The sequence below is a fragment of the Strongylocentrotus purpuratus genome, unplaced genomic scaffold (assembly GCF_000002235.5).
Source record: "Strongylocentrotus purpuratus isolate Spur 01 unplaced genomic scaffold, Spur_5.0 spur5_scaffold_17, whole genome shotgun sequence".
Classification (NCBI taxonomy): Eukaryota; Metazoa; Echinodermata; class Echinoidea; order Camarodonta; family Strongylocentrotidae; genus Strongylocentrotus; species Strongylocentrotus purpuratus.
Window position 1 is genome coordinate 6,738,908 of NW_022145602.1, and position 72,089 is coordinate 6,810,996.

Sequence of the window (72,089 nt, forward strand, 5' to 3'; positions counted from 1 at the left end):
ATTTGCTCTCTCGTTTTCTGTTAATGTATGTGTCTTTTTGTGATGTTCGTGACTTTATATTTACACCAGTGGAAGAAGTTTATACCGGGAACCTATTGGGAATTTTCTGTTTTGTTATATGCATCAATTGTGAAGTTGTTAATGAGAATTATTTTTGTTTGTTTAATATGTAATTGTTTATCATTTTATTTTGTTTGTTATAGCGCTTAAAAGACTTCGATGGTATGCTTTATAAGCACTGTTTTTATTATTATATTATTTATTTTATTATACAACCACCTTTGTAATTATAGTGATAATACACCTTCACCCTTGGTAAAAACGGTTACGATTATTGGTGACCTTAAGTACTGTAGAATAACTCATGTAACTGAAATTATAAAGAAGAGTAATAGAAAATTATTCATGCTATACGTAGATTAAAAACTTACAACCTACCTGTTTGTGATCTGTTAATGGTGTATATTGGATATGTAAGATTTTGGAGTACTGTGTACCTCTTTTTTTATGCAAGTTTGACTATCAGACAGATTAATGATATAGAAAGTATAGAGTAATTCTTGGATGAAACTACAATTTGACAATGTAAAAGCAAGACTAGAAATGCCATTTCTTTTGACTCGTAGAGCAAACTGACGAAACATTTTGCCGTTTCATTTGAAAAAAGTATGTTGTGTGAATCGTGGTTACCTCTAAAGAAAACTAACAAATTCAATTTACGAAATGTCAAAAAATAGCAAGAATTTACTTGCACTGAGATCTAAGAGATTCCCAAATGGTGCCCTTCCTATTGAAGACCGTCAATACTACTGGACCAGAAGGGATTAGACCACACAGCGAGGTCACTGACATCATTTGTTGTGATACTCTGACATGTTTTGACTTGTGATCTGACTTTTATTACCTACACTTTTATCAATAAAAGTATTTTATGTCATTTGGTATTTAATTCAATATGTTATATTCACAATTGCATTTGTTATTCATAAAGTATTTTCATCTTTGCAAAAACATGTAATTCATTCTTTATGCTGCGAAACATGTTCGAATAAACCTTTATTGAATTGACTTGAAAGCTATCCAGACTTATGAGCATTCCTTAAAGGGGGTGTAGCAAGAAAATACACGAGAGAAAAGTATGCAATATTATCTGTTAAATTCTAACTGCGATTGTTCTCTGTGTGGTTGGTACATGCATGTATCAGACAAAAATGTGTTCTGTTCCTCAAATATTTATCAATTTATGTATTAAATTATATTATTTAAAGAATATCTTCAAAAGTGGGATTTCAGTGTTTTGGAAGAATCGTAAGAATTATGAAATAATTGTGTGTGTATACGTGTGTGTGAGTGGGTGTGGGTGTGTGTGTGTGTGTGTATAAAATGAAGATGAGTTCCATATGCTTTAAATCCAAGTTTTTATAGAGTCACAAATGTTCGACGTACCTAACGTCTTTATATAAATTCTTTATAATACACAACCGGGAGGTCGTGGGTTCGAACCCCGGCTGCGTCATACCAAAAGACGTTAAAAGATGGGAGTTGTTGCTACCTTGTTTGGCGTTCAACAATAAGGGATAGAGCAACGTCGATCTGGCGCTGCTCAGTGGCTGCCTGGCTCACGATCAATTCCGTTTCGGTTTAATAAAATTTGGAGTGGACTATTAGGCTATTATTATTATTATTATTATTACACCCACCCACACGCACGCACACACGCGCGCACACACACACACACACACACGCAAAAAACACATATATGTATGTATACTATACATATTATGAAAGCTTACTGTCTTTTAGAGAAAATACAAATCAAAGTAAATTCAAATTTTAACTTTCTCCAAAGAAAATGTGTATCGTAACCTGTGCCCGTGATAACTGATATTGTACGATATTGATGAAAATCCTTATGAACAAACTAGATAAGAAATTTGAAAATAATATTTTGTTTATTAGCTGACACATAATAATACTAATACTACTACTACTACTACTACTACTAATAATAATAATAATAATAATAGTGAACATTTGTAACGCGCCATGTCTGTCCAAATCGACACTCCTGGCGCAGTAGTGAGAAAATTAAATAATTTTGAGCATACGTCTATCAAATAATTTAAGAAAGAAAGCAAAATAATTACACATTTTAACATATTTCAAGAAGTGGAATCGAAGAGCCAAGGTAACACTGCAAATCAAGCTCAATAGTCGTGATAAGACAAATGAATTCAAACTGTTCTTCGTGTTCGCATACGACAAAAGGGGATACATACAATACTAACTCATTAAAAGTAATCCAATGAGCTTTTGATTGTGTAAACTGTGTGGTTTGTTACAAGAAATGTCATTTGTAAAGGGTTTATAACTTTATGCTAAGAATTCATTTAGGTTGTGGATGCCTCAAAAGGAAAATGATAATTTTCGTTCATTTCGATTTGGCCTGAAAAGATATACGTTTGGTCTCAGAGGAAATAGACAATTAAATTGAATACTCCATCCCTCTATGCCAGAGGGTACAAATCAAAACTTTTCCATTTCCTCAGAGAATTGCAATAATAATGATAATAGTAATAATAGAAAATAAATGGAAACGAACAAACAACATCAACAACACTAGAATATTCCTTTTCTTTGATAATTACGACTGTGAGCGACAGGGTCTTGTGGCCAATATGGACTGAACAAAGGACGTAGTCGCAGAGATACTGTACACGACCTCTCATGCAACGTTACCTTGCGTAGTAACTTCATCACCAGACTGAATCGACAGTTATTCCTTTGCCAATGCCAAATATTGATGATAATAATAACCAACGTTTTTTAATATCGCATAACACGCAGGCATAATCGCATGTCTCTATGCGCTTCACATAACAGAATACAGAAGGAGTGCAACATGACGGTGAACTGGGTTCATAATTGTGATATTACAAAGTGCTAAATGAATATGTTTTCAAACTACTTCTGAACTTTCATATGTTTCTATACTTGTAAGATATTCCGGCAAGTTTTTCCATTAAAAAAATGGCTGCATATGAAAGATTTTGTCATAGTTTGTGGGTTATAATATATATACTTTTTACTGGGATGTTCTTTATGGTATATGCTGTACACAAAATATTGCAAACTATTGCAAACTATTGTTCAGCTTCACCAGAACTGAACCTTCTCTTTAAAAGGATTTTGATGAGAATAACATTAGCGATGAATATAATCTGAACGACACCAATGATGTTGAAAACCTTGGTATATGAATGGAGGGCATCAAACAGAGCTCCTGTGAATATAAAAAGAACAAAGAAATAAATACTTCATTAATTTTTTATCCACTTTCAACATGTTACATTTATATGTGATTTTTGTGTCCGGGGCTGTAAGATGATAACATGCATGGTTTCAACTGTACTGTAAAACTGCAATTACATAAAACGATGAAAAATTATACTTTTGAATAATGTGTAAAGTATCTGATCAATGGAGTGCTTGCTCAAAATAATTTAATATAGACATGTAATTGTGGTCATTGGACCTCTTTGGAACCAGGACGGCGTTTCACAAAACTTGTCATCAGTGACAATGACGGTTTTTGTTATAAGCTACTGAAATCCTTGCTTCTGATTTGTCACTGATTTTGGTCAATCGTCATTGAAAAATAAAGTTTTTTGAAACGGGTCCCAGATTCATTGATACACCGAGTTTGGCCTATACCCGGTTCTAATTAGGTACAAAAAGACGTATGTTGCTAATTTGTTGGGTGATCGAACAAAACAAAAAAAACAAGAAAACAGAACGAGCAAACGAACAAAATAATGATTTATCACACACCGTGTTGTGTTAAGCCACGCACAATTATAGCATAGTTTGAATAATGTGTGAACTTTCTGATCTATGAAGAGCTTTGTGAAATAATAAAAGTTTACATAAATATTGGTCATTGGAACGTGTTCCAACAAGATTCATTTATACCTAGTGCGCATAAAACAAGGAGATCGACAAAACAAACACACAAAATAATTTATCACACACCGTGTTGTGTCCAACTACGCATACCGTTACTCTAGGTCTCTGGTTCATCTGCAACAAAGGAGGCCAAACTAGTTCTGTGTTTATAGAGTACCGAAGTGCACACGTCATATATTCGCTCGTCGTCCATGTTACTGGTTCTAAACAGAAGAGCCTGCGCATGAGGTTCAACGCAAATTCATTCAAGAAAGTTCTGGAGCTGGGCAAATTCAGTTTTTGAGGCTGGTGGGATCAGTGGCGGATCCAGGGGAGGGGGGGGGGTCCTCCCCTGGGGAAAAAACGTGTAGAAACACATTAATTTAACCATTTCGGGGGAGATGGACCCTCCCCCCTGGCGCTCAAGGGGGGGGGGGAGGGGAGGTGCGATTTTTCAAATTTTCGAGGGCCCCCCCCCAAAAAAAAAAAAATGTGCTCACTAAACCCCCCCCCCCCCCCCCCCCCCCCCCGGTATTCGGGACTTTTAGATTTGCACGTCGACATATTGGACTGCTACGTGTGACGTCCTTTTAAGGCACTGGCAGCGCCTAGACAAGGACATCACAGTGCCTTAAAGACATCACACGTAGCAGTCCAATATCTCGATGTGCAAATCTAAAATTCCCTATTGTTTAGCACTGTCTGGAACCAGCAACCTTGACACTTGGCCACGCAGTATGACGTCGCACTTCGGTACTCGATCTATACAGGTGGACATAATGGAGACGCCCTTAACTTACCTGTTACAAACCCACTGGCGATGAGCCCGACAGCAAAGACTGCACAATTAATTCCGTAGGCCGTACTGAAGTTATCTTCCTTCATCACCGCGATTTTCAGAAACCCGAAGGCGGTGGTATCTAGAGTAAACAAGCAGAAACCTTGGACAAAGACCAGACAAGCGCGGGTGACGAAACCGTTACCGAAGCCATCTAGAAGAAACGTCACGCTGCAGATCGCACCGGTTATGATGTATACGGGAATCATGTCCGCCTGTTTGGCCAGTAAGACCACAGACATGGTTCGGCCAATGAGACCAGCGATGCCACCAATAGATGCTAGAAGGACAGCCCTTGATTGGATGATGCCAACTTGCTCGGCGTGCGGCACGAGAAAGAGAACCCATGCATTGATAATATAGGTGTGAAGAAGGACTACGGGGAGAGTGACTAAAAAGACGTGTTCTTGGAGTATAGGTTTGAAATATTGTTCCAGGATTGATCCGAATGAGCCGAAAATGCCCCGGATATCTCCATTTCTAATTGCATCTGAAGCAGCAGAAGGTTGAAGGATGTTACCAGTTTCGCCATTCTTGAAGATCAACGCTCTGCGTTCCTCTGCGTCACTACCTGTATCGCTCCCATTCTCTCCTCCAAGTTCAGTCGCATCAACTTTTTCAATACTCCCTGATTCCCAGACTGATCTAGATGACCAAAAAGTGCCACTGCGATCCTCAGAATCTGAAGCATCATAGGGTTTGTGGATGTCAATGCCATCATTCCCAAGGAACAACGTCTTGCGTTCTTCTGCGTTAATGCCGGAATCAGTCTCATTCTTTCCTACAAGTTCAATCGCATCTTTGTTAATGCAATCCGATTCTTTCAGGCTGGCATTATTGTTCTGAACATGGTTAGTCGGATGCCCCTCCTGACCACTCCACTCTGTCTTTTCCTTGAGGCTCCGTTCACGTATGTCGGTGTTTCCCTCTCGCGCTTTTACCTCGATAATCGCTAATGCTTCTACTCTTTGATCACCGTCACTGTCACTCATCCCTTCCTCTATGAGAGTCATGGAATCATTAGAACTGTCTTTCCGCTTCGTTATGACTATGTCTTTAGAGAATGGACGTCGAAGCGCCGCTGCGCATGCCACGACATGTAGCTTGATTGCTCCAAGAATGAGGAAAGTCCATGTATACCCGTAGGCTTCTAAAGATCTGTCTGTGATGATGGGAAGAACCATTATTCCGACCATGCTTCCATAATATGATAGTGAGTTCATTAGGACAAATTTCTCCGGGAAGTAGTCGTTTATTAACAGGGTGTTAGCGTGAAAAACGCAGGCCCGACCAATACCTGTGGTAAAGGTAGAGATAGACAATTATGAACTGTAATTAGCAACGTATTGAAATGAGACTTAATGAAATTCTTTAAAGCTGAACAGTGTTTCTCAATACCACTTAGGGAAATGGACGTTTTTAGAGGACAGTGGGAGTCCTCCGTTAACGAGGAATGTTCCACATCAGTGAACATGCCTGGTCTTTTGACCATTGTTCGCTCTGTCATAGAAACACTATTCAGTCAAAAGACACTTTTCTAATTCAATCAAATTTAATCCATATATCTAATTGTTTCATTTAGCTGTTATGAATAATTTTATTTCAATAGTCAGAATGTGAATTGCATACATTACGCGTTGTTAGGTAGTAAAAGCCATTATGAATGTTCTACCTAGCAACGATTAATTTTACAAAAGATTCGCATTCTGACAATTGAAATACAATTATTCGTAACGGGTGATTGAAATAATTTGTAATAAGGCACTTAACAAAGATTATTTCATTAAATTTGATTACATTACGAAAATAGCATATAGACAGATTTTCTTTATCAAAGAAAAATCTGTCCGTATGCTATAATACGTTTTTTCTTCAAAGGACTTAATAAGTCCTTTAAAGAAAAAAACGTATTATTAACTATTCAATCTGGGATGTCTTTATTAAATTATTTACTTTGCATAGTAATGTCATATATTCCTTTTACAATTTACCAGATCCGCGTTGAATAAAACTTACCATTAGTGGTAACTTCCATGGAAACCTTGTTTTGATTGCTTGTTGAGTGATTTTGCCATGGTAGTTAATAGTGATGGCAGAAGTTACCATCAATTGTAAGTTTTATGCAACCGGGGGCCAGGAATGCCAACGACTTTCCCTTTTCATCTATACGTACCCCATAATTTCGGAGATTTTTTTTTTTCAATGGACCTATGCGGTGGAATTCGATGCAAATTAAAACATCTCAAACCTAAAGTTCTTTTAAGTCAAAGTCAAAGAAATTGATCAGTATTCTTAACAATGGAATGATATTCCTATTTATATTTTATATTAATAAACCTCTTTATTTTGTAGTAAACCTAGTTTTGTAGTTTCAAATAGGTATAACTGTTTTGGATGCTACCCCCTCCAGCAGACATGCTTCGTTGTAGTACTTTATGTTATTTTCTTGTATATATCTTGTCATTTTAAAAATCTCCCGTTGTATGCTGCCTGTAAAATTATTGATTTTTCGCTCTCTTTTTATTTTTTTATTTTTTTAAACAGGGAGCCGCCCCTTCGATTCCCCTCCACTTCGCGAGTCCTCTTGTGTGATAACTTACCCGAAAACGCCAGACATAGACCAAACACTATGGTACTGGTTGCGAATGCGCATGCTCCTAGACCAACGGCGCATATTATTCCGCCGAACATGGCCACCACTCGATGATTATATCTCAGTAGGATGAAGGTGATAACAGGACCTGCAAAAAAGCAAAAAAATGACTATGTATAAAAGGGAAAGCCAACCATGATATTAAATGAATTTTAACAGTAGCGGAAAATGCAGAAGAAAAAAATAGGTCAGTGAAAGTTTGAGCAAAAATCGCTTTAACACAAGAAAGTTATGAATTGTTGAAGTTGCGATCAATCAAACAAAATTGAAACTCTGTGATTAATCTTGCGAGGATTCCTCCCATTTGCCCAGTACTGAAGTTTAAAATATATTTTCCCTTGAGAAACTTTTCAATCATACATTCACTCTAAACATAAACATATCAATAACTAAGAAAGTGAAAATTTATGAAGTTCTACGTACAGAGCATTTATGGAGAGGAGCAACTTCAAAAATTCCTAACTTCCTATGTCTAACAGGATATTGCTCAAACTTTCATTAATTCGTTTCTCTCATTTTTCTGTTTTTATTAAAACCGAGATAATCGTCAGGGTGGAATTCCCTTTGAATATTGTGTCCATAATAGCAAGGGCGTTAATAGCTTCTCAACAGGGACTTTTAGATTTACACGACGAGAGCGTGGACTGCTGTGTTTGACATTGTGTTAAGGCACTGGGCCGTACCCGGCAGCGCCTTAAAAGGACCTCACATTACCTTAAAAGGATGTCACACGTGGCAGTCTACGTTCTCGTCGTGTAAATCTAAAAGTCCCTAAGGATTGATGAACCCTTTAAAAACACCTTTTTCATAATATATATCGTAATATGTTGGGACGTGCAATTACTAGATCCTGTATGCGAGGAACGGCGAAAGCAAAGCGACGGTCACCGTGCTGTAGCAAACTTTCGCATTTGACACCCTAAAAATTTCATTTCTAATGCGATTTAATTATAATATTGGGGACGCATTGCATTTTATTACAATCATATTTCCCTCTCCTTTTCTTTGCCTTTTCTTTCTCTCATGTTCGGTTCCTGTGATTCTCACTTTTGTGTGTTTTGCACCCCTTCAGGTGGCGCCTGGGGCACGCCCCCCTGCCCCTCCCCCTCGAAGATACCTATACATCATACGCCACTGGGCCTTGTTAAACTTAATTCCCGTTCTTCCTAATATAACACCTCATTAATAGTTTTGCTCCTATTGTAAAAATGACCGACCAACAGGGCCCAGCGATTCACAAGATGTAGTAAAAAAAAATACGTGGGTATTAACAAGACAATTGTGCAATGAAGGGATCTATAGAAATTAGACCTTGTCAATCTTGTGGAGGGGAAGCGGCCTTTTCGAGGTCACATATTCCACCAAACACGTTCTATTGTGTTTTGCACAATTATACAATTCAACAATAACGTTTAACAAGGATCAAATCTGAGGTAGCACAGTATTCTGTTCCTTCCAATAACAAGCTTCATGCTTTTGATCCTGATATATAAAGGTGACCGGTCAAAGCGGCGTGGAGTTACAGGGGCTCACAAGATGTAGTAAAAAAAAAAAATTGAAGTGCATTAACAATACAACTGTGCACCGAAGGGATTCAGAAATTGACCGGTGCAGAGAAGCGACCTTTCTGATGTCACACTCCAATACGTCCTATTGTCCTTTTCAGGACTAACTGTATACGTTCTATTGTATTTTGCGCAATAATTATTATACAGTTCAACAATTGAGGTTTAAAAAGGAACGAATCTGAGGGTAGCACAGTAGCCTCTTATATTAATTCTCCCTAGCTAATTTTGTTATGAGTACATTGTATAGGTGAAAAATAAATTTCTGTTTATAATCTAATGCAAGCAAGTGCCGTATCATCTCTTCCTCTCGCATTTATTCTTAAGTCTATGGCAGATTTGTTTTGTAGGGCTATATACTCCTGACGAAGGATAGAAAACTTTATCCTCTCGAACCGGCGCTATAGGTCTCCTCAGACTACCAACAGTCTTTTTCAGGCCTACACACACACTCAAAAAGAAAGATTACACTACAGTCCTTTTCAGGACTCCCCAAATCCTCCCCACCCCTCTCCCTCTCTCTCTCTCTCTCGCTCTCTCTCTCTCTAACATGGTGCACCCGCAAGCCTACTGTATACAAAGTTTAACATTGTGATGGAAGACAATGGAACAACAGCTTCCGAAATTGAAAAAAAATGAAAGTCAAAGATACAAAAAAATGGTCGAAGAAGATATTTAAGAACAAAACATGATAAAGGTTAAAGACACATTAAACAAAATAGAACATAGGTTCCTGCTGTCCTGAAGGAACTAAAGGAGAGGACATATCAAATGCATTCACAGACAAACAAAAGCATTATAATTCTGCCATCCCATAGTAAAAATGTCTCGAACTTTGATTTAAGCGTATAGAACGACAGTAATTTATGTCGTTAAATGTCATTGGTCAATAGTTTAAAACACAAGTATTGTCAATAAATGAAGACGTTTAGGCACTATATATAATAATTATGAACTCACACGATCGGCTTGGATGTTCATTGAAACCTAAAACATGGGGTGTAGGTATAAAACACAATATTTAACAATTGACATACGTGACACAAGCAATCCCTTAATGTAAAACCAACAAACCCATATCAATCAACGCCAATCATGCCTGAGTTTTTAACATTTCGTACTCAGATCATTTTCACGGGCATTTACCATGTCTAAGATTTGCTATGCAAACGGCCTATACAAGGAGCGGCGGGGCGTATTTCAAAAGAAATGGAGCACCTATGAAGGGAAACCTCAAAGCGACAATAAATCATTTTTAGACATTGGTATAAACCCCTACATTGTGATTACATCATCAGGGCTGATTTCAATGTTTGATTCTCTCTTTACGTGGTCCAAGATACTGCTTAAGCTTAACACTTCGCAGTTTGGTGTGATGGTCTGAATATTTATTTCCGAGCGAGAGAAGCGAGCGAGCAACAAATTTAAGATATATGAGGCCGCAGTGCGAAAAATTACATCTTATAAAGAGGAAAAAACAATCCCGACGGGGTTTTAAGCACAATCTAATCATGAAAGACTGGAAAGATCTTTATCAAGAAACATAGTTATACCAACTTATTAAATGCGAGCGAGCGTATCGAGCGAGCTTTGGGTGAGATTTAAAAAACGTTGCTCTAAGCCGTTTTAAATTAGGGGCACATTTTATGGTGTAAGGAAAACGGGGCGCATGTCCAAAGGGAAAAGGATACTTATTAAAAAAAGAAATAGAACACAATTCAAAGTAAAAATGCGAATTACCAGAGGTGAAAATAGGGCATTTAACGCACTTAATAAGGGGCATTCATCAGAAAAGAACGAGGCACTTATGAGACCGGAAAAAGGGCAAATATCAGAAGAAAAATGGCACTAATTGGAAGGATAAGGGGTACGTGCAAAATAGAAGGGCCATTTATCAGAGATGAAAAAAGCATTTATTACAGAATTTAAAAAGGGCACCTCTCAAATTTGAATACGGACACTCATTGCGTATAATCGATATCATAAAAACCATGAAAATGATAATGATTATAAATAGCAGCAACGTTGGGCGTGGGGGGGGGCATAACTTGGCCTGCCCTTAATTACGCCACTGGTCATGCTAGTCCTCAAATCTCAATGAACGTATCTTCCACTTGCCTTTCAATCCAAGAGTTGAGATTTCGAATCCCATCTCGGCACTAAAGTTCTTATTTTGGCAAGATATTAACCGACATTTGCCACTCTCCACCCAATAATATAAAGGGGTGCCTGGCAATTGCTGTGGGAATTATTATTATAACATTTCGTTGAAAATAACTTACACGATAACATCATGATCGTACTAGGCAAGCTACAAACCAATCCGACACTGGCATAGCTGGCATCGAGACGGCCGACGATCTCGGAGATGAGCACGCCGAAAGACTTGGCGATGCCGGACTCGAAGAACATCATTATGGACTTGCAGAGGACAATGACATAGCCCCACTTCCAATTAGAAACATTTTTTCCTCTAGGAGACTCCATATCCCTGACACCAGTTATTGTTGAAGAAAGTGTAGTCAATTATTTCCGTTTCTGTTGAACATCGCTGAAATAGTGCCCTAATTAGTAGGCCTAGCTGCACTGGTCCAACCTTCCTTGAAAATGGTTTTGCGACACTGGCACCTAACACCATCACCACGTACTTGCAAGAGAGATCGGGAGAGATCACTGTACGCCAACCTCCAATTGGAAACTTCATTTACCCTGCCTTAATTATTCCATCTAACGTCAGCTGATAATGAATCTGTGATATTTTCTGTTGAAAAAGTGCATTTAATACAATACATTCATTGAGAATGATTTTGTGACACCGGCGCGCCAAACAACACTGCAAAAGTCTTTGATAGTATGGCAGCACGCGTAGCTGGACAATTTTGCACATTTTCAGACGATGGTTCGGTCAAATAGCCGTATCGCCTTTATATCGCCTGCATGACGGAGTATTGTAAAGTATCGTTCAAGCATGAATGAATAACACAAAGACCAAGAAATGTATCGTCGTACCGACACATAGCACTTTCCTCGTGTTTTGCCATGATACTAGAATGGATTGCCAAGAATAGACTCCAATAGTATGTAGTATACAAATATATACTCGCTCCCTTCATGACTGGCTTTCGTAGTAGACGTGGTGTCACGGATAACATTGTCCATTTGGAGAATGCTATCCAAAGAAGCATAAACGTTGGTGAATGTACATTAGCAATCTTTCTTGATGTTGAAAAGGCAGACAGACTTTGTATCAGAGGTCCAGCTAGTGTACAAACTATGGTATTACAGGTAATATGCTTGCATTTCTCTGTAACTATCTGAAAGAGCGGACTTTTCAGGTAAAAATTGGAAAAGAAAAGCAAAAATTACATGAAAACTCTAACAGCCTCACCCAAGGAAGTAATTCCAAAGGATGAATTAACCCGTTGACTCCTGAATTCTCTAATTCCCATAGACTTAACACATGGACCTCCAGGTTCCAGTAAGCAATGGGTTAAGCAATTATGCTGATGACGGGGTTATCTGGATGTCAGGTAATAACATAGAAGTTATTTCAAACAGAATACAGTGCTATCTGAATACACTGAGTGAATGGTTTACGAAATGGGGCTTTCGCCTTAGCCTTTCACAGAGTGAAGCCTTTCCAGTGTTTGTTACCTTAAAAAATAAAGCAAAATACCCAGAACTGAAATTTAACAATGACGCTCTTTTATTCATATCAAAAAAGCAATTCTTATTAGGACTTATGTTTGAAAAAAGACATGGAAGTCGCACATAGATGCCTTAAATAGTCCTTAGATTTTAAAAGAAACTTATCATTTTTAGGTGCCTTAATTACTGGGACTACATGGGGAAGCTCCTCGAAATCCCTACTATAATAAAGCACTGATTAGATCGTTATTAGATTTTGGTGTTAAAGTTTATGACAGTGCGGCTCCAAGTTTTTAAGAAATCACTTGACTCCTTTCAATATCAAGCATTGAGAATTTGTGCGGGAGCCCTTCCTCTTACATCCTTAGATACATTACAAGTAGAACTATATAGGTGAAAATGCCCTTAGACTAATAAGAAGACAGATGTTGGCAGACAGATTCAGGCAAAAGATTGTAATGCATCGAGATCACCCTGTTGTTAATCCAAGCTGGCAAATGGAAATTTTGAAACATCAAAATAATAACAAGCCATTTGGATGCAGAACAGAACTAATGAAAAATTGTACTATTGAACCCTACACTACACCTATCCCCCTGGATAATTAATACTTCAAACGTGTCGATAGAATTAAGCGAAATAGTGAACGAACATGAAAACCCTTCTTATTTACGTCAACGCAGCTTAGAATTATTGATCGGCACCAAAAGGTCAAGTCAACTGCACATCTAGATGCGTGAGATGGGTCAAATCTTGGAATAAGTTCTGCTTCTTTTTATGTACCACATGAGCCTTTTCCTTTAAACAAGCCAAATGACTGACGGATCATACATCATCTTTCAGAGCCAAGCTAGCTGCAATCGTCCTTCGCCCCGAACCGTGCCGAGGGGTGATAGCAGGATGTAACGTCCCCGAGAGCCTATACTATGCCTCGAATATTAAAGCAGTCGATATGTCTTTTATATACCGAATTGACACAAAAATCTACAAAGAATTCTTACTTTATCCTTTTCTCAAGTAAAGATTGGTTAAAACATCACAGAAAATCTGACACACTGTCTGTTAATCTTCGCTGGAAAAAATGATTGAACGTTACAATCATTTGGGAATCGCAGACAAAAAGCACTGTATGGTATATCCGCGTTCGCACAAAGTAGGTTTTAACATGTAAAGCAATGGGGATCTCATCAAAATGTTACTATTTTCCGGGTACCCGGAATCTTTCGGGGATCTCACTCATGAACTATTGATCCTTACTGACATTGTTCGTTTCTTTACGGGATTGGCTAAAATCACGACTCCAATTTCGACCAATAATAATAATAATACATATGATTTATAAGGCGCCAAATCCACTTGACAGTCAAAACAGAGGTATATAATGAATATGTATGTTGACATTGCTATTTTTGTGCTCGGTAAGCGCCCTGCTTGCAATAAAGGATGAAGAAGATACCACAATAAAATTTGTAACTGAAATTATTACTATAAGTATAAAAGTTAACTTATCAAGGAAAACACATATACTTAGAGTGGATTCCTAGCCATTGTGGTGTACACAGAAATGAAATGGCAGATTTTTATGCAAAATCCGCTTTACAAAATAACATTGAAATTTGTAATAAATTATCCTTTTCAGAAATAAAGATTATTATTACCAAAACGTATATAAAACTCTGACAAGACAGATGGAATATTTCTTATAGTTTTCTTATATAGATACTTATTAGGTACTGCCTGCAGTAAATCAATCATATTTATGTAATTTGAACAGATTTGAAGAAAGTATTCTCCATAGATTAAGACGAGGAGTGATAGGTTTGAACGTAGATCCCTTCATATTAAATATTCGCCCGACAGGACATTGCAATAACTGCATAGGACTTAATGAAACTGTAAACCACTTTCTCACCGAATGCCCGAAGTACATTACAGAAAGAGCTATGCTACTCGCAGAAACTAATTTATCACATCCACAGGATATCCTGACACTACTTAAAAGTTCAAACAATAGTTCGCTTCGTTTAAAGAACAGAGCGGCTGTATGAAAAATCTTAAATTCCATTACTTTTTGGATCATAGTTTATCTTTTCCCACCCGTGCAATTTGTTTTCCTGCACCAATAAAGCCCGCAATACTTGACCAATTAATTTTGATTAGAATTTCGATGTTCGCCCCCAACATCACATGCTAGCTTGCACCCCCTCATCTATGCCGGAGTAATGAACCTCAAAGACTGGTAAAGGACCGAGAGGAATTAAATGAAAGGCAAGACATTATTTATGATTTAATTACTCCGAATGCATTAAAATGCCAATGAATGATGATGCTTCAATATTCCGTTTTCTTTTTTTTTCCGGTAACGGTACGTATATAGCAGCTATTGTTCCACAGAGCTCAAAATAGTTTATAGAATCCAGGCAACGTCCCGCGAAACGTTTTTTTTTTTTCAAAGTGAGGGGGGGGGGGGAAGGGCTAAAGTATTTACGATCAGGTAGAGCGTATAGCGAGCCAAGCGTAAATTTACATGGGTTCCAGGGGGCGGAGCACTTTGAAGCTCACGGGTATTAGGCATTTATTTACGGTCAGATGAGCATATTTTGACACCCTATTGACACTGGCAGGTCATTATATTTTCGTTTATTGACGTAAATCATGGTCTGAAGCAATATTTCATTCAAATGAGACACTAGCCCAAGATTAGAAAATGTAACATTGACCCTTTGTTTTTATAAGTACATTTTATAGACTGATGCTAAATAAATTTCTGTGTTACATAATATTATACCAGCGAGTACCGTATTCTTTCCTCCTCTCATGTATTTCTAAAGTTTGTGGCAGATTTGTTTTGTAGAGCAATATATTTTTAAAAAATGATAATAGGCAAGGGTCGCGCTAAGTTGCCGTTTTTGCGTCCCGGACTTACCATAAACCTAATCTCACGCACAAATTTGGCAAAAGGACTGAGTAATCAGAATTGCGCAACAAAAACCCCAGGTTCGTTTCCGGAAGCTGAAGAAGAAACGATGTGCATGAGACTAATTTTGTTCGGTATAATTTGCATAATGCTATGCGCAGAAACAATTTTTTTGTTGTTGTTGTCAAGGCCTTGGTTGGGACCCTCAATATTTGCTTAGGGACTAGGATGCTCATTTATGTTAGTAACTAAAACACGAGGTTTAGGTATAGAGCCCAATGTATCATTTTGTATTTAGCAATTAATATAGGCCTAGAACGTAACCCAAACCAACTAACAAATTGAATTGAATACCAATCATAGTCCGACGTTTTCATATTTCGTCCTTGCAGTAAATCCCTTTACGCCTAAGCCTTCTTAACAGAAACTTAAAGGTACTATATCCCATTTACAGGCCAAAAATAAAAAGGTTTAATTCCACCGGCATTTGAAAGATAATACTAATTTAGAACTTCCCTCAAAATGAAAGGGCTTGAAAATGTCATTTCGTGGGAAAATAACGACCGTTAGTTGTCGAATCGAATTTAGGGATTGCAATCTTTTTTAGTAAAAAGCCTGATTTGCAGAACCTTGTACCGAATGGTGTACGTTTTGTGCTGCGCAAATATTCAATCACTTTAATTTTGGACATTTCAAGAAGTGGGTAAAATGATGTAGAAAAATGCTCATGTACCTTTTAACAGCTCATTTGATGTTTGTTATTACTAAAGAAAAAATGAAGTCAGTCAGTCAATCAATAGTGTCCAACAGTGAAGTCTAGAAATTAAACGTATTTCCTTGCATTATTCGAATACTAGGGTATACTGCTAAGTTTAAATTTCAGATAGGCCATACGTGACTTAATTCGTGCAAAGTTCTACAGAATTTGATGTTGGCTGCAAATGGGACATAGTCCCAGTCCCCCCCCCCCCCCCCCACTCCGGGGTCAGAATGACCGCATGCGAATACCAAAATGTCCGGTAAAGGGGTACTTTTCGTGCGACGAAGTCCGGCCCGAGAATTGTAAAAAAAAAAGGGGTGTATTTGACTTTTCACCCGGAGATTTCTTTAAAAAGGGGGTGTTTTTCTTTTTTTTTCTCTCATCTCTTTAGGGGGGTACATTGAGCATTTTTCCGAATTTAGGTGGTCTCCAAGGCAGGAAAAGCCCGCGCAAAGCCCGCGAAAGGGAGGTTCGGAAATGTTGGCAGTCCTCAGATAGGGGGTGCTTTCAAAAAGAGGGAACGAGCATACGCGTACCCTAAATAACACTGAGTGGCGGGGGGGGGGGGGGGGGGGAGGGGGGAGGGACATAGTATCTTTAAATCCTGTTATGTATACGGTACATTAAGTCAGTTAACTAAAGCATATCGACCTCCACCCAGACCACTTATAATGAGCATTTTCCATGATTATGATTTGCTATGCATATACGGCGTATGCCTATCTTTGATATGCGTTCCAATGTAAGTTTTCCGTTTCAAGGATTGCTAGTAAGTATGATTTTATTGAACAATTAACGATACATCGTCTTTCTCTCTTCCTTCCTTTTTTTTCTTCTCTCTCTCTCTCTCTCTCTCTCTCTCTCTCTCATTTGTCTCTCCCTTTCTTTTTTGTCACCATACTTTGTCCCAAAAAAAGTGTGTGTGAGAGGGGGGGGGGGGCCTACCGAGCTCCGCTATCCTGCGGACCGCGGGCCCTAAAGATTACCAACAGTCCTTTTCAGGACTCCACAACCCCCCCCCCCCCCCCAACCCCCTCTCTCTCTCACATGGTGCTACCGCGCGTCAACCTATCTACATCACCATGCAAGTCGATATTTATAAGAAGCATCAAAATCACTTGAATGTCATTGACAATTAACTTACCCGATAACATCATGATCGTACCAGGCAAGCTACAAGCCAATCCGACACTGGCATAACTGGCATCGAGACGGTCGACGATCTCGGGAATGAGCACGCCGAAAGACTTGGCGACGCCGGACCCCAATAACATTATCGTGGCCTTGCAGAGGACAATGACATAGCCCCACTTCCAATTGGAAACTTCTTTTCCTCTAGAAGACCCCATATCCCTGACACCATGACCATTTACTTGCAAGAGAGATCGGGAGAGACCACTGTACGCCAACCTTCAATTAGAAACTCCATTTACCCTGCTTAAAGTATTCCATGTAACGTCAGCTGATAATGAATCTGTAATATTTTCTGTTGAAAAAGTGTTGAAGAAGTGCATTAATACAATACATTCATTAAGAATGATTTTGTGACACCGGCTCGCCAAACAACACTTGTAGAAAACTTTGATTAAATGGCGGCACGCATAGCTGGAAAAAAAATTGTGCACTGACAACAACATGCAGCAAAAAGAAAATGTTATCACATTTTTTAGACGATGATTCGGTCGAATAGCCATATCGCCTTGATAACCGCCTGCACGACGGAGTAGTTTTGTAAAGTATCGTTCAAGCATGAAAATCAGTCCAAGAAAACGGTATTCATTGCGTAAAGTCTGTGATTATACAAGGACATTTCAATCGTATTCAAATCAATTCAAACGTATTGGTCCGAAAGGAAATTCGTCGCGTTTACATGCATTATTCACAGAAAAAATAAAATAAAAAGTACATGTGACATGATACATACAACACAAAACAAGTAGAGAGAATAAACATATAGAACTTTAACATTCAAAACATTATATAGATATCTTCTCTAAATTTATATTATATTCAATGTTTGTTCATATCCAAACACAATAATTAATATCTTTATTATTATTATCATTATAATATTAATATTATTATTATTATTATTATTGTTATTTCTATTATTAGTTTTACTCATTATATTATAATAAAATATTGTTATTAAGCAAACAATAAACTCGAAACAGTTTAACATTCAAAAGAATTTATCAGAATTATTTTCTATATGGCGGGAAAATAACCATCTACACTGTTGGTCATAATGGTGGAATAATTATTTTTACCCTAATGTTTTGAATGATTTTGACAATGATTTATTCCCAAAAGATCTAGATAATAGTATACATTCTCAGATTTTGTTGAATGATAATTGGGGAGTGTTTGTTTTGCATGACTGCTAAAGCATGTGTGTGCTACCAGGCGCGCCGAAAGCAGTTTGGGATTGGGGGGGGGGGGCAAACATCCCAGGGGGCTCACATTCCAGGGGCAGTGACGTAATGAGAAAAAAAGTTCGCCGGGAAGGGAGGGGGGGGGGGGGGCAGACGAAAAATCTGCATCACCACCAGTCTAACACGTTATATGCAGGTCCCGCGGAACGTTTTTCAAAGTGGAGTATTATCGATCAGGTAGAGCGTAAATTGGCGTGGGGTCCAGGGCGTGAGCCTCGGCAGGGGGTCAAGGGGCTGAGCCCCTGGAAGCTCAGGGGTTTTAGGTATTTAATTACGGTTAGATGAGCATCCAGGGGCCCTCTGTAAGGCAATTGACGTGTTCCAAGGGGGGGGGGAGCCCCCAGAAGCTCAGAGGTTTTAATATTTAACTTCGGTCAGATGAGCATCCAGGGGCCGTCTGAGGGCCCTTGGTGTGGTCCAGGGGGCAAAGCCCCCGGAAGCTCAGGGATTTTAGGTATTTAATTACGGTCAAATGAGCGCCCTTGGTGGGGTCCAGGGGGCAGAGCCCCCGGAAGCTCAGGGGTTTTAGGTATTTAATTATGGTCAGATGAGCATCCAGGGGGCCGCTTTAGGGCCCTTGGTGGGGTCCAGGGGGCAAAGCCCCCGGAAGCTCAGGGATTTTAGGTATTTAATTACGGTCAAATGAGCATCCAGGGGCCCGCCTTAGCGCCCTTGGTGGGGTCCAGGGGGCAGAGCCCCCGGAAGCTCAGGGGTTTGAGGTATTTAATAACGGTCAGATGAGCATCCAGGGGCCCGCCTTAGGGCCCTTGGTGGGGTTCCAGGGGGCAGAGCTTCCGGAAGCTCAGGGGGTTTTAGGTATTTAATCACGGTCAGATGAGCATCCAGGGCCCGCCTTAGAGCCCTTGTTGGGGTCCAGGGAGCAGAGCCCCTGGAAGCTTGGGGGTTTTAGGTATTTAATTACGATCAGATGAGCATCCAGGGGGCGGAGCCCCCGTTAGCTCCGGGGTTTTAAGCATTTAATTACTGTCAGATGAGCATTTTTTATACCTTATTTGTGACATTGGCAGGTCACTTATTTTTTTCTCTGTCTTTCCTTCTTTTTCTCTTTAAAGGTAAAGACCAGTATTGGAAACGCCCCAATTTCAAAAAATGAAATGGAAGCTCTCATTACCAATCATGTGAAAGAATATGTTTTGACTAATACATGATGATAAAAATTTGCCGGGAAACCGCCTACTAATCCATATATTTGGTAAATTTGTTTCTCTCATGGTCTGGTGAGAGATATAGGGTAGTCCCATATACATCTTTCTGTGTATAGTGCTCGTAACTTTACGGACATGGGCCAGATTTCTTATCATTTTGATGATTCCAGAACCTTGCAGATGCTAGATGCTAGATGATCAACCTTTTCTGATCGATTCCACAACGTTTCTTTCACAATGCAATCGCATGACCATTACTGGTCTTTACCTTTAACATACTTTTTCAAAAAGGAGGGGGGGGGGGGGGCTCGCGCCCAGCCACTTCGCAGACCATGACATAAGGGCTTCTAAATAAGCGTATTTCGCCTGACTGTAATTTGGGAATTTCTTATTTTCCAACAAACGCATAAAAAGGTATGACTTACAAAAAAAATGGAGAAAAAATGCCGAAAAATCATGACGCAACATCAACATTTGTAAATCACTTGTTTCGAATAAGAAATACATCACCCCACCCCCCCCCCCCCCCCCCCCATCAGTACGCCAGCGTTCAGGGACTCATGTCTTCTCACCCCTATAACAAAAAAAACGGACGCGCTTTCCCATTCTCGCACAATATGTCCACGATATGCGCGTATCGCTATTATAAAGACCTCCATTCAGTGGCGTAATGAGCAAAAACGTTTGGGGGGGGGGGGAGGGGGGGGGGGCTGACAAAAAAAAATCCGCAGCACCCCACTCTAACATGCAGGCCCCGCTGAACGTTTCGCAAAGTGGGGTCGAGGGGCAAAGCCCCGGCGGGGGTCAAGGGGCGGAGCCCCCGAAGCTCAAGGGGTATGGGCATCAGTGGCGAATCCAGGAATTTCTTACCGGGGGGGGGGGGGGGCATAAAATGGCATGGGGTACGTTAAATATATGAAAAACGATGAAGCGACAGAACAGGGCTTTAGCGGCGAGGGAGCGGAGCGACCAAGCGGCGGGGTTGGAAGCATTTGCAATTTTAGAACCAAATTAGACGCATTTTCAGGCACTTCCTGGAGCAATATGACGTAAAATTGATTTCTCCTACCCCTTCCAATAGTAGGGATCTTTTGCAATTTGAGAACAACATTTGGCGCATAATGTCCACCGGCACTTCCTTGGAGAAAAAAACGAGGCCTTCTGATTGGTTAGAAGTTAGAGAAAAGTGATCTGTCACGTCTTGAGACGTTGTATATGCTTTGATGCCGCACAATGCACAAAGACGGTGGTCCGGTACTTCATCAGTAGTATTTGCAAACATTTTCTCGAGTGTATAAACTGTGTCGTTATCAGGGGCGTCGCTAGACCTTTGTCAATGGGGGAGTGGGGAGGGAGCCACCAATTACTCACAAAAACGAGCAACCAATTACCGACAAATATATTATAGCCAATGTCCAAATGTCTACAAATTTAACCCTATAAACCCGGGGCCAGGAACTAAGTTTTTTTTTCTATTCGCCCCTCCCGCGCGAAGCGCGGAAACTTTGACACTTCATTAAATTATTAGTGAAAGAAGACGATCCGTTGTACCGTTCTCGACTCTTAATTCTTGTTTGGATCCAGTCGCCCCCCCCCTCCCGTAGTTTTTACATTTCAATAAATTATTACTCTTAATCCTTGTATGAATTCATTTTCGCCCATCTCGCGCGAAGCGCGAAAGCATTGACGTTTCAATAAATCATTACTCTTAATCCTTGTCTGAATTCATTTTCGCCTATCTCGCGCGAAGCGCGGAAGCTTTGACACTTCATTAAATTATTAGAGAAAGAAGACGATTCATTGTACCGGTTCCGACTCTTAATCCTTGTCTGAATTCATTTTCGCCCATCTCGCGTGAAGCGCGGAAACTCTGACGTTTCATTAAACTATTATTCTTAATCTTTGTCTGAATTCATTTTCGCTCATCTCGCGCGAAGCGCGGAAGCTTTGACGTCTTAATTAATTATTACTCTTAATCCTTATCTGAATTCATTTTCGCCCATCCCGCGCGAAGCGCGGAAGCTTTGACGTCTTAATTAATTATTACTCTTAATCCTTGTGTGGATTCATTTTCGCCCATCCCGCGCAAAGCGCGGAAGCTTTCACGTTTCATTAAATTATTAGAGAAAGAAGACGATTCGTTGTACTGTTCACTACTCTTAATCTTGTCTGAATTCAATTTCCCCACTGGACTCCTTAACGGTACATGTGCAGTGTTACATGATGTAAGTATGGAACGCAGGCGCGGATCCAGGATTTCTTAGGGGGGGGGGGGCCCAAATTTGAAATTATGCGAGCCAAATATTGGTACGTTATGGTGACCAACAGTGACGTAATGCGGGGGGGGGGGGCGAGTTCCCCCTCCCAGGCTTTGACGTTTCATTATATTATTAGAGAAAGAAGACGATTCGTTGTACCGTTCTCGAAAATAATTCTCGTCTGAATTTAGTTTTTCTCCTCTCGCGCGAAGCGCGGAAAATTTTACGATTTATTAAATTATTAGAGAAAGAAGACGATTCGTTGTACAGTTCTCGACTCTTAATCCTTGTCTAAATTCAGTCCCCCCCCCCCCCCCCCCCCCCCCTCCTGCGCGAAGCGCGGAAGCTTTGACGTTTTATTAAACTATTAAAGAAAGAAGACGATTCGTTGTACCGTTCTCGACCCTTTATCCTCGTCTGATTTCAGTTCCCCCCCCCCTCCCGTGCGAAGCGCGGAAGCTTTTACGTTTCATTAAATCATTAGAGAAAGAAAACGATTCGTTGTACAGTTCTCGACTCTTAATCCTTGTCTCAATTCAGTTCCTCCCCTCCCCCTCCTGCGCGAAGCGCGGAAGCTTTGACGTTTTATATAACTATTAAAGAAAGAAGACGATTCGTTGTACCGTTCTCGACTCTTAATCCTCGTCTGAATTCAGTTTTCCCCCCTCCCGCGCGAAGCGCTGAAGCTTTTACGTTTCATTAAATTATTAGGAGAAGAAAACGATTCGTTGTACAGTTCTCGACTCTTAATCCTCATCTGAATTCAGTTTTTCCCTTCCCCCCCCCCCCCCCTCCTGCGCGAAGCGCGGAAGCTTTTACGTTTCATAAAATCATTGGAGAAAGAAGACGATTCGTTGTACCTTTTTTGACTTTAAAACCTCATCTAAATTCAGTTTTTCCCTCCCCCCCCCCCCTCCCGCGTGAAGCGCGGAAGCTTTTACGTTTCATTAAATCATTAGAGAAAGAAGACGATTCGTTTTACAGTTCTCGACTCTTAATCCTCGTCTGAATTCAGGTTCTTCCCTCCCGCGCGAGGCGCGGAAGCTTTTAATCTTCATTTAATCATTAGAGAAGAAGACGATTCGTTGTACAGTTCTCGACTTTTAATTCTTGTCTAAATTCAATTTCTCCCCCTCCCCCTCCTGCGCGAAGCGCGGAAGCTTCTACGTTTCATTAAATCATTAGAGAAAGAAGGCGATTTGTTGTACAGTTCTCGAAAATAATCCTCATCGGAATTTAGTTCCCCCTCCATCCCGCGCGAAGTGCATAAGCTTTTAATCTTCATTTAATCATTAGAGAAGAAGACGATTCGTTGTACAGTTCTCGACTCTTAATCCTCGTCTGAATTCAGGTTCCCCCCTCCCGCGCAAAGCGCGGAAGCTTTTAATCTTCATTTAATCATTAGAGAAGAAGACGATTCATTGTACCGTTCTCGAAAATAATCCTCATCGGAATTTAGTTCCCCCTCCATCCCGCGCGAAGTGCATAAGCTTTTACGTTTCATTCAATAATTAAAGATTCGTATTACCGTTCTCGCATCTAAATCCTCGTCTCAATTCAGCCCCCCCCCCCTCCTCCCCTCCTGCGCGAGGCTTTGACGTTTTATTATTAGAGAAAGAAAACGATGCGTTGTACCGTTCTCTATACTCTTAATCCTTGTCTGAATTTCAAAGAGGTGGGGTCGAGGCGGCGGAGCCAGCCCCGGAAGCTCAGGGGTTTTAGGCGTTTAATTAAGGTCAGATGAGCATATTTTTGTGTATACCTTATTATTTTGTGACACTGGCAAGTCACTATTTGGCGTGGGGTCCAGGGCGGAGCCCCAAAAAATCAGGGGTTTTAGGCATTAAATTACCCTCAGATGATCATAATTATAAGAGCCCGCCGTAGGGCCCTAGATGGAATCCAGGGGGCAAAGCCCCCGGAAGCTTAGGGGTTTCAGGCATTTAATCACGGTCAGATGAGCATATTTTGATGCCTCGAGGCTCTCGATCCCCGCCGTTCCTCGGGCCCTGACATGTAGGAATCTCAAGAATCATATTTTTTGCCTGGTTGTAAATTTAGGAATTTTTTTTATTTTCCAACAAACACATACAAACGTATAATTTACTAAAAAGTGAGGAAAAATTTCGGAAGTTATGTCATTTCAGCATTATTTGTACTACACCGTTGTGGAATCAGTAATAAACCACGTTTGAATTTGATGTCCCCCAAGCCCCCCTCCCCCTCTATCAGTACGCCAGTATCTCCTCTTTTCCTTTTTTTTCTTTCCCTTTCCTTCCTTCTCTCTTATTTTGTTTTGATTGGGGGGGGGGGGGGTTAACAGCCTGGGAGGCAAGGCCCTTTCGGCCCCCCCCCCCCCCCGATCTCCTTCTTCCCCCTTTACTTTTCTTCTTCCTCTTCTTTCTTTCCCTTTTTCTCCTTTTTCTCTTTCTCCCTTTGTTTCCTTCTTCTCTTTTTTTTTTTTGCGGGGGGGGGGGGGCCAAGGCCCGCTCGGCCCCCCCCCCCCCCCCCCCCCCCCTGGATCCGCGCCTGATGGAACGCCCGGCAGTGCTTGTCACAGTTGCTTCTGGAAGCAATTATTTTACTCCTTTTTATTTTACTAGTGTTACTGTTAGTGGCCACGGCCCCTTAGTGTCTATAAAAAACATATGCTCTTCCTGGCCATTTGGGAATGTGTCAGTTTGCAAGTCTCATTTCAAGACGCCAATATACTTACCAATAAACTTGTACATGTATTACTTAATGAAATATTCTGGTTCTGCTTATTATTAACAGCAAATTTCTATAAATTCTTATCTATCTGTTTCATTTTTGTTCACTTATCAGTCCACTTATCAGCTAATGATGAATACTTTTTTTTATATTTCTCACACCACATTTTGCTTGCCAAATAGGGAGAAGACTACGCCAAAAATTGTATCCAAGATGGCAGCTTCCACGGCATCACAATTTCTGAAGATGTGGAGCATGTTATTGCTGTTTTTCGCCTGTTTCTCGTCTTTTCTATCAATTAGTTCCTGTGAGAGAACCATCAAACTTGTGAATTTGGTAATATGTCCGTTTTTTAGCCTCATTGTTGAGTAAGATGATCAATTTATTATGTTTTATTTCGTCAGTGGTGTTATTACCTCGACTGCTACTTCAACCAGAGCACTCCAGCAAAGCTAATGCGTATTGACCTTTAGCACTGCTTTACGTGAATAGGCAGCATTTGAATACATGAATAGTCAATACACTCGTTACACATAGATGCACACAATCATGCCGATGCGGCTGATCGGCAAGTTTGACAGTGGACTCATTATTTGAATTTTTAAATTATTTTTTCTAACATCGGAAAGTTTAAAAAATTGTATTTTACTGCTATTTAGCCTTAATAGGTGTCATCAATTGTCACTGAACTTCTGAAGTACCGATTTTGAGTGAAATCAGTTGAGTTTTGTACAGTGGTGTTTGAAATGTTGAGAATCAATAGCACAGCTACTACTAGTAGTAGGCCTATAGGCTATAGCTGTGCTATTGATTCTCAACATTTCAAACACCACTGTACAAAACTCAACTGATCACTGAGGCGATGATAATTTGTATCCATTGCCCGAGTAAAGGAGGTTAATAATATTTGTTTTATATCCCATATCGGCAATATATTTAAAGTGAATTTTACATAATAAGGACTGATTCTGCAGACAGTTTAGCTTCAGCTAGATTTTACAAAGCGCAACATGCATACATGTAATAGTCTACAGTCGATGCATGCTCATTTGACATTGACATTGACTTTGACATTTCGCGTAACCTACTTTGCTATGCGTATTCAATGGGCAAGGGTGGGCGAGTGGGGTAGCAGCAAAAAATTACTTTACAAAAGAACTATCTAAGGTAGATAGTACTTAATTATCTATATTTATCATGTGAACTCGTTTAGACCAATCAGATTGCAAGATTCTTAGTATGCGGGATATAATACTAGATACACAGCCAGGATAGTAATGCAGCTATGTGTGCTTCACACATAGCTGCATTACTATCCTGGATGTGTATTAAAAGCTGTGCTATAAAGGAGGAGGAATACTAATCATCATTGAATGTAACATTAATTGATGCATTTTAAAGCATGATTGCTCTAGTTGGCTATTCTTGCGCCCTCTATTTAGCAAACAATGCCTAAGCGGTACCCGTTGGTCCCCCATGATCCTCTTTTCTTATGACATGTTAATTGAGAGCTGATTTGATGAGATAACAACCTGTCAGTGACCGTGCAGGGAGGTCTAATCCCTCCTGGCTAAACTAGTGCAGACAGGCTTTAAAGAGAAATATGGCTTTCAAAAAAGAAAGATTCAGTACAAATTTGAAATTTCAGAATGTGATGCAAATGTATAAAAAAGATATTTCCAAGAAGGATATGAAAGAGTAGTGTAGTCTTTACCTGAAACATAAAGGCCCGAATTCACAAAGCAAGGTTTGAGCTCAAACCTCCTTTTGTTTTGCCAAACCTCCTTTTGTTCTTTACAAACCAGGTTTTGTAAAAAAGACGCGTAAAACGCCTCATATGACGTACGAAAACCAAGGTTTGTCGACAAACCTCCTTTGTGAATTCGGGCCAAAGTGACTGAATTGCAAAGACATTTAATTATGTGTCATTGGAACAATATAGAGTGTAAAGGTAGTACTAATAAGGTACTAAGAACATTGTCTAAACTACTATTTTATTTTTTCCTTCAGTTGTTTCGTCATGGTGATAGATCGCCCACAAATGGCTACCCAAATGACAACTATACGGAAGACACATGGCCCCAAGGTTTCGGACAGCTGACTGAGGTATTCTATGAGAATAATTTCCACTTTCTAAAGACCTTCTGTGAGGCTGTTACAAAAATAAAGTATACAATCTAGAGATATAATAAGCAGAAATATCTTTTTACATTGTCATGCCAGCTTAGGGCTATTTTTACACCAAGCTTTTGAAGCCTTTTGTCTCCAATGAGGTGCTGCAGCAGATAGATCCAATGCTGTTTTACTTGCACCTTGTAAACTATTGGCACACGCTCCCTTCCCTTATTATATGACACACTTCATGTCAAGGTTCTGCAAAAAATCTTCGAGGAGGAGGAGGGGGAGGGGGGGGGGGGGGGGGAGGGAGGGAGGAGGAGGAGGTGGTGGTGGTTTTATTTCTGTTTTTCTTTTGGATAAAATGGCACTTCTGTTTTTATTTTTCTACGATAGAGGGGCATGGCCCAACAGTATAAACTGGGGCAGTGGTTGAGGAAGCGTTACGTGACCGACCTGAAACTGTTTGACGGCATCTACCGCCCGAAACAATTCTACGTTCGTAGCTCACCGAGAGAGCGCACCATCATGTCTGCACAATCCAACCTGCAGGGTTTCTTTCCAGCAGAGTCAGGGGGAGGGGAGCCATCAAGTGGAACACCTCTATGGCCACCGGTGCCAGTGTTTACTGTGGCCGAAGGGCAAGATTATGTAAGTATATCGCTGGTTTGTCCTCCCTACAAGATGATGTTGTGTACTGGATTATGAAATTAATTGTCTATTAATTACAGTGAACTTAGTGAAGGGGTGATTATTTAGTGAATATAAATAATTGAGTGCATTAGAAAATAATGGGCTCAACTCTATCAAAACAGCTTTGAAAGCAAACTGTTCTAAAAAGAAAGAAACCACAGAGAGACAGACTGGTGAAAGTGTGAACAGAATCGGACAAATCGTAAGAGAGTTATGAATTTTAGATAGTTGAAAACACCTATCAAAACATTATAATTCATGAAATATTCAATAATACATAGCAAATGAAAGAGGACCTTAAAAGTTACCTCACAGAGTTGCCAATTTGTATTATTGAAACTTCAAAAATTCAAAGCTTTCATATTTTTAATCAGACTTTGCAAAAACTGTCTCTTATGTGACTCTTCCATTTTTCTGCTTTGAGAAAATAATTCTAAATAATAATAATAATAATAAGGTCATTTTTATATAGCGCATAATAATAAATTCTCTATGCGCTTTACAACAATCAATTATACAATATATTACATAAAGATTTAAATATGCATGAATTAACAGAAAAACATATCGTATACAATGATGAAGAAAGAAAAAAAAATCAGATATAATATATATGAACTTATGATTACAATTGTAATAGTTGAATAATTACGATCTTATTGTACTAGTAAGGAAATAATTTGACTATTGGATTAACATAAATGTCTTCAGAAGAGATATAAATACCAGAGTGGACTTCCCCTAAAGCCTCGGTCACAAATGCCATTACGAACTGCTACGAACGCCGTATGAACGATTTTCAGACAATGGAAATTCAGGAAGACAATGGAAAAGCAGCGAGATTCGTACAAAATTATCGTTCGTACGAACCTTTGTGACAGTAGCATTAACTTCTAGAACACTCCGTTTTGATTTACTACACAGTTACTGAGTGGAAGCAGGTTACAAAATTGTGATAGAGTGAGCGATTACTACATAGAGAACAGCCCTGCCGAGCAGCAATATATTAAAGATAACCAGGTAGGTCTGGACCCCGTCATATATTAGAGTTGCGATTGATCCAAATCAATCGCAAGACCCAACTTGCGAATTATATCAACTCTTTATTAGATGGGGGCCCAGTTCTCACAAGCTCCTGTATTGTAAAAAAAAATGTTTGCAAATTACATGAGTGACCTATACTATACTATTTTCACACTGGCAATATTTTGCTTAACCCCGTACTATAGGTGGGGTTAAAGGGTATCTTAGCCCCACCTATAGTCCGGGGTTAAGCTTATTCCACTTTCTTTTCACACTGGCAAAATGTTGCTTAACCCCGTACTATAGGTGGGGTTAAAGGGAGGGTTTTGAACTGCGGACCTTGTGATCGACAGTCCGGCGACTTAACCACTCGACCACGGCACCTCTACAATGATGCAATCCTCCACCTCTTCCTGAGTCTTTCTCCTTCCTCTCTCCTTTCTTTCTGCTGCTCATCTAATTGATTCATCTTCATCTTTCCTCTCCACGGGTCCATACCATCTCAGTCAGCTCTCTCTCTAATCTTCTCCCTTATCTCTGTCACTTTTACTTCCTTTTATACTTCATCATTTCGCTTCCTCTCTTTTCTTGTTACTCCTCTCACACCTCTTTAATAGACATTTCATCCCTGCAGCTTCCAGCTTCTTTACCCGGTCATCCAATAACAATTGTGTAATTTACAAGGGGGCGAGGGTAATGATTTCTATCTGCCCAATAACTACCAGAGTATAAAATGTATATGACAAACGTGCAAAGAAAGAGAAAGAAATCAAGCACATAGTCTATCGCAACCAACTTGCATGATATGCATGCACCAATGTATAATTTTCAGATGTGCTTTTTTTTATGAATATAATTTTTTTTAAATTTCATGCTGAAAACAAACTGCATGCATGATATTCAATTAAGAATTGTTTCAGAACAGCTTCTGAAAGGCTATTCCAATACAGGAACTCGAGATGACCTTTAGAGTGTTTACTGTGAAAATTGGCAACACAATACACATCTTCAGAAAGCACTCTGTATACTGGATCTGTTGTTGTGAAGATTGCCTCTTGGTTTGTGAGAAATTTAAACTATCTTGATATATTTTCTATCGCTAGATTTTCTTTGATAGAGTTCATGAGAAAGCAGGATTTTCGGGAGACGTTATCTTCGAGAATTTCTATCACCTGGGAGATACTTTGATAAGAGAGGTGAGTTGTAGATTTGTGCTCTGAGACTTTGGAATGAGAGAGGGAGGGAAAGAGAGAGAGAGAGAGGGAGGGAGGGAGAGAGAGAGAGATCATTCATTCATTCATCAATTCATTTTGGTTTATCAAACGAAAATTCCTTGTAAAAACAGTCCAAAGACTGAATCAAACAAGGATTACATAGCTACATTGTTTAAAGTTATATAGCGGAACCTAATTAATTCAACCAAATTGACAAGAAACACAAATTAAGAAGAATAATTGTTCATAATACTGCACTTCAAATTGATAATGAGCATTACATACATGCCAACTGTTCAGATTAAAGAGGAACATTCCTCTTTTTGGGAAAAGATAATTATCATTTTAATGCAGGTGTTCCTCTTTCTGTACAAATTTGTCTGTAGTATTGAATAGGAGAGTTAGGATTGTTCCTCTTTTTTTTGAAAATAGCATAATTTGTTCCTATTTCTTTGCTGTCAGTGTTGGCATGTATGGCATTAACAAATTTCTAATTAAAAAGTAAAGAGAGAAAAGGAGATATGAAAAGGGACCAACTGGGGAAGACGACAGAGAAGTTGAGGGATCTGTTGAGAAAAGGACATAGTTTACATAAGGCCTGCCTTCATCAGCTCGAGTTTACCAAATAACCTGCTATTTTCAGACTCTGAATATTATCCCAAAGCTCGAAATTGCACCTTCACCAGACCGATAGGCTCATCACAAACTAGATTGGACGGACGCAAATTAGCTTGCTATTTCCCAAATAGCAGGATATTATAGAAACAAGGCCAAGATTTCTCAGGAAATTTGCGCGACCAAATATCCCGCTAACTGCAACTGTGGGCTGATGAAGACGCAAATTAACATTGCGTAATAGTTAAAATAGCGGGTTATTTGGCAAACTCGAGCTGATGAAGACAGGCCTAAATAGATTTTAGTAGAGGCATGTTAATTAGGGTTGAATTATTGGGTACTTATAATACAATTGCATATACAGATGTAGATACATGTGCTATGTCAGTATAAGGGTAAACAGAGTGCACATCACATTGAAATAGATACCGATAAGTAATATATATGTATAGTTTCGGCCCTGGATTAACGTATAAATCAACTAAAAATCTATCGAAAAAGCTATTGTATCTTCAACCTTGCTAACTTCGCTATAACTACAGGCCGTCAAGTTTGGTCTAAACAGCTAGTTCTTGTCACATTTCAAATATCAGAGCAGTTGAAGAGCAATCCTTATTATAGGGGTAATTTCTTCTCTGATATTTTTCAGAACTGACATACAGAGAATGAGAAAGTTCACTGATTATTTTTAATGTGTACCAGAACTCGCCCTTCTCACTTTTACCCTTATCAAAAGAGTTTAATTTTCATGTTTACATTTTCAATATATTTTATAGAGCAGCATTATTTTTCTTTATTTCGTTTCTTTTTAGCGTAAAGAAGGAAGAAATTTACCGGAATGGGCGGATGACGAGACCTTCAACAAATTAAAAGCTACGCATGATTTTGCCTTTGAAGCAGACTTCTCCGATATGACAACAGACGAGAAAAGAATTACTTCAGGTTGGATTTTTTTTCTTTAAATTTGAGTTCAATTTATTTAATTCCAATTTGTTAAAATGCCTCCAAACCTGCTTCAGTGAACACCTGTTTAGAAAGACTGGATATGTTGAGGCTTAGGAAACCACTCGTTCATTTGCAATTTTGTTTAGAGTCTCTCTATGGATCAGAAAATAATGAACTAACGCTTATTACGAAATGAAGCGCTACTGCATGGAGCAAAACCTGGTTTCCGATGAGGCTTTAAAAAAAAATAATCTTGTATTACCCTTTGCGATGGACCCCAAAATCTTAAAATCTATGGTCGTTTTTTTTTTTAAGTTTTTTTTTTTACTTGAAATAAAAAGTTTAATGAATCCAAAAATATGTATTTAAAGCATTCAAAACTGAAACATATCAACCTGAAGAAAGACCTTATTTTATGTTTCCCCTTGAGAAGTGTGTCCTTGTGAAACTTGTATTTAAGGAACCTGTACATAAAGGCAACTTTTCATGTCCCCCTTGAGTGGTAATTAATTATACACAGGTTTTACCGAATATACCTGTCAAAATAAGAGATAATGTCAAAGTAAAATTCGGACTGTATAGATGAGAGTGTCCGTCATACTAAATCACTGATCCGCTCTGCTGGGTGCCAAATTGTGACAAATTTGTGACTGGGAAAAACCCAAAATAGAGTCGTAACAGATCATTTATTCTTGTAAACTCACTGTATGCTGGTAAATGTATTTTCATTCTTCTAATTTACATCATTCTCTCTAATTTTTGTCTTTCTAGGAGTTCTTTTAGCAGCAATGATTGCAAATATGAAGGCTCATTTAAACAGAACAAACAATGACAGTAGGATATTTATGTACTCTGGGGTAAGTTGAGACACTTCTTTTGTGCTTAACCCATAAGAGTTCATATAAAAATGAAAAAAACATGAATCCATTTTGTTCAAAAGTTAGGCCTGATAGTTACCAGATTTAAATTGGTTTCCCGATTATTTTTTATTTTTTCCTGATTATTATTATTATTATTTTTCCCTACCATATTTCACCCCTAATTTCTGGATTTCCCCCTTATTTCCCCCCTTTTTTTCTTGCTCAAAAAGGGGGGGGGGGGTAATGTTTTTTTTTTCCCCCTAGTCCTTTTTTTTTTTTAGTGCTCATTATCACCCCTGAAAGTTGTGTTGCAATCGATTGCAAGTATTAGTCGCGAATTCTGCAACTTGCAATCGATTGCAACTTCCTTGCAAAGCCCCATCAGTCACCCTTGCTCCCAGTAATCATCATGATGCTTTCTCTCTTTTTACCCTCAGCACGATGACAACCTAGCACCGTTTTTAGGTCTGTTTGGTTTGTTCACAAACGTCGCTCCTCCCACCGCTTCCTGTATCATGGTGGAACTGTACAAAGAAGATGATGGGTGAGTTGCAAGTCTCCATTTGGACTTTGATTCAATGAGGACATAGCTAGCTAATAATGCCATTTGTCTTTTTTTTCATCTTTCTCACCAATACAGAATTGACACTTTAAAGCTACTTTACCTCCAAGTTCCAAGAGTTGCAATGAGAAATGTTAGGTTCTAAATCTTGTTATCATCTTTTGTTCCTTCTCCGTCTCTCTCTCTCTTTCTCCCTGGTTCACATAAGGTGTAATTATTGATGACAAAAGTGTCATTCAGAAATCACACTTCATAGCCTTCATACCTCCTCAAATTCTTTAAGTGCAGTGAGAAATTTTCTTTTCATAACTTTTTTCCATGTTTCTGTTATCACCTTTCTCTCCCTCTCTCTCTCTCTCTCTCTCCAGTGCAGTTATTAGGGACTTTTAGATTTGCACATTGACATAGTGGACTGCTACGTGTGACGTCCTTATAAGGCACTGTGACGTCCTTTAAGGCGCTGCCAGTGCCTTAAAAGGACGTCACACTTAGCAGTCCACTTTGTCGACATGCAAATCTAAAAGTCCCTTTTATTCAGCACTGACACTTTGAGCCAACACACCTCCTCAAGTTCTTAAAGTGCAGTCAGAAATGTCCAGTTCAAAACCTTGTTCCATGTTTTGTTATCTTTCTCTCTCTCTCTCATTCTCTCTCTCTCTCCAGTTCACATACAGATCAGTTATTATTCAGAAAAGACACTTCAAAGCCACCATACCTCCTCAAGTTCTTAAAGTGCAGTCAGAAATATGTCATGTTCAAAACCTTGTTCCATGTTTTGTTATCTTTCTCTCTCTTACTCTCCAGTTCACATACAGTGCAGTTATTATTTAGAAATGACACTTCAAAGCCACCATACCTCCTCAAGTTCCCAGAATGCAATGAGAGATGCCCTGTTCAAAACTTCTTCCACATCGCGTCACCTTTCGTGGTCGATGACGTCGATGAGCTGTGCAGGGGAAAACCGCCATCGCTACCTCTTGATGTTGAGTGGAATATAGGTAGGCCAAATGAATTGAATCAGTTTGAGCAAACTCAGAATCCAGGGGGGTGTTTCACAAAGACTAAGATCAACTTGAAGTTGGACTTAACTATGGCAGGCCATTCATGCCACTGGGTGCTCTCTCCATTGGTCTCTCGATTATGATCTTTAGATAATATTTTTTCCTTCAATAATGAACTATCAAAAAATGAAAATTCTGTAGATTTGTGACCATGATTGATTGGTACGTCTCTTGAGAAACCAATGCCAGTAAATGATGAGAGTAAAAAGTGGCATGAAAGGCCGTCCATATTTAAGTCCAACTTAAAGTCGATCTTAGTCTTTGTGAAACCCTCTCCTGAAGCAGAACTTCTGAATCTCTAGATTCTAAGTTGGACAACCAATATTCAAAGTTTTCATACTTATTCAGCTTACGGCAAGTACCAGCTCAGGATGGCACAATTTTTCTTGTGTGATCAAACGTTTGCATCAATTTTCAACAGATCAAACCAATCATGCATAGTCACCTCACAAAATGTTCAGATATCCATGATACTGTATGCCCATGCTGTCCCAGTTTTTTATGGAATAGCTTCCCTGTCTCTCTTAGCAACATTATTATGATAGATAATTTTCAATTCTGCCTGTGAAACACTTATTCCAAATGTGTAACAGATAAAAGGAACTCAGTGACCAATTTTCTCTTTGCTTTTCTTTCCCTTTTCTTCCAGAGCACATTAGGATATGTTATGCGCTATGCAAGAATTTGTAAAAAATTATGATTATTCCTACTACTTTCTTTGTGTACACACTCATGCGATTACATATCTGGTAGTTTTGAACTTAAGTTGTGGCTGTTCCCTCTCATTTGCTCTGTACTATAAAAAATAATCAGAAATGTCTCTTATCCCTAAAGAAAATGTTCATACATAAATGCACCCTAAATACAATTATTGCAAATATGTTTCTATTAAACCCCTGTATGAAGCAAATCTATTCCGTCAACAATAACCAAGAAAATGAAAGTTTATGAACATTTATGTACAGAGCTAAAGGAGAGAGGACCTCGCAAAATACGTCGCGGAGTTGTCATTTTGTGTTTGATTGATCGGGACTTAAAAACTTCATAACTTTCTTATTTTTAATCCTGTCTTTCTAGGTTGGATACTAGCTGCAAGCAGCTTGGCTCTAGCAGGTCTTCTTCCTCTCATAGTCTGTGTCGTACTTTTCTTTGGCGCCGGTGGGCGTCGTCGGCTACAGAAATCCAAGCAATGCCTAAAACCAATCAACTTCCACCTCTTGGGCGGTCCCAACAGTGAGTCAGAAGACGAGAGCGTGTTTGACACATGACCCCACCACAAGGAGTAGACTAGAGCCATTTCGAGGGGTCAGTGATACAAAAACGTAACTCCATTTTGGCCATTTTTAGAAAAAGTGGTTTATGTGTCACTGAGCACTTGGGCCTTAAGGACTATGTTTCACTAGCCATTGACTTCAATATTGGTGTGGTGGAGTTAAGTCTTTGTGTTTTCTGGAAAGCCCACATTTTTCTGAACATTTTGATATCAAATACTAATTTTGGCAAAATATGGAGTTACATCTTTGTGTCACTGAACCCTAGATTTGATGGTATAGAAAGTTTTGTTAAAGTATTTCCTCTCATTATTTATTGATGCTGAATAACGCCTTGTTTCGCACATGACATGTTAAACCGCCGCTGTAGCAAAATATGTGCTGTTCCATTGCAGTTTAGAATTAACTAAAGGTCTACATGAATTTACCTTTCCTCCTCAAATTGGCCGCATTTATTTGTATTGTTGCCTCAAATTATTACTGATGTGTGGATGAGGATTTTTTTTTTTATTTGGGTTTGTAAAAAGAATAAAGGTATGTTTTTTAAAAATTTGGTTCAAGGGTAAACTTTCCATATATTAATTTTCATTTGGAATGGTTTTATAAATCAAAAGATTTTAGGTAGGTCTGGTAGGAGTCGTGTATCAAAGATTTGTGTATCACATTAAAAATAAATGTTTCACTAAACTGTCTGAAAAATAATGATTTTATATATGAGTACCCAAATGACATTTATCTAACACTTCTGCCCACGAAATCATGGTGTATTCATAAAAGGCATCTGTATAACAAAATATTGTTGAATCTTAGCTGTATTTTGGCTAGTTAATTTATTTTGGTTAGCGGTATCAGATAAATGAAAATAAGGATAACTCGATCAAGCTAGAACCGCTTGTTGATTTCAACCTATTTCAAATGTTTGTGTTAGCGGTAGGGGTAGATAAATTTTTGTAAAGTAGTTGTGTGATGTTGTCTCAAAATAATGATGTGCGGAAGTATTAGGGGAACATGTGCAATCACATTTTGATATATTGTATGTACAGTACTGAATAGAGTTTTATGATTTTATTAATATTTAATCCTGTCTTGTTAATCCTTTAGTGACAGTCATTCCACATTTTGTAGTTTGACCCCATATACCGGTAACCTTTAATTCAGAGCCCTAACAAAAATAAGCCAGCTAGATAGTAAGGGCAAAATTTCTGCACACATTACAGCCATTTTTGTTTCATGACTTTATTGCATTTGATGCCAGGAATTTTGGAAATGGAAAATAATCTTTAAAATCCTTAAACTGGCAACACGTTGAGAGACTCAAATCATTGTATTCGATCAAAATTTGTCATTTTGTTTAACATTTCGACAACATTCTCACCCATGTATATCGTTGTCAGAGACATTCCATGTTATTGTAACAGTGTAGCAACAATAGACATATATTATAGGTGCCAATTTGAAGAACAATATGTGATCAATTTAGCCTTAAAAATAAATCATGTCCTGAAAGGGTTAACAATATTGAGCAATTATGGCTGAAAATCTTGTGTAGGGACTCGAGTAGAGTATCAATAGGGGCAAGAGGGAGTGGCAAGCCCCAGAGTATTCACTCCGTAATAGGAGATGTAACACATAATTTTTGTAGGATATAAAACTTGCATGGTGCTTATTTTTTGCGAAAGCAAGTGAATTCTTTTTTAATTAATTTCACTATTTAACATGAAATCAAGGAGAATGTAGATTGTACATAATACCTCTATTAATCCTGTTTACGGCATTTCAATTTTTATTTTTAGGAGCATTACATAAAACAAAGTTGGACATAAAAGCATACATGCTTCAAATCTCAGGTTTTAATATCCCCAATACCCTTTATATTTGATTTTGTTGGTGTTTCAGCCAAAATGCACTTTATTTTTAACTACCACATTCCACAGACAAAACAGAGAACTTAAATTAAAAACCCCTTTTTCTGCAAACTTTGGAAGAGTAATGCTTACACAAAATCCTAATCTCATCCTCCATATCTACAGATAATGCTTACAACTCCTCTCCATTTGTTTTTAACAGTGCCAAACAAATTATTTATGACAAGTCAAAGAAGTATTATACCATGTTGTCGCTTATCGTAAAAATTGTTCTGATGCATTCCAGTATACACAGATATTTGTTTTATTTTACGACAGAATTTTATTTCATTTTAAGCTTATAAAGCTGAGATTATTGTGTATGAAGCCTGGTTAGGTATTATGAATGTTATGTGGATACGGTAGAGTCGATAGTTATCCAAATTCTTGTATGTTTGTGTTTCTGTTTTCTTCATAGATGTTTTAAAATATTATACAAGTGTATATTTTGGACTTATCTCCACAAAGAATGAGTTAGAAATTTTGAAAAGTTACCAGTATTTATTTTGTAATTACTGAAACGAGGGTGATATCTATTTATAAAGATTAGAAATATAAGTTAACCCAGATGGGTCTAAACCTTGTCCAATTTTAAAGTCAATACGGTACTTGATATGTTTTTTTGTTTACCTTGCCGCACTGGCCATTAATGAATTTGATGCTAAGATAAATGACAAAAATAATAATATTCCCCTTTTATATAGCGCTGAATACATCTACGATGTCTCTAAGCGCTTTACAGATATACTATTACCCTGGTCATTGGATTCTATACTTGCCCGCACACACTTTGTGCATAATCATTGTGAGGTCTAAATGATAGACCCACACATAATAGACACTAGATGATATATGTTATTTGAAGAGATTGTCTGTTAAGAGCCACAAGGGCACTAACCCTAACACTATAATGAAATATTTGAGTTAAAGGTAAAGACCAGTTATGGTCATGCGATTGCATTGTGAAAGAAACATTGTGAAATTGATCAGACTAGGTTGATCATCTAGCATAGATGTACTGCAAGGTTCTGGAATCATCAAAATGATAAGAAATTTGGCCAAGTCTTCATAAAGTTAGAATCACTGTACACAGAAAGATGTATATGGGACTACACACACGTGCGCAACACGTGCATTTCATATCTCTCAACAGGCGAGAGATACACTAATTTACCAAATATATCAATTAGTAGGTGGTTTCCCGACAACATTTTTATCATCATGTATTATTCAAAACATTCTTTCACATGATTGGTAATAAGAGCTTCAATTTCATTTTTTGAAATTGGGGCGTTTCCAAAACTGGTCTTTACCTTTAACACCCTTCTGGCTTTAAACAGACAAAAATAAATTATACCTTGAAAAATAGTACTTGCAGGGTTATGTTGTCTGTTTGGGTTTGTGTAAACACCAAAGGTATGAAACAATGTACTTGTTCGTCATCACATTGTGTATTTTTCGCTTCACTTTTGTATGATGTGTATTCTGTTGGTTTTGTGCATAGTGATACCACTGTGGCTGTCTGTCTTGATTTTTGTTTCCATTCTCATAAAGATTTGAGAGAATAAAGAAATATTAGAAACTATTTATGGGTTTATTTATTTATTCATGATTTCTTTCGACAGGGTAGTTTCATTCAGTCCCACTGGAAGCCAGTAGATCTGCTTTTCAAGAAAGCCCTGCATAATACAATAACAGTATAAAAAAACATAAGTATCATTTATGCAATAATTAAAAAGTATACATACATGTGACATATCAAATTAAACATATATATTTGAATCGTACAATTTTTATTATTATTTAAAAAAAAAATTATACTGAATTATTTCACTAACACTGAAACCACACCTAAAACAAACGAACAAAATAAAATTTAAAAAACACAATTTAAAAAAAATTAGAAATACTAAGATAATTACAGAATTAAGGAATGGAGTGTAGTAGGCCTATTGCACATTTGAAAGGTTACAAAAAGGTCAAAGAGTCGCAGCAAATGCATAGAAAGGCAGCATTGCTTTTTGAACAAATGTAGTGATGTGCATGACTGAACAGAAAATGAGAGTTTGTTATACAACAGTGAACCATAGTAGGCAAAGCTAGTACGTTTCCAATATTCAGTGAGTGCCTGTGGGACAGATAAAGGACTGTTAACTGCCTACTGCGTGCTATATAAAAGGTGGAAAAACAAAGAATTACATTTAATAAAACGGAAAGAGAAAATGATAGAAGGACAAACAATGAATAACAGCAGGATTATAAAAAAAAGGATAAATAAATATAAAGATGAAAGAAGGAAACTAGGAATAACATAATGAAAGATAGAAAGGAAAGGTGACAAAATAGTATAGATAGAAAATAAAGGGAAAAATGATAAAATTATGATAATTTTTTCCTTCTTTCATCTCTTGATATTCCATATTTTTCATCATTTTCTTTCTTCCTCTTCTCTTTATATTTGAATTTTTTTATTATATATCATTTTCTCTTTCTGTCTTTCCTGATTTCCGCCTTTGCTTTTCCTTCTTTCACTTCTTGTGATATTGTGTTTTATTATTCTATCATTATTTTCTTGCTATCTTTCCTCATGCTATTCTTTGTTTTTCCTTCTATTTTACTTTCAGTTTCTTTTATGTTATTCTTTGTTTTTCCTTTGTTCACTTCTTACGGTATTCTTTGTTTTATTATCCTATCATTATTTTCTCTCTATCTTTCCTTATGTTATATCTTTGTTTTTCCTTCTATCATTTTCACTTTCAGTTTTCCTTATGTTACTCTTTGTTTTTCCATCTTTCATCTTCTCTTCTATCTTTCCATTCAATACATACCTTCCAATCCTATTAGTTCTCCTTGATATCCCCAGATACAGAAGACACAATTATATACATAACTACCACACTGTGACATAGTTTCAAATATTTCTTTATTTTCTCAAATCTTCATGAGATTGGAAAAGAATCAATACATACAGACAGCAACAGTGGTACCACTGTGCACAAAACCAACAGAATAAACATCATACAAAAGTGAAAATAAAAAATACACAATGGGATAACAAATAAGTGTTTTGTTTATACCTTTAAGGTGGTATTCTCGAAAGTGGAAGTGTCTATATGAATATGTTTTTTAATAATTTAATCTGTCACTAAATTAAAATAAAATGTAATAAACAACAATAAAACTATGATATAATAATGTTATCATGGTAATTGAGGGACACATCAAAATATTAAAAAATATATTCATATGGACACTTGGCATTCCATACTAAGTCGGTGGATTAAACCACGGACTAAAGTTAGTACTCTTTCAAGAATACCACCCGATGTGTTTACACAAACCCAAACAGACAACATAAACCATGTAAGGACTATTTTTCAAGGTATAATTTTAATTTTTATCTGTTGAAAGCCAGAAGGGTGTCAATTTATATATTTCATTATAGTGTTAGTGCCCTAATATCATATATTAACTAGTGTCTATTACATGATAGACACTAGTTAACTAGCTAACACGTTAGTCAATCATGCAGACCCTACGATGTTGGCATAAAAAGCAAAATCACCTAGTATTGATTTCAAAATTGGAAAAGGTTTAGACCCATCTGCGTTAACTTATATTTCTAATCTTAGTAATATAGTTATCACCCTCTTTTCAGTAATTGCAATGCAGGGATTGCAAAATAAATTTTGTACAATTCTATCTCTTCCTTTATGGAGATAAGTCCAAAGTAAACGGTTTTATAATATTTTTAAATATCTATAAACAAATGAAACCGAAAAACACAAGGATATTGCAAAGTAGCTAGATTGCAAAATAAATATCGGTAACTTTTTTATGATTCTATCTCTTCCTTTATGGAGATAAGTCCAAAATATACATTTTTATAATATTTTAAAATATCTATAAACAAAACCTAAACACAAACATATAAGACTTTGGATAACTCTATTCTATCCACATAACATACATACAAATGTAAACATATTCAAGATTGATAAACGATAATCTCAGCTTTGTAAGTATGAAATGGAATAAAATTCTGTCATAAAATAAAATATAATCTCTGTATTTATTGGAATGCTTCACAACAATTTTTATGATGATCAACAACATGGTACAATATTGCTATCATAAATATTTTTGCTACACTGTTACAATAAAATGGAATATCTCTGACAATATACATGGGCGAGAATGTTGTCGAAATGTTGATTAAAGACAATTTTTGATAAAAAAACAATGATTTTGAGTCTCTCAACGTGGTGCCAATTTAAGGATTTTAAAGATTTATTTTACTTTTTTGAATTCCGAGCATCAAAAGCAATATAGTCATGAAACAAAATGGATGCAGTGTGTACAAAACTTTGGGCCCTTTCTAGCTTTGCATCCAGTATATTTTTGCAGGGCTATAAATCAAAAGTTATGGAAGTCAAACCACAAAATTTGGAATGGTTTGGTTAACAATGCAGGATTAAACATGAATCAAATCATGAAAATCTGTTCAGTACTGTAAATATATTAGAGCAATTGCACATTTTCCCTTTTGAGACACCATCACACAACTACTTCTCAAAATCGATCTACCCACACCCTTACACACACATTTGAAATAGGTCCGATAATCAAATCATGGTGTATCTGAAACTGAGAGTGCAGATTAATTTGTTGTTATGATACGCTAACATGAATCTCCTTCATTTCAGATCTTAAGATAATTATGAATACTCATATTGGCCTGTTGGAGTACATCATCGTCAACAAAACAAAAATTCCTACATAATACCAATTATTTTATGATCTCTCTAGTGTCCTTGTTCTTTTTCAAGCTTTATTTCAGTATCTGCTGTCTTTAATCCTTTGAAATCAATCAGCAGTTCTAGCTTTAGTTAATCAAATTAGTGTAGGTCCTAGAATGTTATCCCTATTTTCCTTTCATTTTTCGAAATAATATGACATGCTAAAATCCAGCTTAGATTCAACAATACATTGTAGGTACAGATGCCTTTTATAAATACGGTACACTTTGATTTAGTAGGCAGAATTGTTAGATCAAAGTCATTGGGGTACTCAAAGATTACATTATTATTTTTTCGAGGATTTTTATTAAAAATGTGAACTAGAAATCTTTAAGGCAAAACTCCTAATGGACCTCGTTAAATCTTGTACCATTGCTTCAATTCCAAATGAAAATTAGTGTATGGAAAGTTTCCCCTCAACCAAGATTTTTCAAAAACATACAATTGTTTTAATTTTACAAACCCATATAAAAAATAAAAATTCCACACATCATTAAAAATTACCCCCAAAATGGAAAGTCACTCATACTTAACAAAATCCTGGAATGTTTTTTAAAAAGAAATATTTACAACACGTCTTAAAATTAGCAAAAATTCTACATCTTTCTTTTCAATGTATTTGGCATAACAAGTAGAAACTTCATACTTTTCGGACAAATTTATGTAGAGGAATCTATTAAAATTAGAGTTACATGAGAAAAATAATGCTACTTTGGAAAAACAGAATCTAGAATTATTTTTTTGCATTAATATGTAAACCAGAATTAGATTTTTCTGGCATCAAGGAATCCAAAAGTGACATTGTAATAATACTGAGGTACCTGAGATTCCACTAAATTCCTAGAGAATTTGTAATGGAGACAATCAAGAGAAGAAATTACTAAAAGGCTTTCAATACACTGGCATAGATTAAATAATAAATAACCTTGAAGCCTTTGGTATATCTATCCCATGATATTAAAGTACAATGTGGCCTGATGTTATTATTTTAGTGGCACATAAAGAGTGAACATATTACAAAAATAAAATATTTCTATTTTTGAATCTGTGAAAGAGTAAAGAAATACAAATAGATGTTGCCAATTTGAGGCAACGATATTAATAAATGTTGCCAATTTGAGAAAGAAAAGCTTATTCATGTAGACCTTCTAATAATAGACTCTGAACGGCTATAGGTTGGCACATATTTTGCCATAGTGGTTTAACACGTCATGTGCGAAACAAGGCATTATTCAGCATCAATAAATAATGAAAGAAAATATTTTCGCAAACTTTCTATACTATGGAATGGCTCTAGTCTACTGCTTATGGTGGGGTCATGTGTCAAACACGCTCTCGTCTTCCGATTCGCTGTTTGGACCGCCCAAGAGGTGGAAGTTGATTGGTTCCAGGCGTTGCCTGGAGTTCTGTAGCCGGCGACGCCCGCCGACGCCACAGGAAAGTAAGACACAGACTATGAGAGGAAGAAGACCTGCTAGAGCCAAGCTGCTTGCAAATAGTATCCAACCTAGAAAAACAGGATGTAAGGCAAATCCAAATATAACTACAAGTTCGCCGACATCCCATTAAATAATAATAATACAGTCAAACCTGTCTACAGCGACCGCCCAAGGGAAACACAAAAAGTGGTCTGTGTAGACAGGTTCCTTTAGTACATGTTTCAATGAGGAACCATTTTCAAGGGAAACAAAAATGTGCTTGTTGTAGACAGGTGGTCATTAAAGCAGGTTTGACTGTATTGGATATTAATATAGCACACATATCCACCAGTCATGGTGCTCAAGGTGCTTCCACCATTACCCCGGCTCTGCATTCAAGGAATTCCTACCTGCCAGTACCCATTTATCACCTGGGTGGAGAGTGGCAAATGTAGATTAATGTCTTGCTAAAGGCCATTAGTGTGTTTATTTTATTACATGCGTTTTATGCGTTGTCTAACTTGTATTAGTGACAGTTTTGTAAAAAGATGCCCCGGTAAATAAATCTACTTGTTTTCCCAATGATCACATCAAATGATTTAGTTTGGATAGAATTAATGCAAATGTCATAAGTTCTATCCACCTATTCTAGTTCGGCCAAACTTTGAATTTGGAAGTCTTCTGACAAGTTCTGCTTCTGAGTTCTGAGTTTGTTCAAATTGATTCAATTCATTGGACCTACCTATATTCCACTCAACGTCGAGAGGTAGCGATGGCGGTTTTCTCCTGCATAGCTCATCGATGTCATCGACCACGAAAGGTGACGCGATGTGGAAGAAGTTTTGAACAGGGCATCTCTCATTGCATTCTAGGAACTTGAGGAGGTATGGTGGCTTTGAAGTGTCATTTCTGAATAATAACTGCACTGTATGTGAACTGGAGAGTAGGAGAGAGAGAGTGAGAGGGAGAGCTGATAACAGAAACATGGAACAAGGCTTTGAACAGGACAATTCTGACTGCACTTTAAGAACTTGAGAAGGTAAGTGGCTTTGAAGTGTCATTTCTTAATAATAACTGCACTGTATGTGAACTGGAGAGAGAGAGATGATAATGGAAACATGGAACAAGGCTTTGAACTGGACATTTCTGACTGCACTTTAAGAACTTGAGAAGGTATGGTGGCTTTGAAGTGTCATTTCTGAATGACACTTTTTGTCATCAGTAACTACATGGTTTGTGACCCAGGGAGAAAGAGAGAGAGAGAGAGAGAGAGAGAGAGAGAGAGAGAGAAGGAAAAAAAGATGCTAACAAGATTTAGAGCCTAACATTTCTCATTTCAACTCTTGGAACTTGGAGGTTAAAGGTAAAGACCAGTTATGGTCATGCGATTGCATTGTGAAAGAAACGTTGTGGAATCGATCAGAAAAGGTTGATCATCTAGCATCTAGCATCTGCAAGGTTCTGGAATCATCAAAATGATAAGAAATTTGGCCCATTCTTCGTAAAGTTACAGGCACTATACACAGAAAGATGTATATGGGACTACCCTATATCTCTCACAGACCATGAGAGAAATAAATTTACCAAATATATGAATTAGTAGGTGGTTTCCCGGCAAATTTTTTATCATCATGTATTAGTCAAAACATATTCTTTCACATGATTGGTAATGAGAGCTTCCATTTCATTTTTTGAGATTGGGGCGTTTCCAAAACTGGTCTTTACCTTTAAGTGGTTAAACATGTCAATTCTTAAAATAACTGTGAGAAAGAGAAACAAAAAGACAAAATCATTCAATTTAATTTTCCAAGTCCAAATGGAGACGTCCAACTCACCCATCGTCTTCTTTGTACAGTTCCACCATCATACAGGAAGCGGTGGGAGGTTCGACGTTTGTGAACAAACCAAATGTACCTAAAAACGGTGCTATGTTGCTATCGTGCTGAGGGTAAAGAGACAAAATATAATCGAGTCAGCAACATGATGGTTACTGGGAGAGGGAGCAGGGATAGGTTTGGTGCTTAAAATTTAAATGCATACCGGTAGAACTGTAGAAAATTTAAATTCATTTCTCTTCTTCTTCTTCTTCTTCTTCTTCAAGATAATCTGCCTCCTTCAATACTGAAGATTCTTGCAGATGCCGTATACTCGGCCTGATTGGGGTGTGCAGGTGGACCATTACACCGGGGTTTCCCCCTACTCTTATACGAATAGTGCAATGGGTTCTTAACGTGCAAGGGTGGTGACTCTCCTGTACACTGGGCCTCCATTTAACGTCCTATCCGAGGGACTGAGGAGTGTTTCACAAAGAATAAGATAGACTTAGGTTGGACTTGAACTATGGCAGGCCGTTCATGCCACTGCTTGCTCTCACCATTTACTGGCATTGGTCTTTCAAGGGACGTACAAATCGTGGTCACAAATCTACATTTTTTGATAATTAATTATTGAAGGCAAAAATATAATCTAAAGATCATAATGGTGAGAGCAAACGGTGGCATGAACGGCCTGTTACAGTTAGGTCCAACTTAAAGTTGATCTTAGTCTTTTTTTGAAACACCCCCTGGTCATGAAAACATTGGAAAGGTAGCAGCAAGATATTGAACTTAATCTGGTTGGTAACCGGTGTAAGAATGTAAAAACCAACAAAATGGATTCATGTTTTTTTCATTTTTATATGAACTGGTTTTGGTTTAGCATGAAAGAAGCGTCTCAACTTACCCCAGAGTACATGAATATCCTACTGTCATTGTTTGTTCTGTTTAAATGAGCCTTCATATTTGCAACCATCGCTGCTATAAGAACTCCTAAAAAGACAAAAGTTGGAGAGATTATGGAAATTAGAAGAATGCGAATACATTTAACCAGCAAACAGTGATTTTACGAGAGCAAAATGATCCGACACAACTCTATTTGGGGCTTTTTCAGTCACAAATTTGTCACCAGCTTGGTCATGAAAGCAGTGGTGTCACTTCATATTCAAAGGCATAATGCATAATAGTTAGCAGAGTTGAAAATGACCCACCATTCAGCATTCTTTCACCAAAACAATTCACAAAATTCAACTCTGATTTGCAACAAATACACAAGTAATATGGGCTCTAAACAGAGTTGTATTTCTGGCTTATTAATTAGTGGTTTTGTACAACAGATCTATGCTCTCATCTCCACTGTAAGAATTAAACTGTGACTTTATCTCTAATTCTTACAGGCAGGTATATACAGAAAAACTTTGTAATATTAAGACCACTCAAAGGCATAAAGTCCGTCTTTATGAGTAGGAGGTCTTCATGTACAGGTTCCTTAAATACAGGTTTCACTAGGAAACACTTCCCAAGGAAAAGGTTAAATAACGTCATTATAGAAAGGTGGCCTTTTGGCATAATCTTTAAATGGGAAACTACCATTAACTCCACGCAGTAGCGCTTCATTTCATCACAAGCACTGGTTCATTCTTTTCCAATTCATAGATAGACTCCACACAAAATTGTGTCTATGCAAAAACAATTGGTTTCCTAAACTACAACATAGCCAGTCTTTCTATGCAAGTGGTCAATGAACCAGGTTTGTATATAAATATACACTTTTACCTGCTTTAGTGACCACCTGTCTACAAAGACCACATTTTTTGTTTCCCTTGAAGATGCTTTCTTATTGAAACATGCACTAAAGGAACCTGTCTTCAAAGACCACCTGCCTATAAAGACCACTTTTCTTTTCTCCCTTGAGTGGTCTTTATGGACAGGTTTCACTGTATATATATTTTTTTCTCCATTGCAATTGATTAAATTGAACTTCAACTTCAAAAAGATTCCAACCTGAAGTTATTCTTTTCTCATCTGTTGTCATATTGGAGAACTCTGCTTCAAAGGCATAGTCTTGTGTAGCTTTTAATCTGTTGAAGGTTTCGTCATCCGCCCATTCCGGTAAATTTCTGCCTTCTTTATGCTAAACAGAAACAAAATAAAGAAAACAATGCTGCTGTTTAAAAGACATGGCGAGTTAACAATAGACCATCTTCGTAATTTAATACAATTTAATGCACAAATCTTTGTTTAGTGCCTCGTTACAAATCATTTTATTCATTTCCTGAATGATTGCACTTCAATTGTCAGAATGCAAATTGCATACATTGTTAGTGTTAGGACAAGCTATATTTTGGTCCAACCTAGCAACAATTAATGTATGCAGTTAATTTGATTATTTAATATAATTTTTAAACATGTATCGGTCTTTGGACTTATTTTACAAGAAATTTTCTTACAATAAACCAAAATGAATGGATGGATAAATGAATGATCTCTCTCTCTCTCTCTCTGTCTCTCTCTCTGTCTATGTCTCTCTGTCTCTGTCTGTCTATGTATCTCTGTCTGTCTGTCTCTCTGTCTGTGTGTGTGTGTCTCTCTCTCCCTCCCTCCCTCTCTCTCCCTCCCTCCCTCCCTCTCCCTCTCTCTCTCCCTCCCCCCTCCCTCCCCTCCCTCCCTCTCCCTCTCTCTCTCTCTCTCTCTCTCTCTCCCTCTCTCTCTTTCTCTCTCTCATTACAAAGTCTCAAAGCACAAATCTACCACTCACCTCTCTTATCAAACTATCTCCAAGATGATAGAAATCCTCAAAGACAACGTCTCCTGTCAGTCCAGCTTTCTCTTGAACTCTATCAAAGAAAGTCTAGCGATAGAAAATATATCAAGATAATTTAAATTTCTCACAAACCAAGAGGCCATCTTCACAACAACAGATCCTGTATACAGAGTGCTAGCGAGGAGGGTGCTTTCCAAAGATGCGTTGCCAATTTTCAAAGTAATAAACTGTAAAGGTCATCTTGAGTTCCTGTAAAGGAATGGCCTTTCAGAAGCCGTTTTGAAACTATTCTTAATTGTATATCATGCATGCAGCTTGTCTTGAGCATGATTGTATCAAGGTAAACGGTAGAGAAACCGACTTGTAAATACCTACTAACAGGATGAGATGGAGAGCAGTAACAAAGAGACCCAACCCTGACCCCCCCCCCCCCCCCACCCCCATCCCCCCCTCCCCCATAGAGGGAACCCACTGGATGATGATGATGAACAAAGAATGTTTTTCGTGGCAAGAATCTTCCCAAATTTCTCAATTTAATTTGATGACAGGCATCGTTGATCTCTGTCATGGCAAGAAATTTTCATTAATCAAACAAAAGTGTCAGGTTTGGAAAAGTACAGAAGCCTTTGAGAACTGGGCCCATCTTATAAAGAGTTGATATCAATCACCATCATGTACATAAGACGTAGGAGACTGCAAACTTGCGGTTGATTGGAGGTCTTGGAACTCTTTATAAGATAGAGCCCGGACCTACCTGGTTATCTTTAATATATTGCTGCTCGGCAGGGCTGTTCTCTGCGTATTGAAAGAAATCCCTCACAGTATCACAATTTTGTATCTTGCTTCCACTCAGTAACTGTGTAGAAAATAAAAACGGGGTTCAATAAGCTAGGGAAAGTGCATTCTGGTATTTAAAATTGTTTATGAAAGCAGAAAAATAAAAGTTGTATTAGAGACAAATTAGAAAGATTTACATTTTTGAAGTTGTAATCAATGATATACAAATTGGCAACTCTGTGATATAGCTTTAAAGGTACTATGTCCCTTTTGCAGGCACAAAAAATGAAAAGGTTAAATTCCAATGGCATTTGAAAGATAATACTAAGTTAGAACTCCCCTTAAAAAAATGGGGCTTGAAAATATCTTTAAGTGGGAAAATAACGACTATTAGTTGTCAAATCGACTTAGGAGCTAATAAGTAATAGTCTTGATTTTCAGACCATTGTACCAAATGGTCGTACGTTTTATGCTGCGCAAAGATTCAATCAGTTTAATTTTGGCCATTACAAGAAGTGGGTTATTGATGTACCGGTAGACAAATCCTTAACAGCTCATTTTATGTACCGGTATGCTATTACCAAAGAAGAAGAAAAAGCCAGTCAGTCACTCAATACTGACAATAGTGTCTGACAGTGAAGTCTAGCAAGTAAACAGGTTTCCATGCATAATTTGAATATTAGGACACATTTAAATTTCACAGATAGGACATACATGACATATTCATAATTCCTGCAAAGTTCAACAGAATTTGAGGTTGGCTGCAAAAGGGACATAGTATCTTTAAAGGTCCTCTTTCATTTACTTTGTATTATTAATAGGCTAATATTAACAATTTCAAGCATTCCAATTTATTAATGAAGGAATAGATTTGTTTCATGAAGGGGATAGTTAAAACATTTAAATGCAATTATCAAATTTAGGGTACAATTGACAAATATTAGTTAGACAAATTAGAAATTAATGAATTCTGCAGTACATTACCAATTCAGCCAATACATTATTCCCATTGATTTCAAATTTCTAAAATTCACACTTTAACCAGTCTGTCTCTCTGCTTTTTCTTTCTTTGAGAATATTTTGCTTTCAAAGTTGGATTTCTTTTAAAACTTATCAAGATACCAAGCTTCTTTGTAAATACTTCAGAACTGTTTTGATAGAGCTGAGCCCATTATTATCTAATGCATTCAATTATTTATATTGACTAAATAATCACCCCTTCACTAAGTTCACTATAATTAATAGACAATTAATTTCGCAATCAAGTACATGACATCATCCTGTAGGGAGGATAAACCAGGGACATACTTACATAATCTTGCTCTTCGGCCACAGTAAACACTGGCACTGGTGGCCATGGAGGTGTTCCACTTGATGGCTTCCCTCCCCCTGACTCTGCTGGAAAGAAACCCTGCAGGTTGGATTGTGCCGACATGATGGTGCGCTCTTTCGGTGAGCTATGAACGTAGAATTGTTTCGGGCGGTAGATGCCGTCAAACAGTTTCAGGTCGGTCACGTAACGCTTCCTCAGCCACTGCCCCAGCTCATACTGTTGGGCCATGCCACTCTATCGTAGAAAAATAAAACAGACTTGTAAACAGAAGTGCCATTTTATCCAGAGAAAACCAGAAATGAAACCCAAGGGGACAATTATCATAAAGATGTTGTCTTTTTGAGACATTTTTTAATTTCTAAGTTGTTTTATGTGCTGCAAAGTTATTATCATCAAATTTGTATCATTTTGTATAGGGTATCAAAACTACTCTAGAGTTTGATCCTCATCTAGGGTGCTTTTCAGAAGGCAATGTACACGGAAGATGTAAAGTGCTCAAATGTGAGTTTATGTGACATACCCCCCCCCCCCCCTCCCCCCAGAGGAAAAGTTCTAAGTCATACCTTGGTGAGCTGTCCGAAACCTTGGGGCCATGTGTCTTCCGTATAGTTGTCATTTGGGTAGCCTCGTGCAGGCGACCTATCACCATGACGATACAACTGAAGGAAAAAATAAAACAGTAGTTTAGACAATACTCTGTAATTATTGTTCCATCATATTATCTAATTGTCTTTGCAATTCAGTCAGTTTATGTTTTGGGCAAAGACTATGTACAGTGTACACTACTATTTCATATCCGTTTTGTAAACATTTTTTTTATACATTTGCATCTCTTTGTGGCATCACATTCACTTCTGAATTTTCAAATTATAAACTGAATTTTTCTTTGTTGAAAGCCATATTTCTCTTTAAAATGTATCCATTGACGTTACATTCAAGGATGATAGGTATTCTTTCTCCGATATAGCTTTAGCCTACAGGTATAAATAAGTAGTATATGATCAAGGCTTGTTCAGATATTTTTACCACTGACATTTTTACCTCTGGGTTATGGCATGTTTTACCTCTATTTTTATCTCTGACATCATTACCTCTGACATTTTTACCTCCGAGTCTGACAAAAAAAAAATTCTCTCCAGACTTTTTACCAGAATTATTTTAGAAATATTACCCCTGCCATTTTTACCTCTGCAATTTTACCTCTGACAATTTTATCTGTTTTTTTTCCTCTGGCATTTTTACGAGTCTGATACTTCTTCCGGCACAGGAGTCTTAGCCCTCTTAGGACCTCCCCAGAATCCCCACTAGTGCTGTGAAGTCAGGCGCCATGTTCGGGTTCGGTTCGGCACAGTTCGGCAATTTTTTACCCGAACTGGTTCGTTCGGGGTTCAGTAATGTAATAGCAAGCAGCGTTATAGCTACTGTGGTCGGCACTGAGCAAGCCGGGCAGGCCCGACCAGCACGGAGGACTTCTGCCCAGCGCCCACCACTCCTGATGAAAAACACTGCTTCCGACCGGCACGAATTTCACATAAAAAACTGCTTTAAACGTAACTATTTGTGAAGAAAAGTAGTAGACTAGAGTCTAGATCTACTTAGATCTACATTCATATTTCCGTCTGTATTTTATTTGCAATTTTACAAAAAACGGGTTTTCAATTTGACAATAGATTCTAGACTCTAGATCTAGACTAAATGATATTTAAAGAAAAAGATTTGCCGAGATGGTTGTTGTCTAATAAAGAAGAAGGGGTAGAACACATCACTTTCATGTCTGGAGCAGCTGCATGTATTGTGTTTGTCACTGCTAAAAATAAACGAGGAGGCCTTTGAGGCTTTTCCCCCACGGCCGGCTGGGCGGCGCGGCTCACTGCATGCAGCTGTACCGCCAGTGCATTGGCAGTGCAGTAGTACAACTTGCAATAATGCACAATGCCGACTAAATCTAAAATAAAAAGGGAAAAACGGCAATATCTAACTTAATAATGAAGCTTATATCGGACATATTACCAAATTCACAAGTTTGATGGTCCTTTCGCAGGAACTAGTTGATAACAAAGACGAGAAACAGGCGAAAAACAGCAATAACATGCTCCACATCTTCAGAAATTGTGATGCCGTGGAAGCTGCCATCTTGGATAGAATTATTGGACTAGTCTCTTTTGCAAGCAAAGTGTGAGAAAATGAGAAAGAACAATGTTCATAATCAGCTGATAAGTGGACTTACAATTAAAGAAAATTTAAAAAATAGATAGAAATGCATAAAAATTTGATGTTGATAATAAACAGAACAAGGATGTCTTATCTTTCGTTAAGTAAGTGTATTTGTAAGTACATCGACGTCTTGATATTAGACCACATATATGGGGGTGGGGCTCTCTTATCAGTGGTGGGACTTTTCTGTTTGGACACTGTCTTTTTGAAAAAGTGGGGTCGAAACGGGGGTCAAAAAGTAAGGATCATAATTTCCTTTTGCACCCCTTTAAAAAATAACCAGCAATAAATTCAGGATGTATACGATGTAATTGAACCCATGATTATATAATGCATGCATGCAGACGCGGCACACAAGAGGGGGGGGGGGGGGGGTTGAGTTGCCCGACGGGCCTAGCACCCCCCCCCCCCCCCCAGCAACAAAAAAAAATAAGATGGTAACGTTAATTTTACTTTTTTTAAACAAAAAACTAAAGCGCACCCCATAACAAAAACAAAAAGAATCATAATCAAAATCCAAAAAAAAAAAAAATTAAACAAAAATAAATAGTGTTTCTCCCCTCCCCCCTCCTAGCCTATCCGATATGCGTCGGGCTTTATGGCAAGTGTACTAATCACGTTATGGAGACAGACATCGGGCCTCAGTCGCCCCCCCCCCCCCCCCCCCCGGCTTATTCATCGGCTAGCTGAGTCGCCGCTAAATATTTCCTCCAAAAGCGCCTCCTGTCCCTCCCCCCCCCCCTGCCCCCCCAAAAAATAATATTGTTTCATCATTTTTGTGTTAATCTAAGATATTTTGGGGACCATTTAAGATCCTGCGGGTTTTCTCCACACATGCCTGATTTAACCCCTATCTACAACCTGGGCACTGTACACAGGCATATCTAAGATGGGAGGGGCAGTGGGCAATGTCCCCGGTGCAACTTGAAGGGGTGCACACAGGGGCGTCTCCAAAGGGGGGGGGGTGTGGGGGTGCGACACCCCCCCCCCCCCCCACCTGTCAGGATATTGTCGGTAAAATTGCGCTGCTGTCGGGAAAAAGAGAAAAGGGGGAGGGAAAAAAAGAGAGGGAAAAAAGAGAGGGAAAAAAAGAGAGGGAAAAAAAGAGAGGGAAAAAAAGAGAGGGAAAAAAAGAGAGGGAAAAAAAGAGAGGGAAAAAAAAGAGGGAAAAAAAAGAGAGGGGAAGGGAAAGAAAAGAAAAAAAGAAAAGGAAAAGAAAAGAAAGAAAGGAAAGAAAGGAAAAGAAAGGAAAGAAAAGAGAACAAAGAAAGAGAAAAAAGAAAAAGAGGGGGGAGAGGAAAGAAAGGAAAAGAAAGAAAAGAAAGAAAAGGAAAAAAAGAAGAAAAAAGAGTGAAAGGGAAACAAAAGAAACGGGGGATGAAAGAGAGGAGAGAGAGGGGAGGTAAGAGTCTGAGAGAGGAGGAGTGGGAGTAAAAGAGAAAAGGGGGTTGTTGGGTGGAGTCGTCTCGTCGAGGGAGCAAGAAAGACACGGGTAAATTATGTTGCTGTTTCGGGTCAGCTGTGTCGGTATTCTTGCTCGATCCTCATCAATGCATAAGTTTGAAGTCGGTGAGATGTATATTGTCGGTCGGCCGACAAGTTTTTTTCCCTACGAACTGCGACTTCTTATCCGCGGTGACGACTTCGAGAGTGACTACAACTACAAAACTTGTATTTTCTAGAAGTTTCACTTTCCTATAATATCAGCTAAAGAAATCAGAGGTTTAAAATTTTCGGGGAAACTAAATTTAAACAAGGTTTAAGAGTCAACAACGGTACGACGAATCATTTTCCTTTCTTTATAATTGTGATGAAACGCCAAAAATTCCGCGCTTCGCGCGGAAGGGGAAACTTCATTTAGACGAATCGAGAACGGTACAACGAATCGTCTTCTTTCTCTAATAATTTAAGGAAACGTCAAAGCTTCCGCGCTTCGCGTGAGAGGGGGAAACTGAATTCAGACAAATAGGGCTTACTAAAAGTCGAAAACGGTATGAGGAATCGTCTTCCTTTCTCTATATTGTGATAAAACGCCAAAGCTTCCGCGCTTCGCGCGAGAGGGGGAAACTGAATTCAGACAAAATTAATAGGGCTCATTTAGAGTCGAGAACGGTACAACGAATCGTGTTCTTTCTCTAATAATTTGAGGAAACATCAAAGCTTTCGCGCTTCGCGCGAGAGGGGTAAACTGAATTCAGATGAATAGGGCTTAATAAGATTCGAAAACGGTACGAGGAATCGTCTTCCTTTCTCTATATTGTGATGAAACGCCAAAAACTCCGCGCTTCGCGCGGAAGGGGAATCTTCATTTAGACGAGTCGAGAACGGAACGACGAATCGTCTTCTTTCTTTCTTCTCACATAACACCTATTCTTCGTTCTCTTCACTGGCTCCCCATTCCACAGCGCATCCAATTCAAGGTACTGCTTCTCACCTACAAGGCCCGTAATGGACTTGCTCCAGTATACATCAATGGACTCATTTCACCAAAGGTGCAAACCTCCTCCATCAGGCTCCGCTCATCATCATCTGTTCATCTTCAACTATCATCTGGTCCTCGAACTCACACCCGCTATGGAGATCGTGCCTTCTCTGTATGTGCTCCTAAACTCTGGAATAATCTCCCCGTCTCTGTCCGTGAATCCCCAACTCTTGACACTTTTAAACGTAGACTTAAGACCTATCTATTCAACACGAAGTAATTGTCCATCATCATACCGTATTTATAACCACATGTCCTATCTTCTTGTAATCTATTTATTGTCTAATGTACATAATTATTGCAGTTTCATTAATGATACTTAATTATTGTATTTACATTTTCATTTTTCATTATCATGTTATTGTTATACATTGTTAGTTAAGTAATTCGTCCAAATTAAGCGCATTGTTTATTTCATGTTTCTTGTTGATCCTTATCACATATTTAGTTTAACCGTACTTTTCATTTCACTTGTTTTGTAAAGCGCTTAGAAACTGTACTTGTATACCAGCGCTATATAAATCTTAAATATTATTTCTCTAATAATTTAAGGAAACGTCAAAGCTTCCGCGCTTCGCGCGAGAGGGGGGAAACTGAATTCAGACAAAATTAAAAGGGCTTATTAAAAGAACGGAACGACGAATCGTCTTCTTTCTCTAATAATTTAAGGAAACGTAAAAACTTTCGCGCTTCGCGCGAGAGGGGGAGAGGGGGAAACTGATAATTAAGATTAAGAGTCGAAAACGGTACAACGAATCGTGTTCTTTCTCTAATAATTTAAGGAAACGTCGAAGCTTCCGCGCTTCGCGCGAGAGGGGGAAACTGAATTCAGACAAAATCAATAGGGTTTATTAAAAGTCGAAAACGGTACAACGAATCGTGTTCTTTCTCTAATGATATGAGGAAACGTAAAAGCTTTCGCGCTTCGCGCGAGAGGGGGAAACTGAATTCAGATGAATAGGGCTTATTAAGAGTCGAAAACGATACGACGAATCGTCTTCTTTCTCTAATAATTTCCAAAACTTCTTTCTCTAATGATATGAGGAAACGTAAAAGCTTTCGCGCTTCGCGCGAGAGGGGGAAACTGAATTCAGATGAATAGGGCTTATTAAGAGTCGAAAACGATACGACGAATCGTCTTCTTTCTCTAATAAGCTTCATTCAGATTAAGATTAAGAGTCGAGAACAATACACCGAATCGTCTGCTTTTGCTCATAATTTAATGAAAAGTCAAAGCTTCCGCGCTTCGCGCGAGAGGGGGAAACTGTATTCAGACAAAATTAATAGGGCTTATTTAAAGTCAAAAACGGTACACCGAATCGTGTTCATTCTCGAATGATATGAGGAAACGTCAAAGCTTTCGCGCTTCGCGCGAGAGGGGGAAACTGAATTCAGATGAATAGGGCTTATTAAGAGTCGAAAACGGTACGACGAATCGTCTTCTTTCTCTAATAATTTAATAAAACGTCAAAACTTCCGCGCTTCGCGCGGGAGGGGGAAGCTTCATTCAGATTAGGATTAAGAGTCGAGAACAGTACACCGAATCGTCTGCTTTTTCTCATAATTTAATGAAACGTCAAAGCTTCCGCGCTTTGCGCGGGGGGGGGATACTGAATTCAGAAAAGGATAAACAGTCGAGAATGGTACAGCAAATCGTCTTCTTTTTTTATAATAATTTAATGAAACGTCAAAGCTTTAGCGCTTCGCGCGGGAGGGGGGGGGGAAACTTCATTCAGCCTAGGATTACCAGTCGAAAACGGTACAATTAATCGTCTTCTTTTCCTAATAATTTAAGGAAACGTCTAAGCTTCCGCGCTTTGCGCGGGAGGCTCATCACCCACACCCCTTATGAGCGCGCTTTTAAGTGATTCTCTTGCTCACTACCGCCCCTCCCTAAAATAAGATCCTAGCTCCGCGCCTGCAATAAAATATATAGCTATGATGCTGACTAAATTTAAGAAATAATTCGTATATTAATGTCGTCGAGGAAAATGACCATTTTGCGCATATGCAAGTACTATAGATAGTCCATAGGAAAAACAATTTAGCCTTCGGCCCCAGGTTTATAGGGGTGACTTTGTAGATATTGGAAATTTAATTTTGTCGGTAATTGGTGGCTACTTTTGTCGGTAATCGTTGGCCTCTACACCCCCCCCCCCTCCCCCACTGAAAAAGGTCTAGCGACGCCCCTGGGTGCACACACACAAAATCCGCAAAAGAGAGAAAGAGAAAGGGAAGAAAGGTCACGATCTTTAAGTACTATGCGCCCTCAATAGGAAGGGTAAATAGGGCCTATAAGTCTGCAATGTGAAAAAACGAATTTCCACAAGAGTCGATGGTCGGCCCCTTTGACTTTGAATATATTTGCATGACGAGGCTCCACCTTTTGTCACACATCCATGAATTTCATGTAGTAAAGACCATCTTGTCTTCATAATCGACAGTAGGATAATTTGTCTTTAATTATATTTCAATGTTAAAGTATAATTATGCGAGGGAGCGTATAGTGACAAAGCGAGAAGAGTTTCCATGTTTAATACATGTGTTTTTTCTTAATCCCCTTACTGGTAATAAATTGTGTACATGTCTCCCTTCAGTCTTTAAAGGGATAGTTGAGTTCTGTTGCAGAGGGCGCTACACAACATAATTTGTTTGTGAGATAATGAAACACTGAGTGTCAAATTCGAAAGAACATAATATTTAAATGACAAAATCATCTTTGTTTGATCAAAATCGATTCAGAGATGGCTGAAATACAACGATTTGTAATACTTGTGTACCACCACAAATATTAGATATTTTGAAAAATTTGAAAAAACCGTTGCAAAAAACGAAATAACACCTTTTACGTCGTATTTCAGCCAGTGCCGATGTTGGCTTTTTTGTTGGCATTTTCGTGTTGGTTATAATTACTACGCACAACCATGTGTGTAAACCCCCCTAAAAAAACCTAAACCCCCTCCCCCCTCCCCTTTGTTTTTGTTTGTTTGTTTTTGTTTAATTATAAAAAAAAATTAAAAAATTATGCCCACGGCTAACCTAAAAAAGATGACCTTACCCCCCCCCCCCCCAACGAAGAAAAAAATGTCAAATTTTCAAATTTCGAGACAAAAAAAAAAAGGTGAAAAGTGTCCGCTTACCCCCCCCCCCCCCCCCACCCCCCCCCCCCCCCCCCCCCGCACACACACACACACAAACGGATGACCAAAAACTTCCGAAATTTGTCCAGCTGAACCCCCTTGTTCTATCAAAACTAATATGATAACAACTTGGGGACTGATCCACACAATACATGTTAGTATAACCAAACATTTTCCAAGCACAGAGCGGAGGTCGACCTGTTACTTGTTAGGCCATCCATCACAGCACATCATTTCGAGAATGAACTGGGGTTCGTACGTCATTCAGTTCCTTATTCTGATCAAGGATACAGAGTTCTATAATTATGTCACTCTTGGAATAATGAACATAATGAATTATGAGCCCTATATCATTTTTGGAAATACGAACCCTCTGAGTAACTTCTTGCTCTGAGTAACATTTTAGAACTTACAGTATTAATCTTCACTCCTAATTAATATACCAAATAGGACAAAAATCATAGTTTGATGGCATGAAATACACTTAATAGGAAAGGTAGTGCCGTTATGAAATAAATGGCAACATTTTTAAAAAAAGACCTGAAGTTGGAAGCCCTCTCTTTTTTCTTTTTTTTTACATTTCTCTTTCATTATTTTTCAATTTCTTTTTTAATTTCTATCTTGTAATATTTTTTTAATATTTTTTTAAACAAAATCTTTAGAGTGGAACTTTCTTTCAGAGGGGCAGTAATAACTCCCAACAGCACTATACGCCTAGTCTGCAGGCACAGACCCTAATTTGACACTTAATCAAAAAATCATTGTGCCTTGAGAGAAGTCTAGCCCAGCTACCTACTGGTTGTGTCCTGTGTCAGGAGCAGCTACAGTACATGGCCTATGGTAGTCTTATAGTGCAGACTCACTTTTACGACTGACCAGGGTTTGTGCTTGCAGACTACTATACGCCAGCGATTTTATTCAAAATGTTTCCGCAACGACTCTATTTGCCGACAAACCTAGCCAACCATCACTCTAACCTCATTAGAGCCAGCAACCGAGACGACGAGCGAGTATGATGTTTAGCACTTTGGTACTCTATCAATCTGGATCAATCGCAACTCATTATAAAACAAGAGTCTACCCGAGCCTCGACCGGTGCTTAGTGCTTCTCCGTTTGTTTTTACTTTTTCTGTTCTCCTTTTCTGCATCTGACATATCTTTTTGCAGGCTACTTTATTTTCTTTGTTTATTCAGTTTATTTCTTCTTCGTTTCATTTTACTCTTTCATAATCCTGTCAATATATTTTTCTTCTCCATCTCCTTCGATGTCTGTTCTATATTATGTCCGACACGTCCATTACAAGTTTCCCCTTTCCACTCTGGATACTTGGCCCTTCCCCCTTTCCACTTCAATTACTACATAATTCTCTTCATGTTGTATCCATTTCCCCCAAATAGAGATACCGTTCATCGTGAATCATCGTTATCTATACGTAGCTATGTAGTCATGGTTCCCGGACGTCAGCAGAGGTGAGGTGTGCATTGACATGGAATGGGTGGTGGTGGTGGTAGTGGTGGTGGTGGTGGTGGTGGTGATGGTGGTGGTGGTACGTGGTGGTAGCGGTGGTACGTGGTGGTAGTGGTGGTGGTGGTGGTAGTGGTGGTGGTGGTGGTGGTGGTGGTAGTGGTGGTGGTGGTGGTGGTGGTGGTAGTGGTGATGGGCAGCCTGGTGATGGGGGAAGGGGGGGGGTGTGACATAAAGTGACACCTTTTCGCTCTGATTTCCACTCATAGTGCTTTACTATGGTGAGTTCTATTATGTTTCTATTTGTTATATCGTTTTAAATTGATGTTGACTTTTGACGGCCACGGTGGCACGTACCTTGCTCACCTTATCAAAATGTCGAAGGGGGGGGGGGGAGCGAGAGATTTATTGGTGACAGATAATAAACCCATTCAATAGAGGGCTACCTATATACCTCTATCATTCCCACGTGTTTTGTTGGTGGGCTATAATCTCTCATCTAAAAAAAAACCCACTTAGTTGACAACGTAATGGTGCAATTAATTTGTTACATTGTTACGTTACTCAACAGAATATTTGTTTAAAGTTTGTGTGGAGGCTCATTTATCTGAATCTCTAATCTGCTGAGTAGGAGTAGCCTGCCAGTTCCCACAGCCTCATGTTATGTCAGTCGCCCCAAAATTAAAAAAAAAAAAAAAATTAGTTTGAAATTCAGTTACATCACATTTTATTTTAACTGCCTCGATCGTTCATTAATCGTAAGGGCTAACGCCTCACACCCCCCTCTTTAAAACCAAGATGATAGATCTAGGAGAGGCATAATAACATTTCTTTTAAGATTGATGGAGGTTTGATGCATTCGGGAAAAGCAATTATCGTCAACTCCATACACGAGAAGAACGTATTGTACTTTATTTATAAAAATATAAAAATGCATTTTCGTAGTTGCAACGCTAGTCTACCAATTACCATCATAAAGCATTGTTGCTTTGACAACAGACGTCCCTGGCACGGTTACTCCCCGGAGAGCAAAGTAGAATTCGTGCTTTTAATTAGTTCAGTTTGCTGACGTATTTTGTTTTTTTGTTCGATCAAGTTCATTATTTCGTGCTCCTGTAAAAAGTATGAGGTATCATAATAAGCCGCCTGGGTGGATTCATGCAACTTCGGAAGTAGTGATGAGGAAGACTTGGCCTTGAAAACTCATCATTCTTCTATGACAATGGATGATTGTTCATTGATTGACTGATTAATGAGTTATTGATGGGTGGGTTGATATAGGTTATTTTACCTCGCTGCTATGGAAGCATCGATTGCATTATAGCCCTTAAAAATGGATCGATGATTAAATGCCTTAAAAAAGGAATTATCGTTCGTATAACATGGCGGTTAAAAATACGAATGTCGGATCGCAACATTTTCGGGTTAAACTGTCTGGGAGTTGGAATCACCACTCACAAGCCATACCCTGCACCGATATATTGACAGCAGGGTTTCGTGTTTACATTTCAAACACAACGCAAAGGATGTTGATATATAATGGACAGCCCATAGAAGTGACGCTGCCACATTTTGGATTTCGAAAGTGAATGAGGTAGGTTCATAATATAGTTATAAAAATATGTTTTAATCGATGAGAGGAGTATTATTCTTGTTTCACGGACAACGAAATGCAGACTGATCAAGAAATTGGCAAATGTAAATGAATAAAACATCAAGCTCGCGACAGAAGAATATATTTATAATATCAAGTAAACTTATGCGATATAACAAGTAAGTTGAAACCTTTGGTTTGACAAGGGAGATGTTCTACAAAATTGTTGAATACTGACGAGCATGCTGATTTTCGTTTTCCTTTGAACGCAACCTCTAATTTCTTGTTTTAGTGTTGCTTAAAATAATGACTAATCTTGTCATATTGTTGGATATCATGTATCGATTTGTATAGTGCATATGAACAGGTTGATTGCGAACTAACTTTTATTGCGGGACAATGCTGAGGACATCTTTGCGAAATATACAAGATCAAGAAAATAATGATATTTGCATCACAAATGAAATAGTTGCTGTCGTGCGACAAGGTAACTTCCATACTTCAGCTCTGAAAATGGAGGAAATATTGGCATGGTTGTTATACTGTGATGCAGGGGCGGATCGAGCCGGCGGCGAGGGGGGGGGGGGGGGCAATTCGTGAGAGAAGAAAAAAAAAATCTTTAAAAAAATCTTCTTTTTTTTTTGCTTACTAATTTGTTTTCTCCATTTTTTACTCAACACCACCCTCCTGAGCAAAAAAGAAGGTAACGTTTTCATTACCATCTTTAAAAAAAAAAAAAAATTGCGAGGGGTGGGGGCCCGGCACCCCGCGCAACCACCCACGGGGGCACGGGGGGGGGGGAGGGGCACGTGCCCCCTTAACATTTCCAAGATCGGTTGAACTTTTTTAGACCCCTCCCCAGGACGTCGATCAATTACATGTATGTGCCCCCCCCCCCCCCCCTCCCCCCCCCCCCTTCCCCCCAACATCAAACTCTGGCTACGGGCCTGGGCATAATGACGTAATATGTAGACGTACTTGCACTGAGTATGTGTTCCGGACGACCACAAGCTTATGCCTCGGTCACAAATGTCATTACGAACGGCTACGAACGCCGTACGAACGATTTTCAGACAATTTAAATTCGGGAAGACAATGGAAAAACAGGGAGATTCGTACGAAATTATCGTTCGCACGAACCTTTGTCACCGTAGCATTACAAGGCGATTTCGACTGTTTGACAACACTTGTTTAAAACCCTGGTGCTCATCAGTCACCCGTGGCAGAAATGTTATGAATAGGGTATAATATATTTATTTATTTCTAATCTTTTGTTAGGTTAGCCCGTTTCGGTCTTCCATGGGGCATGAATAACCATGAATATATTTACATCAAAAAGCATAACGTTTATATTATAGAACAGTTAGAATAAAATTCCATAGTACATTTAGAAAAGTGTAACACAGCAATAATAAACGTGGCACGAACGAATACTCGTTTGCAAAATAGATCATTAACCTAGTTCAACTGTAATGCCAATAGGAAAATATTGACTAGTTTGCAATTATGTGAGTAAAATTTTAATATTACAGAATATGCACGTAGTGTATGTTCGGCTGAGCTATTCACAAATAACAACTTTGTTTAAACAATCTGTTAAATGAAGTAATTGACAGAGGAAGCCGTTCTCATCGAATCATCTAGCTTGGGCTTCACTTTTAACAACCAGTGTGATATCTAAGCACACGTAAAAAACTTCCACTGTCTATTTGCCTTGTATGATTCTCATGTATCATTAGGATTGATTAAGCATACCTGAAGGTAAGAAGGTGCTAAGCTATGAACGCATCATTGGACAAACACAATGAACTTACTCTTCATCATGAAAGCAATTCCAAAGTCATATTGGTTATGACCTTTCAATAAGGAGCTATACAAAATAATGTGGATACACTTTTTTGTATACGCACTGTATTGATTAGAAACTAATTAATTAGTTACAGATGGGTCGATTGACTAGTTAGATATTTTACATCGCTGATACGAAAGCAATATGCTTGAATCAGCTCTTCATGAATCGAAGATTAATTGCCTTACAGCAGAACAATGGATTAAAGAAGGAAGGAGAGGAATTATCACTCGTATGGCATGGCGGTTATAAATACGAATGTCGATCGCAACATCTTCGGGCAAACTATCTGGAAGTTGGAATCATCAGCCATACTCTGCACCGATAATATGGACTGTTTTTCAAGTTAAAATTCCAAACACAACGCAAATATGTTGATATCCATGTATAATGGACAGCACATAGAAGTGACGCTGCATGGTGCCACAATTTGGATTTCAAAAAAGTATGAAGTAGGTTCGTAATGTAGTTATAACCATTTTTTAAAGATGGGATTCAATATTTTTTGATCGATGAGAGCCTTGAGAGGAGATAAATTGGTGTTTCATAGCGGACTGATCAAGACAGTGGTAATTGCAATGAATAAAACATCAAGCTCGCGACAAAAGAATAGTGTTACCATTATCGACAGAACTATTTCAGAACTGAAAGGATTGCCAATTCTTTTATTTGAAGTGTGATCAATTACGTTCAATTAATTGCTTTTTGTAGTTTTGTGTAGTTCGATGTGAGGATATCATTTATGAGAGCTATCATTATACGCGAGTCGTTTTATTGATGATTGAGAACCATTAAACAGGTTAATGATCTATGGTACTCAGAAAGAGATAATAGGGACTTTTAGATTTGCGTGGACTGACACGTGCGACGTCCATTCAAGGCAGTGCATTAAAAGGACGTCGATCGTAGCAATCCACGTTGCTGTCGTGCAAATCTAAAAGTACCTATTATACTACGGATGTCCGGCAACTCATCGACACATACACTGGCAATTTCAAAATGCTTCTTCTTCGTGTATCGTTCTTTATAATATCAAGCAAACTTGTGCGATATAAGTTGGAACCCTTGGTTTGACAAGAGAGATGTTCTACTAATTATTGTTGAATACTGACGAGCATGCTGATTTTCGTTTTCCTTTGAACGCAACCTCTGATTTCTTGATTTAGTGTTTCTTAAAATAATGAGTAATCTTGTCATATTGTTTGATATTATGTAAGGACCTGCTTAATACATTCGATTTGTATAGTACATAGAAGAGGTTTTGCTGGAACAGACAAGACTTGATTGCGAACAGACTTTTTTGCGGAACAATGATGTGGACATCTTTGCGAAATTATACAAGTTTAAGAAAATCATGATATTTGCATCACAAATGAAATCGGAACGCTGAAACTCTGCGAAATAGTTGCTGTCGTACGTGCGACATGGTATCTTTCAATCGTTCAGCTCTGAAAATGGAGGAAATATTGTCGGCGGCGACGGGGGGGGGGGGGGGCAATTCGTCAGAAAATATATATATATATTTGTTTTAATACTTTTTTTGGCTTAACTCATAGCCTGCCATGAGGCTGCATGCACGCTACCTATTGAGTGCCATGTGCGTGCAATGCAGCATTCGTAATAGCAGTTATTGTTCATGCTCATTGGGCTGTGCTGTGTGTTTTGCACTCGCCATTCATAGAACCATCGCGTTAATCAGATTATCTCCAAAACAACCTGGCACAATGGGGAAGCCCTGTGGCACGATTTACGGGGTCTAAGTGAGCGATAATTTTTTTTTTTTTTTGGATAAACAGGGATGAGGGAAATATTGATCCGCCACTGCTGTGATGAGATGATAAAGAACTGACTCGAAGAAAAAAAAATGCAATGATCACGTCGATTAAGGAAACATTTAATATTCGACACCGTTTGAATTGCCTGTACCGCCACCTAATGCAAACTACTAGACACCACCAGCATGACTGTTACTCGTAGCAGATCTTCAAGTCGGAAAACCAGCCGGGATAGTTTGATGGAATCATACATTTCACATATTTTGGTGAGTGATGCCAAGCGTATAAATTTATGGATCCAAACCATGCTCCATTGATGTCATTAACCTTATAATGTTAGTTCTTGTTGATGAAAATATGGAATTTGTTGGCCACTTCAAGCCCTATGTTTTATCAGTGTCTGTGATGTGGTGTAATATTGAAGTGCTTCAAAAAGGTAAAATATATTTGAGTGACAGGTTTTTCAATATTCATTTTCCCCAAAGGACTGTAGTGTTATAAAAACCGTTGGGAAAACGGTTTTTGAAATTTTAATTCTAATCATAAACATCTTGATAATCAAACATGCGATTGGCTTGTAAAATTCATGGGATCCATTTGACCTGCAGGTTTATAATTATGATTGCAGCATGAGTTAAATCCAGGATTTCTTGAAAGCCTGCTTCTCTATACTGGGATTTTTTTATAGACATTTTATGCAATATTATTTATGTCACATGTAAGGATGGATCTTAATGCTATTGTCGGTACTGCCACTAAGACTTCGGTAACCTTTCAAAAAGAAGACTGATTCACACAAATGATAAGGTTGAATAAACTTTTATTAATGTGCACTATGCTAAACAAGGGTGAAAAGGGAATAAATAAATGTAATACAGACTTAAACAGAAGATAAAAACAATTCACTAGTTCATGTGTCCTTAGCTAAAATGTCTTTAGTTTGGGTATCTCCTGCTTCTGGAGTGTCCTGACGACGTCCTTTCTTCCTGGCGCCAGCCCTGTCGCCAGGGGCGGCGGTGTCTTTTAAACTAAATGGGGCACCATTAAGAAGCGGCAGTTTCTTGAAAAGGGGCAATTATCAGACAGAAAATGGCAGTAATTGGATAGTAAGGATAGGTGCACTTATTAGAGATTGAAAGGGGTACGTATCACAAAGTTAAAGGGAGCACCTCCCAAATTTAAAAAAGGGCACTCACCGGATTTGGAAAAGGGTAATTATAAGAGGTAATGAGGCTTTTATCAGAGGTGGTAAGGGGGCATTTCTTGTACCTGAAATGAGTACAAGACATTTTATTGGTAAAAGGTGCCCATTTCACATTGTTATAAGTGCCTCTTACCACATCTGATAAGTGCCCCCTTCACCTTAAAAATTGCCCTATTCAAATCTGAGAGGTGCCCGTTTACTTTAACAAGAGCCCATTTCTTTTGTATTAAGTGTCCCTTCCCGTTATAATAAGTGCCTCTTTTCATCTTTGATTGGTGCCCTTTCTCACGTTTTATAAGTGTCCTCTTTTATTTTGACACGTTGCCCCCCGGCTACGCCGCTTCTGCTTGTCACTTGATAGACCTGGACCACTGGTTATGTCCTGTCTCTCAGTTCCTGTTACAGTACAGCCACATAAATCTTAAACACTCTGCCAAAATTAGATATAAATATATCAGATTACTAATGATTTTGTTCAATCTATAATCACACCTTAATTCTTCTTAATATATTTTCTATACATTTATAATATAAGATGTCCACTCTGGTGTACCAAGTATTCACAATCAAAAACGTTTTCTTCCAAGAATCAGTTACTTATTTTTAGAGTGTACTCTATTTCTAAATCTTGTATGTAATATTTCCATAAACAAAGCGATAATGTTCTACCCAATTTATTTCGAGCACATCAAAATACTTTGTAAATGTATCATAACGCAATCATAATATGATAGTAATACCAATAATAATGTTCAATTATTATAGATCGCATATTACATAATTTTCTCTATGCGCTTAGATACGAGAGAGAGAGAGAGAGAGAGAGAGGGGGGGGGGGAGACATGCAAAATATTGAGTTTCACCGTTTGTCACTTACAATCTATTACAAGCTTCATATGTTTACTTTATGATTTAAGACTGGCATGATCGAAACAGATGTGTTTTTAAGTCAGATTTAAACTGATGCAGGCTTGAACTGATGTAGCGAAGGAGGGAGTTTCCATTTACTGTACTACTTCTTTCTGATCTACCTGAAACACTTCAATCTGACTCACCTTTTTTCCCATTCATTTTCTACACAGAGGCATTTTCATGAAAAAGGTTCTGTGATTGGCTTCTTGGCTAGTGAATATTCATGACATGAGCGCTGTCATCTGCATCAGTATACATAATGATGCACAGGTTTGAGTGCGTCGGTAGGGATTGTGTGCACAAGGTACCTTTGAATGGTTTTAGACCACATTCAAAGGTACCGCGTGCACACAATTCCACCGACCAACGAATTAAACCTGTGCATCATCTGTTTTATAAGATGGGGCCCAACATTTTTTTCAAAAAATACACAATTTTGTTATTTTACAGATTTACTGGATGCATGGCAAAATCATGCGTCCGGTAATTACCGGACGCATGATTTTTTTTACCGGACGCATGATTTTTAAGTTATCATGAAATTATTATAAAATAATTTTTTTTTTTTTTTTTTTCAGTGCACTTGTAAACTTTTTTTTTAAACAGATTATAATTATCAAAAAACTCGAAAAACAAATAATTATAACCAACAAAAAAATATCAAACAAATCATTAAAAAAAAAAAAAATAGATAAAAAAAAAAAAAAAAAAAAAGAAGAAGAGAGAATTATTTATAAAAAAAAGGATATCGGTAGTATCGATCGCCGATATCGCGTGCATCCAGTAAAAAAAATAATTACATGGTAATTGACCAATCAGATTGCAGGGATTCTTCTACCCATCTTATAATGTCCATTGGAGAATTTCTGGAATTGCTGTTTGTGTTTGACCATCAATCCTGTGATTCCTCCACTGTATATGGAAGACTTTCTAGATCTTCAGTTAGTAGGTCGTCATCTTCAGCAGTTACTTCCACGGTATATGGAAGATTTTCTATGTCTGCTCTGGGTCCGTCGTTGGTCGGGCTGACTTCCACCCTATTTTGGAGACTGCCTGGTTCTCGAATTGATGTACATGTATCATCATCGTCGGCATGTGCAACATATATTTCTTCTGAATATGGGCGATTTTCTTGTTCGTTATTCTCAGGAGAAACGTCTACCGTATATTGCAGGATTTCTTCAGTTTGGATCTCAGTATTATCATGATGATCATCATCAAATACTATGTTTGCCATGTTATTCAAATTGTTAATTTTCTTTTACAGAGCTCAGGAATAACAGTTATCTCTCTTCTGAGTCGAATTTACAGAAAATCGTCCACTTCTTCACGTCATCCAAGTAGTCGCAATTCTACGTTGAAAGATGAGATGAGAAATTGAATAAAAAAAAGTTGGTGCATTTAACAACCTTAAGGAACTTTTTAGGGGCTTGACTCTGTTAGAAAAATGTTTTGGTTTGTTCAAGTAAAATCTTTAGTAAGAAAGGATACATGAAATATGATGTTTGAAGTTTTAAATTCATATTTTTTGGAATGATTCAGAATAATACAAAAATTGGCTGTCTTTGAGTTATTCAATTTAATCATATAAATTTGAAAAAAAATAAATTAAATGAATAAGAAATCTACATTTTTTTATTATTTTTTAATTCGGTCAAAATTTCTCATATAAAATGAAAACACATGTACTTCAAATATATGATTATCATAATACCAAATGATGGCAAATATAATATGAGTAGAAACCGAAAATTATGGATAAAAAACAAAACAAAGACAAAAAGACAAAAAAAAACATAAACAGGTTACTATATCATCCTTATAGCACATTCCATTTTTTGCGAAATCTATGCATGGATCTATCCTTATAACAAATATATTTTTCTGTCAGGTATGTTTGGTTTAATTTAATAAGAATTAAATTAAAAGAAGGGAATATCTCAAGATATCTACATAAATATAAAGTTTTCTTTGCAATGATAATACAATGATTCAATAGAGCATGCTGTTTGTCTTGTATTCCAAACAAGATTTCCTCGTCTTTCATTTGTAACCTTTCTTTATTAAATCTAGTATGCCACCATCTTAAAACTTCGTTCAAGTAATCTCGTGTATATATAAACATTCTACAAACAGGTGCTCAATCGTTTCTGGCTCTTGTTTACAAAAAGAAAACACATTTCATTGTCTATCACTTTCATTTTTTCAGCTTTGCATTTACCAGTAAGCATCGTGTGTGTTTATTTTATATCATATAAAATAAACACACATGTGTTAACACAATGATTGGAATAATCTAGTTCTTGTATCAGGAATAATTCTAAAAGGTAATTCATATATAAAATCAAAATGTTCTTCATTTATTTCATATTTTGATCTCCAGTAGGTTTCTGAAGTATAGGCTTTTGATATTTGTTTTCTTTTAGTACCATATTGATCATCTTTGTTGTCAATTTTGATATATAAATTGTCTATTACGAAATATAATACAAGTATCCAGCTGTTTTTATAAATGCCTACTTTCAATACACTGAGCTTTCAACCTATGTGAATGATGGCAAAAAAGACTGAGCGCCAAAGAAGATAATTCTTAAAACCAATCTGTTGCCACTTGGCAAACAAAATTAATTCTCCATTTTCATTAAACGATCTTATATATACCATTTACCAATATCAAATAATTCTTTTACAAAGCAACTGTTACCAGCCATTCTTATGTGTCTATTGTTCCATATAATACTTTCTTGGGAAAGTCGATTACTGTTATATACACAGTTCTCTAAAGTCAAAATATGCACATAAAACCTCTTTATAAAATGAAGGTAGATGTCTTAATTTTGAACAATCTTGTTTGTCAAAGTTGCAAATGTAAATGGAAACAAATGTAAATACATATTTTCCTTTTCCTTTTTGTAAACTATATTTTTCTTATCTTGCTCTTCCTTCATTCCTTTTCGGTCTATTATCTTACTCTGCTTTCTCCTCTACTTTAGCCTAGGTTTTTACCTTTGTCATAGTGGATTCGAATTGGTTTGTTAATCTAATTGATGTTTTGGTTTTGTGCATATTCATGCATTCTTATGTTATTTATTGTTATCTTTTGCCAGTGGAGGCCAAATCTCTCTGTTTTTTAACGCGGACAATAACATTTGAATGTTGAATGTAGAATAAAAAGTTAGATGGCCGTCATTTCATGTTATTTTCCCCAAGAACAGAAAAAATTGCTTTAATGTGCCCTAAAATCTTCCATAATGTCAAAGATTGTTTGGATTTTTAGGGAAATGAACAATTGTTGTTTGTTGTTGTTGGATTGGCTGTCCAAACTGAAAAGATTATTTCCACCTGGCTATACTGCTTTTTCGAGTGTTTCGTCAATGATGATTAGATGGCGCTGTTTCTTTTTCTCTGGCTCAAATATTGATTCAGTGAGTTTCACAGCTTTTTCATTTCATTTAATTTCAGTTATTAATTTACTCTTTCAGCCTATACGGCTGTTTTTCAGAAATTCCGTGTGAACTGAATAAAAATATACAAATTATGATACAAACAAAAGCTTCCGTTCAATTGATGATGTGGTCAATATCTCAGGTGTCACATAAACAGGTTGCGAGTATTAATTAATAAAGAGAGTGAAGACGAACATGAAATAATATAAATACAAAACAAAACTTTGGCGTTTAGGCCTATAATTAAAAAAATAAAAATACAATCACCTTGGCAAAGTTAGTTATAACTCGCCAGCTACAATGAGTAGTATCTATCTTGGAGCAGGGACTTGGAGTAATCGTTGACGAAAACTTGAACTGGAATGAACATGTTAATTACATTGCTTTAAAAATATCTAAATCCATTGGAGTCTTTAATATTTTAAAACACATTTTACCACTGAAGATTTTAACAAATTTGTATAACTGGATAATTCTATCACATCTTAATATTGTGTGGGGCAGTTGCTCATTTTATTCATCACACAAATTGTTTTTACTTCAGAAACGTGCAATACGAGCAATTACCAAATCAAACTATTTAGCACATACCCGAGAATTATTTAAAAAGTTAAGAATATCGACTATTTTTGATATAAATAAATTACAACTAGCATTGTTTGTGTTTTCTTATTCTAAACAACTATGACCCAATAACTTTCGTGACTATTTCGAATATAATGCACTGTAGCAACATCAATAAGTATAAAACAAGAAATTCCAATAAAATGTATGTACCTTTTTATATTGTTTAACTTTTCAAGAACCACAGTAAGTTTAAAGGCCCACAGCTTTGGAATGAGTTGCCAAACGTATTGAAAGAAATATCCACTGTTCTTACATTCAGGAAAAAATATAAATGTTATCTTCTTAATTGTGAGTAGTTTTATTTGATCCAATTGCCTTTTATTTGATTTATGTAAATAGTTATGCTGTGTATTTATGTGATTATGCTATGTTATATTATCTGTTTGTTTGATTGATTTTATTTTGTATATTTTGTATAATGTATTTCTCTTGAAGGGTGGTAATATTGGGGATCAACCTTGACAGGCCAATGGCCTTTGTTGATCCCCGGCCTCGCATCCACCACCCTTCATCTTTCTTTCACAGTACCATGTCAATGAATGTTTTTATATATTTATATTGTTTTAATTAATAATGATTTTTTTTTTGGTATATATTTTGAAGTGTTTTTAAAGAGATGTGAAATAAAATTGAATTGAAGTGAATCTTTGGCTTTTATAAAAGCCATCAAAGCGTGCAAATGAGCGGCGACTGAAAATCAGCATTGTGTATTTATGCACTTTTCAGTTATTTTGGCTTGCTGATCAAGTCTTGATTTTAATTATTCATCACCATGTTCCCTGATATCTTGTTTATATGTCGTTATTTGTTGTTATTTTTGTTTTTATGGTTTTGTAATGTACATTAACTTTACTGACTGCTATCCAAATGAGATTTTTTCCCTTCTAAATGACACTTCCGAAAGACTATTTTAAAATGAGTTGTGATTCTTATCTAATGTTGAAAATATATTTTATGCTATTTTGGGTATAATGTAGAAATAAAACAGAAAAACATGCTATGGTCGTGCTTTTAGATAACATCAATTATGTGTTTCATATCCAGTGCTGTACATATAAAACATGACTTACTTGTACAGCACAGGGGGTAGCGCTACACAGTACGTATCAAAACCGCCATTTTGGAAAACGAGAATTAACGAATTCTAAAATTCTTGTCGCTTTTTAATGATTTTTTAAGATTAATTTTCCTTTATAGTTCATCATTGATACATCTGGAAATCGATGATGTTTAGTAATACTCTTATTCACATCACCATGCCCATTTTGTTTCGATGCCGCCTCCAACATCGTCTTGGACCATAGCTCACTAAACGA

The 72,089-nt window shown here is 37.8% G+C and overlaps 3 protein-coding genes across 4 annotated transcripts; 1 reads left to right on the forward strand and 2 right to left on the reverse strand.

Annotated features, from left to right (window-relative positions):
* Positions 1 to 1,980: 1,980 nt before the first annotated feature.
* LOC105445778 lies at positions 1,981 to 17,938 on the reverse strand. 2 transcript variants are annotated; one of them, XM_030988583.1, is made up of 4 exons: positions 17,471 to 17,938; positions 7,384 to 7,524; positions 4,746 to 6,080; positions 1,981 to 3,283 (listed from the first exon to the last, which is right to left on the reverse strand). In XM_030988583.1, the coding sequence occupies exons 1-4, from the start codon at positions 17,673 to 17,675 to the stop codon at positions 3,144 to 3,146; spliced, it is 1,821 nt and encodes a 606-aa protein (XP_030844443.1). In that variant the 5' UTR covers positions 17,676 to 17,938; the 3' UTR covers positions 1,981 to 3,143. The 2 variants fall into 2 exon arrangements, with proteins under 2 accessions (XP_030844443.1, XP_030844444.1); XM_030988584.1 differs by lacking the exon at positions 17,471 to 17,938 and adding an exon at positions 11,284 to 11,888.
* A 7,166-nt stretch (positions 17,939 to 25,104) lies between these two features.
* On the forward strand, positions 25,105 to 35,353 carry LOC762863 (lysosomal acid phosphatase). Its single transcript, XM_030988585.1, has 10 exons — positions 25,105 to 25,233; positions 26,908 to 27,003; positions 27,409 to 27,663; positions 28,630 to 28,725; positions 29,832 to 29,924; positions 31,370 to 31,499; positions 32,274 to 32,359; positions 32,800 to 32,906; positions 33,729 to 33,922; positions 35,063 to 35,353. Exons 1-10 carry the CDS (start codon positions 25,111 to 25,113, stop codon positions 35,251 to 35,253), a joined length of 1,371 nt encoding a protein of 456 aa, XP_030844445.1. The 5' UTR covers positions 25,105 to 25,110; the 3' UTR covers positions 35,254 to 35,353.
* Positions 35,354 to 41,203: 5,850 nt separating this feature from the next.
* Positions 41,204 to 52,227, reverse strand: LOC105446078 (lysosomal acid phosphatase-like). Its single transcript, XM_030988586.1, has 10 exons — positions 52,076 to 52,227; positions 50,629 to 50,724; positions 50,045 to 50,299; positions 48,710 to 48,811; positions 47,950 to 48,042; positions 47,196 to 47,325; positions 46,099 to 46,184; positions 45,213 to 45,319; positions 44,120 to 44,313; positions 41,204 to 43,466 (listed from the first exon to the last, which is right to left on the reverse strand). The coding sequence occupies exons 1-10, from the start codon at positions 52,196 to 52,198 to the stop codon at positions 43,276 to 43,278; spliced, it is 1,377 nt and encodes a 458-aa protein (XP_030844446.1). The 5' UTR covers positions 52,199 to 52,227; the 3' UTR covers positions 41,204 to 43,275.
* Positions 52,228 to 72,089: the final 19,862 nt, after the last annotated feature.

Bases quoted from the DNA above. Each gene is read 5' to 3' on its own strand.
- LOC105445778 (XM_030988583.1), bottom strand. From the start codon at position 17,675: ATGGGGTCTTCTAGAGGAAAAGAAGTTTCCAATTGGAAGTGGGGCTAT. The intron at 6,081-7,383 runs GTAAGTTATCAC...CCTTTACCACAG, and splicing joins TCTATGTCTGGCGTTTTCGG to GTATTGGTCGGGCCTGCGTT. The intron at 3,284-4,745 runs GTAAGTTAAGGG...TTATATTCACAG, and splicing joins CGCCAGTGGGTTTGTAACAG to GAGCTCTGTTTGATGCCCTC.
- LOC105446078 (XM_030988586.1), bottom strand. From the start codon at position 52,198: ATGGCAGCTTCCACGGCATCACAATTTCTGAAGATGTGGAGCATGTTA. The intron at 50,725-52,075 runs GTAATATGTCCG...TTTTTCCTTCAG, and splicing joins CCATCAAACTTGTGAATTTG to TTGTATCGTCATGGTGATAG. The intron at 46,185-47,195 runs GTTGGAATCTTT...TTGTCTTTTTAG, and splicing joins TGAGAAAAGAATAACTTCAG to GAGTTCTTATAGCAGCGATG.
- LOC762863 (XM_030988585.1), top strand. From the start codon at position 25,111: ATGGCAGCTTCCACGGCATCACAATTTCTGAAGATGTGGAGCATGTTA. The intron at 28,726-29,831 runs GTAGGTCTGGAC...TTCTATCGCTAG, and splicing joins AATATATTAAAGATAACCAG to ATTTTCTTTGATAGAGTTCA. The intron at 33,923-35,062 runs GTAGGCCAAATG...CTGTCTTTCTAG, and splicing joins TGATGTTGAGTGGAATATAG to GTTGGATACTAGCTGCAAGC.